Source organism: Oryza sativa, chromosome 4, assembly GCF_034140825.1.
Source record: "Oryza sativa Japonica Group chromosome 4, ASM3414082v1".
NCBI lineage: Eukaryota > Viridiplantae > Streptophyta > Magnoliopsida > Poales > Poaceae > Oryza > Oryza sativa.
The window spans coordinates 6,728,682-6,800,770 of record NC_089038.1 but is presented as its reverse complement, the minus strand read 5'-3'; the positions used below and the strand labels follow the sequence as shown (position 1 = coordinate 6,800,770).

Sequence of the window (72,089 nt, the reverse complement as noted above, 5' to 3'; positions counted from 1 at the left end):
CATACACGAAGCCGGTGGCTGAAGAAATCACGAAAGATGGTATACATGGGTCATCGGAGGTGGCTCCGCTACGTTACGCATTTAGAAGAAAGAAGAAAATTTTTAACGGTAAGAAAGAACTTCAGCCTGCTCCCAAAGATTTGTCCGGAGATGAGGTCCACAATATGGTCAAGGACATAAGCAATGAGTTTGGGAAGAAAAGAAAACGTAGCAAGACAAAGGAGAAGGGTATGTGGAAGAAAAAATCCATATTTTGGCAGCTACCTTACTGGAAAGATCTTGATGTCCGTCATTGCATTGACCTCATGCATGTAGAAAAGAATGTGTGTGAGAGTTTGGTTGCCTGATGTTGAATATTCCCAGGAAGACAAAGGACGGGTTAAACGCGCGCCTTGATCTACAGGACATGAATATTCGCAGTGAACTCCAGCCCATACGAGATGCAGAGACAGGTAGAGTGTACCTCCCTCCAGCCTGCCACACATTGTCGAAGGATGAGAAAATCGCAATATTATCATGCTTGAAGGATATTAAAGTTCTATCGGGCTATTCAGCGAGGATAAGTAAGTATGTTAAATTGGACGATCTAAAACTTGTTGGAATGAAGTCTCACGATTGCCACGTGCTAATCACACAAATCTTGCCAGTTGCTATCAGAGGCATTCTACCACCGAAAGTGCGTCACACGATCCAACATCTGTGCGCCTTCTTCAAAGCAATTGGACAGAAGGTTATAGATCCAGAAGATCTAGATGGGTTGCAGACCGATACTGTGAATACCCTCTGTCACCTGGAGATGTTTTTCCCACTTTCTTTTTTTGATATAATGGTTCATCTCCCTGTTCATCTGGTGAAGCAAACAAAACTATGTGGCCCGGCTTTTCAAAGGGAAATGTGGCCGTTTGAAAGGTACATGGGAGTTCTGAAGTCGTACGTTTGTAACAGAGCTAAACCCGAGGGGAGCATCATTGAAGGTTACACGACCGAGGAGGCTATTGAGTTCTGTGTCAATAACATGTCCGATGCTGATCCTATCGGAGTTCCTGCGTCTCGTCACGAGGGAAGGTTGTCAGGTGTTGGCACAATTGGAAGAAAAAGAATTATGCCCGATCAAGCATCCTACGCGCAGGCTCATTACGCTGTGCTCCAACATATGGCAGAAGTTGGCCCATACTTTGAGGAGCACTTAGCGAAAATCTGAGATGAGAACTTGGGGCGATATGATGCATGGATTAACAGAGAACATAATTCTCGGTTCAACGAATGGTTCAAGAATCGTGTGACAATGTCCACGGATGTCCCAAATGAGACTGTACAGTTGTTGGGGATTGGACCGTAGACACATGGCAAGGATACGATATAAATGGATACACATTCTACACGATCAAACAAGATGACAAAAGCACAGTGCAAAACAACGGCGTCCGTATAGATGCATTCCAGGATCAAGTTGGGTCAACCACATACTACGGCCGCATTGAGAAGATCTGGGAGCTAAACTACGTCAATTTCAAGGTTCATTTGTTCCACTGTCGTTGCGTGAATCTACGCACTAGTGTCAAAGCCGACAAGGAAGGTTTCACTTTAGTAGATCCATTAAAGGTGGGATACGCTGATGAACCATTTGTACTTGCGAAACAGGTCGAGCAGATATTCTACATAAAAGACCCTTCAAACAAAAAGATGCACATCGTGAGGGATGGAAAGCGCTGAATTGTAGGAGTTGACAACGTCGTCGATGAAGAAGAATACAAACATAATCTTCATGTAAGACCTCACATTGACCTTGACAATGATCCCCAAGAGCCTGTGGCATATGCTCGTTCAGATCATACGGAAGGCAGAACCTTGTGACCGATGCATTTATACTTATCTATTGTAATAAATGAAGTATTTTGTTTTATTACAAAAACTTGATATGTGTAGTCATTTATATGGCTAATTTTGTTTTATTATAAATGACCAAAATAAAAGTTGTAGATCTTGATGAGAGGATCAACTTTGTTGTTGACCATATTTCCATTTGAAATCATTTAGAATTTACAAATACTGTTTAGATTTGTCATATATTCAAATTCAATTTCAAACTGTTGGGAAAAAAGTTATATAGAAAAATAACCAAAATAAAACTTGTAGATCTTGAAAGGCTCTACAACTTTGTTGTTGACCATATTTCCATTTGAAATCATTTACTATCCGAAAATGTATTATGACTAATAAAATGAATTATTACACAGCAGCTATATATTTTGCACTCACAAATACAAATACTTCAAATGTAAAGATGAAAAATGAGTCATCGGTGACGGGCCTTAGTTTAAGGCCGATAGAGATTAATCTATCTCAATCGAGTATTGCCGTAGGGCCCATCACAGATGACTCATCGGTGACGGGCTCCACACTAATGCCCGATTGAGATGACATTCAGGCCCGTCACGGATGACTCATCTGTGATGGGCCCTAAGATAATGCCCGATAGAGATAGATTAATCTCTATCTATCGTCCGGCGGCCTGCGCGGCAGCGGCAGTGGCAACGGGCTTTTTTTTTCTTCTTTTAAGAATTTGTGATTCGGATCTGTGTATTTGATTTGTGTGTGATGTGAATGTGATATATCTGTGATGAATTTTGTAAAATTTGTGATGTATCTATGATGTATCGATTTAGGGAGTTGAGGATTTGAGGATTTGGGGATAATTTATTTGGGATTATGGGATGGGATGGGGTGAAATCAATCTATTAAAAACAATAAAGAAAAGAAAATAATAATGGAGCAACTGGATCTAGCTAGCCCAGCTCTATCTTTAGCCTAACTCCATCTTTAGTCCAGGACTAAAGAGGCTCTATCACACCAACCGGGACTAAAAATGGATTTTTGCTCTCGGTTTTTTCACGCGGGACTAAAGATCACTATTTTTAGTTCCGGATTGGTAGTACTATAGGGGTAACCGGGAGTAAAGCTCCTTTCTCCACCAGTGAGGAACAAGTGCCCGTACGGGTTGGCTTGGCAGAGCGCGTCGGTGCACGGCACGGGCTTGGCGCTGCGCGACGCGGAGTAGTTGTAGAGAGGAAGGTGCTGCTTGAAACAGCGGTCGGCGACGGCGAGGCAGTCGGTGCACTGCGTCCAGACAAGGTTGCTGCCGGTGTCGACGATGGCCTCCGCGTGCTGCGGCGGGTCGCCGATGAGGTACTCCGTGAAGTACTCGCCCTGCGCTCGCTGCACAGGCGCGCGCACGTCGCTGTGCCCGGCGGACGACATGGATGCCGCCAGCCGCCGCCGGCTGCGATCGACGGCGCGACGTGCGCGTTCCGTCGTGGTGTAGCGGCCTCCCTTGGCGTCGACATGGGTGAGCTCGAAGTGGAGCCCCACGCCACTAGTTAAGGCAAGGACACTTGAGCAGATCAAGAGCACGAGAAGCAGCACAACGCAACCTCGCTCCATTGTAATTTCGTAGTGTTACTTAGGTTCGTAGTTCGTTAATCGGCGTACAGCTAGAGGTTGGAGATTATATATGTAGCATAGAGGTAGGAGATTATATATGTAGCATACAGATAACGTGGACTTAGTAGATAATGTACATTAGTCGATCATATAATCAAAATTTCGGACTGAAATATCAGGTATTTCGGATGCCCAGATATGATATCATTTCGACCGAAATTTTTAATTTTCTAAAATTTTTTGTGAATTTTGGCAATATTTGTTCAATTATTGTTCAAATTTGACTAAATTTTATTCAGAATTTGAGAAATTTCGGACCGAAATTTCGCCATATCGGCACCCTCTGATACAAATACCGAAAACAAAAGAACCCTGCATCTAGAAAAGATAACGTAGGCTGGAAGTAATATAGAGCACTCAACATTGGGAACTGACAGAAAATCCCACCTCCCATCTCTCAAATTTTGGACCATCGGATATGTTTTAAGATTCATGCAGAGACATTAACCCTACCTCTCCTCCTTCCGTTCCCTTCGCATCGCTTGTTCCGCCGCGGCATTGTGTTTTCGTCCGCTCCGCCCGATCCCCCGCCGCTACCGCCCCACCGTGCCACCGCTCGCCTCGCCGACTTGCTGGAGGGAATCAACGATGCTGGCGAGACCGCCCCTTCCCCCCCCCCCCCCCGCCAGCCTCCTCCCCCTCCTTCCTCCCCGAGCGTCAGCGACGAGATGCCCCCACCACCAACGCTGGCTCACCGCCCTCCTCCAGCCCCGCGGCTCCGGCGCCGCCGCCGCCGCCTCGCCGCCCGCCCGATCCGCCACCCACCGCCGATCCGCCGCCTACCCTGACCATCCCTCTAGAGCCGGCGAACTGCTCCCCTTCCCCCTCCCCTCTCACCCCGGGACCCTAACCCGTAGGGTCCTCTGCCGGAGTCTAGGGTGTCACCGGCGCCGGAGAAGAAGAGGAGGTCGCTGGAGTTGGAGGAGAAGGCCTACAGCACGAATCTCAAAGCTCATCCGGTGTCCCAAAATCTGTAACATTTAGGGATGCAATTTCTATAGAAAGAAGGTCAGCAATTCAGTTAATTAAATGTTTACCCGGACACCAGGTGTCTGGCTGCCTGAATTGTTTTTATTATCACTCTAAAGTCTTAAGCGTCTGCTGGGACTCAAATCTTTATTCAGTAGTCAACAGGCAGGTCTACTGTCAGTTCGTCACTGCAACCTAGTATTTTTTTTCCCGAGATCTATCTATCTATCTATCTATCTTCTATCTATCTTCTATCGATCTATCTATTATATACTAAAAGTCCATTAACCTTTCTAAAATCGCTCTCAAGCTGATATGTGGCATCCTAAAAGCGCTCTCAAGCTGCCACGTGGTGCGAGGAGAGGAGATGAGGACCCAAAAAAAAAAAACGAAATCCTCTCCCACAACGTCCACATGTACGCATGCATGTGGATGCTTTCCTTCCATGCTTAGGGGCAGGATTACCAAGTAATCAGGGTTTTACATTAATGAGGTTTTTTTTTTGTTATTTGGATCGGTATGTAGGAGTCCATGTTGGGCTTTAGTCCGTTCAGCTGGCTAGGCCTTTGTGCCACTGGAGATTAGGGTGTGTGTGTGTCTATATATATATATAGACACACACATACAAAAGTGCCCGTGCGTTGCAACGGAAAGTGTACAGAACAAAAAAATTGAGAAAAATTTAAGAAAAATTTACATTATGTAATTAATTAAAATATTTGGAATTTTTAAGTAGGTAGGTGTATAATTAAATCAATTTACAAGTAAAGCAAGTGTGAAAAATAAAATGACATGGTTAAATTTAATTTTATTAAATTCTCCGTGATTAGTTACGCTCTTTGGAATTTTATTGGAATTATCAGAGCTTAATTGATAATTTTTAACAATACAAAAATCATTTAACAATTATTTAATTGGAAAAAAAATCAAAATCCTCCTTTCTATGTTTGGGCCAAATATAGCAAAGTTTATATTCCCTCCCTTTTGTCGATTCTATGTCAGGCCTGTTTCCTGTCTCTATTGAAGTCTATTTTGCATCCCCCATTCGGTGGTCCAATAGGCCGGCGGCCCGACGTGGGAGCAGCTGGAGCCGTCCGATCGAATGGACGGTCCAGATTAATCCTAACCTAAATAAATGTACCCTAACCCTAGGATTCATTTCCCCCCTCCCTCCCCACCTCACAGAGCGACGACGGCGGCGCCCCCCCCCTTCTTCCCCCGAGCGGCTGCGGCGGTGCGGAGCAGCGACCGGCGAGCGGCGCTCCCGATCCCCTCTCTCAAAGCGATGGCCGCGACGCCCCCCCCCCCCTCCTCCTCTCCCTCTCGGGTCAACGGCCGCGGGTTTGTGGCGGCCGCGGCAGATCCGAGGGTGGGGGCGGCGTTGGCGGCGGCTCCCTCCACCCCCCCTATCCTCCCTTCCACGGCAGATCGGCCGGTAGCGGCGGCGGTGGCGGTAGCCGCGGGTGGATCCGGCGGTGGTAGCGGCAGCTACGGGCGGATACGGCGGCGGCGGTGGCTCCCTTCTCCCCTCTCGCCTCCCTCCTGCCCCAGATCCGGCGGTGATGGCGGTGTCGGCGGCGTCGGCGGGTGGATCCGTCGGCGGTGGCGGTGGCCGCGGGCCGGCGGTGGCTCCCTCCTCCCCTCTCGCCTCCCTCCCGCCCTAGATCCGGCGGCGATGGATCCGCCGGCGGTGGCGGCCGCGGATGGATCACCCGGCGGCGGCGACTGCTGAGGGTGGATCCGGTGGGAGGGAGTGTAGTTTTGTGATGTATGTATGTGGGATGATTTTTTGGGGACAAAGATTGGTTGAATTTTTCTTGCGGTGTGTTCATCCAATTTGGTTGTGCCGATTTTGGGACGTGTTTCCCTTATCCGATTCTTAGTGCAATTGGGATTCGGGGGGTTTCGTTGAATTCCCATTGTGAAGATTGATTGAATTTCGATTGAGAATTTTCTCTGGTGGGGGTGATGGAATTCGGACTGGGATTCGGGGGGAGGCGAGGGGGACGAAAAAAACACCGCACCTATGAGGTGACAACCGGAAAAATACGAATATTTATATTAGTTATAGATATATTCTCGCTACATTAGAAAGGACACATTTATCCCATACCAAGTTGTACACTCAACATAGTTATGTTTACATCCCAAGATCAAAAGCATTTCAAGAACAATTGATAGAACATAGACCTCCAATATTCCCAAAGAAACATAAAGGATGACTGGAATTCAGACAAAATTTGGGCTAAATTTAAATAAGTTTTGTTGAATCCAAAGCCCAATATAAATTGAAGAAATCATTTCAATTTTTTTTGCTTAAAGTTCAATAACTATTCTTAAGAACAAGAATTTCTTAAAGTTTAGAACTCCAAAACGAAGATTTGATATGTATTAAAAATAACATATAGTTTAGATGACAGTTCATAGGAACCAACTTCATTTTTGCCACATAATACTTTCCTATAATTAAAGATTTCATGTTTGTAAGTAATTTTAGTTTAGAATTTATGTGTTGCAAGGATAATTAGCATTCAAAATATTCACAAACAAAATATTGAAAAAAAACAGGTTGACAATAGAATCAGGAACAATCACGCATATACAAACATTATATTCACATGTGTAGAGTAATATTTCAAGCAAATTAAATTAGATGCCCGCGCATATCGCATATGCGCGGGCTTCCTTTGTAGTTATTATATACTAAAAGTCCATTAACATTTCTAAAATCGCTCTCAAGCTGACATGTGGCATCCTAAAAGCGCTCTCAAGCAGCCACGTGGTGCGAGGAGAGGAGATGAGGACCCACAAAAAAAAACGAAATCCTCTCCCACAACGTCCGCATGTACGCATGCATGTGGATGCTTTCCTTCCATACTTAGCGGCAGGATTACCAAGTAATCAGAGTTTTACTTTCACGAGGTTTTTTTTTCTGTTATTTGGATCGGTATGTAGGAGTCCATGTTGGGCTTTAGTCCGTTCAGCTAGCTAGGCCTTTGTGCCATTGGAGATTAGGGTGTGCGTGTGTGTGTGTCTATATATATATATATATATAGACACACACTAAAGGTGCCCGTGCGTTGCAACGGGAAGTGTACAGAACAAAAAAATTGAGAAAAATTTAAGAAAAATTTACATTATGTAATTAATTAAAATATTTGGTATTTTTAAGTAGGTAGGTGTATAATTAAATCAATTTACAAGTAAAGCAAGTGTGAAAAATAAAATGACATGGTTAAATTTAATTTTATTAAATTCTCCATGATTAGTTACGCTCTTTGGAATTTTATTGGAATTATCAGAGCTTAATTGCTAATTTTTAATAATACAAAAATCATTTAACAATTATTTAATTGGAAAAAAATCAAAATCCTCCTTTCTATGTTTGGGCCAAATATAGCAAAGTTTATATTCCCTCCCTTTTGTCGATTCTATGTCTGGCCCAATTCCTTTCTCTATTGAAGTCTATTTTGCATCCTCCATTCGGTGGCCCAATAGGCCGGCGGCCTGACATGGGAGCAGCTGGAGCCGTTCGATCGAATGGACGGTCCAGATTAATCCTAACCTAAATAAATATACCCTAACCCTAGGATTCATTCCCCCCTCCCTCCCCCCCCCCCTCGCTGAGCGACGACGGCGGCGCCGTCCCCCCTTCTTCCCCCGAGCGGCTGCAGCGGTGCGGAGCAGCGAGCGGCGAGCGGCGCTCCCGATCCCCTCTCTCAAAGCGACGGCCGCGGCGCCCCCCCTCCTCCTCTCCCTCTCGGGTCGGTGGCGACGGGTTGGTGGCGGCCACGGCAGATCCGAGGGTGGGGGCGGCGTCGGCGGCGGCTCCCTCCACCCCCTCTATCCTCCCTTCTATGGCAGATCCGCCGGTGGCGGTGGCGGCGGCGGTAGCCGCGGCTGGATCCGGCGGTGGTAGCGGCGGCTACGGGCGGATACGGCGGCGGCGGCGGCTCCCTTCTCCCCTCTCGCCTCCCTCCTGCCCCAGATCCGGCGGTGATGGCGGTGTCGGCATCGTCGGCGGGTGGGTCCGTCGGCGGTGGTGGCGACCGCGGGCCGGCGGCGGCTCCCTCCTCCCCTCTCGCCTCCCTCCCGCCCTAGATCCGGCGGCGATGGATCCGCCGGCGGTGGCGGCCACGGATGGATCACCCGGCGGCGGCGACTGCTGAGGGTGGATCCGGTGGGAGGGAGTGTAGTTTTGTGATGTATGTATGTGGGATGATTTTTTGGGGACAAATATTGGTTGAATTTTTCTTGCGGTGTGTTCATCCGATTTGGTTGTGCCGATTTTGGGACGTGTTTGCCTTATCCGATTCTTAGTGAAATTGGGATTCGGGGGGTTTCGTTGAATTCCCATTGTGAAGATTGATTGAATTTCGATTGAGAATTTTTTCTGGTGGGGGCGATGGAATTCGGACTGGGATTCGGGGGGAGGCGAGGGGGACGAAAAAAACACCGCACCTATGAGGTGACGACCGGAAAAATACGAATATTTATGTTAGTTATAGATATATTCTCGCTGCATTAGAAAGGACACATTTATCCCATACCAAGTTGTATGCTCAACATAGTTATGTTTACATCCCAAGATCAAAAGCATTTTAAGAACAATTGATAGAACATAGACCTCCAATATTCCCAAAGAAACAGAAAGGATGACTGGAATTAAGACAAAATTTGGGCTAAATTTAAATAAATTTTGTTGAATCCAAAGCCCAATATAAATTGAAGAAATCATTTCAATTTTTTTTGCTTAAAGTTCAATAACTATTCTTAAGAACAAGAATTTCTTAAAGTTTAGAACTCCAAAACGAAGATTTGATATGTATTAAAAATAATATATAGTTTAGATGACAGTTCATAGGAACCAACTTCATTTTTGCCACATAATACTTTCCTATAATTAAAGATTTCATGTTTGTAAGTAATTTTAGTTTAGAATTTATGTGTTGCAAGGATAATTAGCATTCAAAATATTCACAAACAAAATATTGACAAAAAAACAGGTTGACAATAGAATCTGGAACAGTCACGTATATACAAACATTATATTCACTTGTGTAGAGTAATATTTCAAGCACATTAAATTAGATGCCCGCGCATATGCGTGGTATTCCTTTCTAGTTATTATAAATTTGGACAGATGTTACGTGGTTCAAAAAATTTGTCTGATTGGCAGACATAAGATTTGCCACGTCCGAATTAATTGGATACCTTTGAAAATTATATAGGCCCTACTATCGAGTGAAGCAACTAGAAGAACTATAAAAAATAGCCTCTTTGATTGTTATCAACGCATTCTTTATTTGTGGCGACATTAATTAGGCGGTAATTTTTTTTCGGAATTTCTAAATGTCATTTGACACAACACCCGCATACAAATCTTGCAAAGTTTGGGTTGTCAAATGTGCTTCACGATTCATGCTTATGCTTCTGTCCTTTTCTTTTAGCTTCGGCGACCTCTTTTTATCTCTGGTGTGGTGGGCCTCAAACTTGATAGGAACCTATGGATTAGGATCCTATGTTATGGTTAGTGTAGGGAGAGGGAGAAGAAAGGGGAGCTCACCGCCTTTAGAGGGATGGCCGTGCAAGGCGGCAGTCAATGCTGGGTAGCGGATCGGTCGGGCGGTGAGGCGAGTAGTGGGCCGGTATTGGCTGTGGGGCAGAGCAAACGGACTGGTTAGGAGGCAGCGGATGGATGTAGGCGAACAATGGCAGCTCGCCAACGTTGGCTTGAGGAAAAGGATTGAAACAACAACCAATTAATGGTCAAAATTAATTTATTACCCAAACGGCCAAACCCTCTATATTCTACATCTCCCTCCTTCTTGGTACCTATCCTAATTTCTATTATCCTCAAATTCCCAATTGCCCGTCGTCTCTCGTCTCTACAACATTAGAGGATGTCCTAACTAGCCTGCTAAGCCTAGGACAAACCAACATGTGTTCACCCTGATGGCGTCCCTCCCAGGTGTTCATTCCGAGACATCTACCTCCACTGCGGTGGCTTGTCTCCGGATACCAGTGCGAGTTGCACATAACATACTCATGATTTGGCGGCGCGCCTAAACGTTAACTGTGTCAATGATAAAACTCCATCCTTTTCCCTGTATTGGAGTTTTTACATTATGCTGCCAGTTTCAGAAAGGTTATCCAGATATCACACTCATTCCTCTAATAGTGATAAAAACCACGTGGGCCCCACATGTCATTCTCACCCCCACCTCTTCTTTCTCCCCTCTCCCCATCTTCCCATCTCCCCTCTCTGGCCACGGTGACGGCGGTCGGTGGCGCCGAGGACGACGACCTCAAGAAGACTCCGCCCGCGCGTCCGCCCACCGCAGCCCCACTTCGTCCTGTCGGCTTCTCGCCGCTGTCCGCCCGCCCGCCCCCCGCTCCGCCCCGCCCCGCCGGCTTCGTGCTGCTGTGCGCCGGAAGACGACGACGACGAGGCTGGCGTCCTCCGCTTGGCTCCGCTGCCCGCCGAGTCGCAGCCGCACGTGGACGGGAGCTCGACACCGCACGCCGCCGCCGCCCCGCGGAGGAGGAGGAGGCCACGGTGGCCGGCTGTGCCGGCGGGAGAGGGGGAAGAGGAGGCCGGCGAGCCGGTTGCCGCCGAGTCGCAGCTGCCCCACCACCCTTCCCCGCTCAAGCTCGTCGGAACCGTCGCCGTGTGCCCGTTTGCCCAGTGCCCTGTCCCTCTTGTTGAGGTGGCGAGGTAGTGTGTGTAGGCGTCGGCGATGACGAGCACGTGGATCAGCTGGTGGCTTTGGCCGGCGAGGTCGAACTTGCTCTGCATCCACCGCTCCGGGCAACGAGCGACCTGGTGGCCCCCCGACCCCGCGAGCTCCGATTCGACGGACACGTTGCGCAGAGACTGCACCGCCGCGGCCGCCCCGTTGCTGCCATAGCTCATCATCATCATCAAATACCATTGGCCGGGTTGCTGGCCGGTGTTGTTGGCCATCTTCTTGGATGTCGCCAAGCTAGCAGACACGGAGGATTCCATGGGAATCATCGTGGAACATGCCGATCAAAGGCCTGCCAAGATACAACAAAAAGAAAAACGTACTTGCGATCGCAGCGCCACCCTCGCCGCACTTCCTTCCCTCAGGAGAGAAGATTTTCACGTCGTTGCTCTGTCCATGGCCGCATCGATGCCAGCGGCGACAACGTCGTCGCTACGGATTGTGGTCGTCTTCTCCAATGTCACCGTGGACGAAACCATCTTGGGCGCTGAAAGGAGAGGGAACCCCGCCGCTGCCGCGGAGGAGGAGGATTAGACCACGGTGACCGCTGGAAGAAGAGGCCGGCGAGCTAGTTGCCGCCGAGTCACAGCCAGCTTATTTCACTCTGTTCTGAGCTTAACTATTAAGTTGACCTTATTTTTTCGGTTTGTTTATTTGACCCTATTTTTTTAAAATCAAAGTTGCCGTCTGAACCTGTTTTTACTCCACCATTAGAACTTCATTTAAAAAAAAATTACAACACCATAGTGACCAAAATACCCCCAACACTAAACACCGCTATGCCGACCCCCTCGGAAAAAAATTCTATGCGGCAGGGCCACATCCCTCGTCTCTTGAGGCCCTGCCTCAGATTCGCGCCACGTCAAATAGAACGGATCTTAAAGCAGCTTTCCCCATTCCCATCCCCTTCCTCAGCGGAAGGCCATCGCCACCCAAATCCATGGCTGCGATCCCACGTATCTCACTTGGAGGCCTGGATTCCGACGGGTTCTTTCACATAACAAGGACTTCTTTCCTTCTCCATGCCCGTCTGAGCTCGTCTTCCAATTTCTTATAATCCTTATTATCAGAAATCGCATTGGGTAGTACAAGTCACGATTAATTCTACCCTAGCACCTTCTGCTGCACACATCTGCTTGTCGGAGATGAAATTGGAGGCTTTGTGCCTCAATCGAACAAGTATATTACCAAGAAAGTTCTAAATTTTAACCATTAAATCATCCTTGCTATTTCCAGTTCACCGCTGGATGCTATCATGCTAACGAGATAAAAAAAAAATGGAGTTCAGTTCAACTAGCAAATTAGTCTTCGTTTTAAGCCACTGAATCCACGACTATGCCCGAGTTCCTTGTTGTGACCACAGATCAGCAGCCATGTATTCCGACGGAGTACGGACAACAAAGGGGGAGAGAGGATAAAAGACGACGATCGAGAGCATCAGAACTGCGTGGGGAAGAAGCTGCATTAAGATCCGTTCTTTTTGACGTGGCGCAAATCTGAGGTAGGGCCTCAAGAGGTGCGGGATGCGGCCCTGCCGCACAGAATTTTTTTCCGGTGGGGGTGGCCGCACGTAGAGAGGAAAGGACCAGCGGCGGTAGCGGAAGAAGCGGCGGTGGGAGCTGTGACCGCTCGGCTGGGGTGGAGGGAGCGGCTAGGGTGGAGGGTGCGGTGGCAGCAGAGACGACCGGCTGGCTGGGGTAAGGGGAGCAGTGGCGGGAGCGGCTGTGCGCGGAGGGAGCGGCAGCTGCGGCCGTGCGTGGAGGAGGGAGTGGCGGCGGCCGTGCGCCGAGGGAACGAGTGGCGGCTGGCCGGGGTGGAGGGAGCAGTAGCGGCAGCGGCTGTGCGTGAAGGGAGCGGCGGCTGCGGCCGTGCGTGGCGGTGGGAGTGGCGGTGGCCGTGCGCCGAGGGAACGAGTGGCGGCTGGCCGGGGTGGAGGGAGCAGTAGCGGCAGCGGCTGTGCGTGAAGGGAGCGGCGGCTGCGGCCGTGCGTGGCGGTGGGAGTGGCGGTGGCCGTGCGCCGAGGGAGGGAGCGGCCACGGCGGCTGCTGCACTCGGTGAGGAGGAAGGAGTGCCGTCGGTTGCTGCCATGCTTGGAGCAGAGGGAGGGAGGGAGTGGCGGCCGCTGCTGCGCTCGGAGTAGAGGAAGGGAGTGGCGGCCGACTGCATCACGGCTGAGTTGGACTGCATCCTGACCCCAGCATCTCACCTATCTCTGACTACTGCTGTGCTCTTACTTTAATTTGGGATGGACAAAATAGGAGAAACGATGTTAAAATTTTGTATATGAGTTATAGTTGCGTCAATTTTTTTTAAAATTAAATTCAAATTTATCATACTGAACCTAAATTTATTAAATTGAAATCAGATCTGTCAAAATTATCTCAAATCTAGCAAGGCTGTCAAATTCTTTACAAATATGTTAGGAAGGTCCAAACAAAAAATGCTTCATATAATAGGGTCAAATGAGTTAACACTGTTATCTTGCTGACACATAATAGGGTCAGCATTCATCTTCAATTTTGAAAATTGAGGTCAAATAAGCAAACCTAAAAAAGTATGCCCCTTAATACAAACTCAATCCAATTGTTTGAACAATGCCTGCAGGTACTACTATATAAACGGCAGGAAACAGAAGAAACAAAGGGAGAAGTTGATCAGTAAAAAGTGGCCAGTAATATATGATAATACATTGTAGCTGAGAAACTATATCAAAATGTTTATAGTATATCTACTAGTGTGCTCTAGCATATCATGTTACATAGTCGACAATTAGGAAACTCGCATTGAACCAGTCAAAATTGCAAATACGTCATTGATGACTTGCTCTCCAGTATATACAACGTACATAGAGAGAAAAAAAGAATCATTTTCAGGCAGCTGTCCTTGCTACACCGCCTGTAGAAAACATTTTCATATGTGTCTGCGATTAGGATGTCCGTCCATGAAAAACTTCTCGTCAAACGTCAGGTGGCTGGTCACCCGCTTGTGGAAATGGTTCATTTCCGTAGGTCTTTAGTTACAGGCAGCATGACCAACCACATGTAAAATCCATTACTAGTCACCTCCAGACATTAGTAGTGATCAACATCTGCTAATGTGGCGGTTGCTCACAAGACCCTTGAAATGATAGCCAGGAAAGCATGTATGATAGCTTGTTAGATACAAGTTTTTTGTAGTAATCAGGGTAATCAGTATCTGTTGTCGCCTTGTATACCAGACTATCTTCCATATCCTCCATCTCCCTCGACAGGCGAGCCTCACCAGCAACTTGTGCATATTTGGAAACTTCGAGGAACATTTCCCTCACGAGAAGTACCACCATTTTTTCATTGTAATTACTAACAATTTTATCCATACGCTCTGGATTGGCCTCCACCTTGTCCATCTCCATCACGAGAGTGATCTCCATTTTCTCAATCGTCAATGCGTAGAGAGCATTGCCATTTGCTCTTTGGCTTTCAGAATCAGTGAGGCACGTCAGCATAGCACTGCGTGCCATAAGGTTTTTATAGTACACGGGAACAATGATCTGCCTACATATCATCGTCACCATTTCCTTCCCGAGGCGAATGTTCATCTTCTCCATCTCCATTGCCAAACGGACCTGGCCGTGAGCTCGAGCATGGTTGGAACAACTCTTGCACATGTTACTTACATGTTGTTCCACCAGTTGTTTATTGTTAGTGGAACCGTTTATCAGCCCAGAAAGGTTGGCCTCCATGTTCTCTATCACCAATGTGAGCTTGTGCCTCATGCCGGCATATCGAGTACTGCCACCGGAACCTTCAGGAGATAATACCCTCACAAGACGATCCACCAGCTTTATATAGTAATTGGGATCAAATATCTCCCTCAGCAGATTGGCTTCCATCTCCTCCAACTCTTTGGTGAGGCTCTCCTCCATCAAAGTGCAAAGTGGTGTATCCAGGATGTTCAAGGTGGACATTTGAGATCTATGTACACAACAAAGTTTTTTTTTTAAAAAAAATATTAGTTTTGTTGATTTAAAATATGCAAACCATTTATTAAAACAATATGAGTAAAATGTTTGTTTTACATAATGTAATACAATTAATATCAGACCTTTGCAACACGAGATATCATAGCCATCTGTGGTTAAAGCGTGTGGAAAAAAATAATAATGAACTTTTCCATGTTGACATAAGATATATTGGATGCATCTTTTTAGGGAATACTATATGTTAGAAAACCATAATAAGATAAAAATGGAAAAGAGGAGGACAACAGCATGAAGAGAAGTGGTACGATTGGAACCCATGAACTACTGCATATTAGATTCACCAAGTAATCAACAAGACAATTAAGCTAACTACATTTTCGAGTACCTTTGAATGTTGAAAGACCCGCCTCTGCGCCGTCTTCGCTAACTCCTTCCTTTCTCTAAGAACCTTCTCGGCTGCTTGTTTGTACTCATAAACTTTCAGGAGCATCTCCCATGGGAGGCGTTATTCCAGTTTTTCGTTGTAACTGGGATCAGCCCTCTCCACATACTGCAGGTTGCCATTTATCTTCTCCATCACTCTCAAACTGATGTCCTGCATCGTCTCCATCTCCCTGGAGAGGCGTCCCACAAGTTTCTGATCATAGTTGGGGTCAGTGATTCTAGTGATGATTTCGACGGCAGCGACACGGGCAATGCTAGCCACTACATCGTCATTATTTTCTCCATCAATTCCATTCCAGATAACCTCTACTTGATTGTTGAGTTTCTCATCCACCGTGTTTGGTGTTGGAAGACACCTGACATGAACTGTGAACAACTTGAAGATATTGTCATGGTCGTCCTCACGGACATTATCCATGTAGAACAGGAAGTTCTTCACTGAAGTGGCATGAAGGGCACCGACCATGATGGTAGACTTCCTGGCATTGTCGATCATAAATGACTCAAATTGGCCACACTCAATGGTAGACAATGCTACACCAGGAGATCTTGAGCTGCTGCATATCATGTCTACCTCTGTACCCAGGACAATGATGGAGGTAATTTTGTTCATGCAGGATATGAAGGCCTCTGTGATCAAGTTGCGGTCATCGTTAAGCAAGTCATACATGCCATTGGATCTGCTTGCTATGTTGTACATGGCCCTGACATTGTGCATTCCATTGAAGCCGAAGGTGTGGATATTGTAGTTGGTACTTAGTGCTTCCATGCAGATGGAATTGTCATGGTTGTCAGAAATGACAATGATGGCTCCCATACGATCCTTCTCTTCTTGTGGCCGATTATCTAGCATCTACACCCACGCGTCATTGCATATACAAACTAATTGTTTTTTTTCATATTGACAGAAAAAAAGGTTAATGATTTTTTAAATGATAATATGTATCTGCATACTAGCACCACATGGTATTGTCATAATATGTTGATTGTCATAAACTTAAGCACAGAGTTGTTAAGGTGTTTTCGATTTCTATACTAACTAGTATGATAGGCCTGTTCTTTATACGGCACGATCTACTTCAATGTGTAAAGAATCAGGATATTATTTTGGCCCATATCATCCTAACCTCTTTTCGGTTTCATCTTTGATTGAGTACTGTTGTTCCTTATATAGACCTACTAAATGCTACGTTTCATTACCTATGATTGTTATATGATACTATTGCAACATATTTCACCTTTTTTTACCTTGTCGAATAAGATGGTGTCATGTATGTTCTTCAAAGCAACTGGCAATTGAACTAAGACATTGGTTGTGTAAAGCAAATAAAAATGATCTCTAGCTACCAGATTGGTTGTGTAAAGCAAATTATGGTGCACAGTGATGTTTAAATCTCTCTCTCCGGTAGTTAATACATGTATGGCATAATTGTTGAAAGCAAAAAATGATACAAAATACCCCAGCCTTCCTTAGAAAGATTGCATGCTGAAGATTTTCGTGATTGCTGCATGTTAAGTAGTCACTTATAGATTTTTGAACGGGCTGCAATCAGGTGAAGGTGAAGTTTACAATTCAATTCTAGCTCTCAAGCTATTGCTTGTGGTGTTAGCTAGGAGCTAGCTGCTGCCGCTACTTGTGTGATATTGGTTGCATCTTCTTGTAAAAATATAAATGATGCATCTTTGTAACTACGTGTACCAATACCCATACATAAGGACCTAACATGGACCTTCTCCAGTCCCCTTTCACGGAAGCTGGTTGGGCCTAACCCATTACGAAGCAACTGCTACAAGAATGCTCAAGTTGGACACAAATAACTTATAGTTTTGTTGGATTTATACATGATAGTCCCATAAGCAAACATACCACTATTCATGCGATACCACATATACACACATCAATGCACCACCTAATGCACCCTCAAAGAGACATAGACCAACAACCCGTTCTTTCTTAGTAAAAATTTATTTAAAGCCCACTTGCGTCAAAATGCATTTCTCTCTCTTTTTGTCATGAACAATTGAAGCTGTAGCAATTTTTTAGTTGTTAGATTAATGTACTACTTGCTAGAGTTTTTATTGATGATTTACATAGTGGTTCATTAGAGATTTTAGATTAGTAAAGATAATAATATTTAATTAGAAGGGCCAGACAGATTTTGGCTAATTTTTCTGGTAGCTAGTAAAATGTATTTATTTTGAAGAAATTAAGTCAAAGAAACATTGTATCTTTAAGGTTACAGCACATAGAGCTAGCATACCTGAATGGCATTAGTCAACAATACTTTCGACAGCTTGCAGCTGATGCCATCTGCAGCAGCTGGCGCTGATCGTGCAGTTGTGGAGTTTGCGTGTTGGCTTGCAGGGAATGTCGGAGTGGGAAGGGACGAGTTGACGGAGCTGATATGGATGCAATTCCTTGCGAACTTCACGGTGTTCTTGAGCTTCTCCCTCCAGGTCTGCAGGACACAAGGGGAATGTTACACACGCATATAGATACATAGAATCATATTTATAACTTGCAGTACGTAACTCACATGCATGTCTATTCATTTCATCGGGGGGTGAAACAAAATCAATGTTTCTAGCTTTACAATTTTAAAATATGTATTCTGATTTGTATATACTATCAGAATGGAAATTGTACTAAAGATATATAGTACGCATTGAAGTTCAACGAAGAAAAAAAATGGCAAACATGGACTATGTACTAGAGTTGCAATTTTTTAATATTATGTTGTGCTTGTTTAGGTGGCTGGAAAAAAAAGAAATGAAGTCATATAACGATAAATAGTGATGGCTGTTGTAGCTCACGTGACATTTGTATTGATCTCAAAGTGCGGATATATACTGTGGCAGAGCCGCAATGTGTCCACTCAACCGAGTTATACAATTAAGGTTGAGAGAGGAGTGCTATTTTTCTCATCTACCTCTAAAATAGTTAAATTTTGTTAGAATTAAATGGGCTAGGCCAATTTAATCTTAGTAAATTTTATGGGTCCACAATTAATGTTAAAAAATTAATATCACATTGGAAATCAACGAGAAGAAACCTCATCTGAAATATATAGGCTACTATTGGAGAGCACTTGTTGAGTAGTTGAGATGGTGTGAGATTGCCACACGCGCACGCACCGAGCCGAGCTAGCAGGGCCGAGGCATGGCGTGGCATGCAGGGACAGGGTTGCCTGCCTCCCTAAAGTTACGTTTTATTTTGATGAACAAAGAAGTAGCCAATAGGATGAACAAAGGTGTAATCGACGGGCGACGTTACTTTAGTAACAGGCGGAGCGGTCAATTGGGATTAATCTATCCCGAAACTTATCTCTCTCTCGCGTGCGTGTTATCTTCCACCTCCAGGTTAGATAGAGAATACAATTCATTATCTTTCTCCATCGTTTCTCTAGAGACACTCTCTGCTTCTCTGTTCCTGTGCTTCCTCTACATTATTTGGTTTCACTACTGGAGAAGTGATCTTCGCCAGGTCGGCCGATTTCCACAATAGTCCCGATTATTTTTAGTCCCGGTTAAAATTTTTAGATACCAACCAGGACTAAAAATCATTTTTAGTCCCGGCTCAACAAGTTGTCGGGTCAAGGGCAGACCCCAATTATTTTTAGTCCCGGTTGGTATAAACAACCCGGACTAAAAATAGATCTTTAGTCCCGGTTGTTTATACAAACCGGGACTAGATACCGAAGCCGCGCGCACATGCCTTGATCAGATCACTCGTCCTTATCTATTATCGCGCCTCGTTCTCTCTCACACCTCTAAGTCTCTAACTCCTCCACTCCTCCTCTAGCTAACTCCTCCGATCCACTCCCCTCTCGATCCCTCCTCCTCCCTTCCCATCTCTCCTCCCTCGATCTGCTCCCTCCAACCTCTCGATCTGACGGCGGCGGTGGCGGGCTATGGTGGCGGTGGCGGGCAGGAGGCGGCGGCAGCGGGCAGCGAGCGGCGGCAGCGCGCGAAGGGGGAAGCGGCGTGCGGCAGCGGGCGGTGGTGGCCGAAGGGGGTTGCGGCGCCGGGCGGCAGGCGGTGGGCGGCGGGAGGCGGGTGGGAGGCGGGGGGCGGCAGCAGTGCCCTCCCCTTAGCCGGATCCGGTGGGAGGGGCGACTACAGGCGTCGGTGGGCTTGTGATGTATGTGTGGATTTTGTGGTGGATGTGTGGATTTGTGGTGGATTTGTGATGTATGTGTGAATTTGTGGTGGATTTCTGATGTATGTGTGAATTTGTGATGTCAATGTTCGATTTTGTGATGTTGATCCATGTGATTTTGGTGTGAAATCAATATGCAAAGAACAATGAAAAAGAAAAAGAGAAGAATAGGGATTAGAGAGCCTGGCGCTACCTCTTTTGTTCCGGTTGGTAACTCTAATCGGGAATAAAGATTTCCATCATTATTTCTGGTTGGTAACACCAACCGGGAATAAAGATCAATCTTTACTCCCGATTATTTTAACCGGGACTAAAGATGGGCATCTTTAGTCCCGGATTCATGGTCACGGTTGCAAAACCGGGATTATAGAGGGGATTACCAACCGGGAGTGATGCCCCTTTCTCCAACAGTGTTTTGAGCACTTGCACAGATGAGTGTTCGGAACGAGTAGGCCTCCGGAACACCGTTCGGTTGAGTCCCTGCATGCATGGGTACAGGCAGACGATTTGGGGAGCGCATTCTCGCGCGATTGCTCTCCGCACTGCATCGGCTTTTTCCTCTACATCAATATGTCGACCAGTACCTGGAAAGGTGACAACGACAATGACAACGGAGGCAACTACACTAACACTGCCTCACCCAGTACTAGAGTGTTCATCGGGTATGTCACTTTTATTACTTTAGTGTTAAACATGGTTTTCTTGTTATTAACATGTTCAAGTTTAGCATCACTGGATCATCCGTTTGTTCACATGTCATGTTTAGCATCCTATTTTTCTGGATTAAAATATGCCGAATCATTACTATATTTCCAACAGATTTGATAGTAAACACATTATGTACTGTAAAATATAAGAACTCTTTATTTTAGAAAATAAAATCATATATCGGTGGTGAAAATGGAAAAACATCATACTCATATATAGATATATATGAACACCATCATGGTGATATCTATTACTGTATTACCAGTATTATCACTACACGTGATGATATGAACAGTTGATTTATAACTAAGTATAAAAAAATATTCTAGTATCAGCAGTTGAGGTGATAATACAAACAGATATGATTCATTCGATTAGAAAAGATGAAATGTCAAGGTTAAATTCTACTACCAGAGCCCTATTATATATTTATAATAGGTCATATGTTATATATATATATATATATATATATATATATATATATATATATATATATATATATATATATATATATATATATATATAAAATAATTCCATACCTGCGTGGCATGTTTAGTCGATTTCCTGGCCACAAGGTTTATGAAGGACTGTATCTTGGTAAAGGTTTGTTCCCTCCCTTGATCCGACATTTCCAAGAGGGATGCTCCATGCTTGGTTAGAGAGGATTGGACGGGTATGATTGCAAGACGGTCCTTGTGTTTGAGCTTATCCAAGATGACACCCGTGGCCTCGCTAAGAATCTGCAGCCTTTCCCGAGCTTTCCCCTCCATCTCTATGGCTTGACAGCCTACGTCGAGTATGACAACCAAGTCGACAAATGGGGTCTTCTGCTTGGCCAACCCGGTTTCTGGCACCTTGACACATGCCAGCACCGCGACACCATGTTTTTGCCTGTTCTGATCTGCCAAATTTGTGCCACCCAGCCGCTTTGCATTTATTTCCAGCTGCACTGGAACATCATCGGTTGCTTGCCTGTCAATGAATAGCGGCGGCAGAGGCAACTGCCACCGTTGGTGTGACAACCACGACAGCATGTACTCCTTCCACAAGTAGTCGTTGTACAATCGTATCTCCATCTCTTGCATCTCCGCAGCAAGCCTGGAGATGGCAATGGCCTTCCAGTCCACTTTGGCATACAACTTGTTGCTCCTGGTCATCGTCCACCATCCACGCAGCTCGTCTGCGGCCGCATGGCGCTGCTCCCAATCCTGATTATCATTTGCAGAGATACGATCCACAACTTTGATAGCCTCGAGCCGCACCATCTCTGCCATCGTATCCTCGTGGATGGCCACAACAACGTTTTCAGCCAATGATGATTGCAGCTGGTTGTTGTTCTGGACATTTTCAACTTTCAACAGATTGGGCACCTGATCAAGAAAGAGTGTGGCTTGGCCCTTATTGCGAATGTTGACGATGTAGTTGGTGGTTGCCACACTATTAGCAGCTGGGTTTGGGTGAGCATTGGCCCAAATGGTGATGGCCTTCTTGTCAGAGGAGATGAAGTAGCTAACCAGAGGGGCTTGAATGGAGGACAGAACCACATTTTTCTCCTCGCAAATGAGCTTCACCTCTATCGGCATAGAGGAGGTGATCCTCCTGATGGTGGTGCGGAAGGCATCAGTTGTGTTGCCATGCTCGTCATCCAAGATGGCATAGGTGCAGTCGCAGCTACTGGCAACGATGCTGTGCATGGTCCTCGTGTTGCGAGAGTTATGAAAGCTGAAGGCGTGGACCGAGGGAAATCTCCAGGGTTGGAGAAGGGATTCGACGGGGGCCACGCCATCATCGCTTGTGTTGGAGATGACAATGATGTGTCCAGCACGATTCTCCTTATCATCTTGCCCACGGCCAAACAAGATCTACCTCCACGTACATAGAAACACAATAATTATGAGCAATTTTATGGTCCTTGAGAAGGTACCAAAATATTAGTATAAAATTTGATATCTCATGGTACCTAGGTAGCAAGAGGTATCAAATTTATAGTAGAAAAAGTGATACCTCATGGTATCTTCTCGAGGACTGTAATAATGCTCCAATAATTATACAAGATATGAGTCCAAGAAATTAGATTCCACTCGAGAGTCAAGAGCTAAAGAGGTAACTAATACATGGCATACGAATTGGGGGTTCACGGTGCACAGGCACCAGGATTTGAAACACCCAAATTCTGCTCGAATTTGAACATATATTTTGGATTTTCATCCTCTTGGTATATATAGCTAAGTATTATTAATTTTTTAACAAGAAAACAAGTTTCACTAGCTCTTCTCTTATAGTTTTGCTAATTACTCTATGTCCCAATATAGGAGTAGTTGTCATTGTATATTGTTTAGTTTAGATTAATACTTAACATGAAGAAACTATAGTACCGCTTATTGACTGGTGTGTACTGTTGGGACTTGAGAGTGGGTTGCTGTTGGTGGTAGAATGTGGAAAATTTTGAATGGGTGGTGATTGATTGATGACTCTAAAGAGATAACTATTTTGAGATAAATTTTGAATTCTAACGAGATAACTATTTCGTGGCGGAGGTAGTATATATTTACATAAATATGGCACCTAGGTTATACGTTTCAATTTAGTTCCAACTTCATTTGTACTAGTTAGTAAAAGAATTAAGTACAAACTAGTACTCGATTTAAATCATGGTGCTTGGGCACCAAGTCACCCTAAGTAATTTGTGTGCATATACGTATGTATATATGTATGAATTTGGACTTAATTTAAGGTGCCCCAGCACCAGGACTGTAAATACCCCAATTCAGCTCCAATTTGTTGCGGCACGTACCTAGCATCAAATATTAATCCAAAAAGGCATATAATGGTTCAAATTCAGTTAAAACTTGTTGTGAACAAAGAATCTTATTTCATAATCTGAATGAAGTATGGTAAGTATATGTACCGATTCAGCCGATAGCAGTGATGCCGCCAACGTGTTTACTCCATCTCTTTTTTCTTCAAAGGTGACACTTTTGATCACCATCGTAGAAACAGCGGAGGCCGCTTCCCTGCTCTCGGCGGCAGACACCAGCGCTAACGACGGTTGAACGGGGAGAATCGCTAGGCGGTCATCGTCCCCAAGCGTCTCGGCGACAATGCTCACAGCCTCTACGAGCAGCTTCATGCAGTTCTTGGGTACCTTCCAGTCACTGCGCACATGGAGGACGACGACGAGATCCACGGGCTTGCGTTGCACTGAAGATATTCCGGATGGCACCGTGATGCTCACCATAACGGGGATGTCGTCGTCGACCTTCGCGTAGGCTCTCGCCGGTGGTAGCTTGCATTTCGAGAGGAAGAAATGAATTGACTGAGCTGCTTCATGTTCAGTACAACTTGTATGCTACAGTATTGATGTACAACAGTAAGTTAAAATAATTAATTACCTGATTCATTTCGATCTTGCTGTCCGATGAGCATCCAATTCAAGCTGTAGGCCGGCTACCTAATAATTAATTAAGACGACATAATAAGCATCTGAATACGCCCTTGATTTGTGCTGGGGATACATGATTGATGGGTGTGTTAGAGACTATATATGTATACAGAAAGCACACGGCTTCTCTACTTTCCCTTTCCGCTTTTTCTTTGGAGCATATGCTTATCCTGTTTGTTGCATTACTTTTATAGATTGCTTTAGAGGCTTTGCATCTTTTGCTATTCTCAACGTTTACACTTTATATTTATAAAATCAAAAAGATAGGGAGGGGGCAACATACTCCTGCATTATTTTAGATATTTAAATGTGACGGATGGAGTAGTATTTGATTCCGATTCAAGCCTGCGTAACTTTTTTTTATTGTGAGGAAAAACAAAGCTGTGGCTTTTCTTAAAGTTAAAATACAGCAGCTATTAACTAAAAAACAGCATAGAGATTAAAGTTTTGCATTTGCCTAATTCCTTGTGGGCTGTTGAACTTTGCCTAATTCTTCTCATAGTATCTTACTATACCCATTAACTTCTAAAACTTGATATGCAAGTGTGCAATATCATCACCCACTACTAATTATTATATAGAGTAAATCACATGCAAATATGCCACATCATCACCCACTAGCAACTATTATCTAGAGTATTTTAAACATCATACACACATGACATATCATTTACAATTTTCGTTGTATTTTTTAACTCAATATGCAAGCAATATCAAATCTTTAACTCCATATCATTTTCACATTATCTAAACATATATATCCACCATTTCTAAAATGTATAACACGTATTCATCCATATATCCTGCAGCAAAACGTAGAGTATCAACTATTACTCGCAATATTATGAGTGAAGTCCATATTAGCCTTCTTAACTATCATGTTTATCTGAAAAAGCGCCCCATAACTTTAAAACCGAATAAAAAATACGCCAATGAAATCCTAATACCATTTACTTTAGCCTCACTAAAAATCAGCATGGTGTTGGCCATTTGACATTGAGTTAGCAGTCTAATCAGTAAAAAAAAAACCTAGGAGTATATAAAAATGGCAGAAGCATGTAGGAGTAGTGTTAAATATGTGATCCGAATTTTGGGCCCACAATATATTTGGATTAGTTTCCTAGTAGGAGTTTCTATTAGGTGTCTTTCTATTTTCCCCTATATATACTCTTGTAAGCCGTATGGGAAGGGGTGACGTTCCCATTGTGATTCCCCTACGTTTGTAATCAACTCCTCTATAGTGATCATTGCCGGTCGGCGCCCGTGGTTTTTTCCCGCAAGGGTTTTCCACGTAAAAAATTTATTTCTCTGTTGTTCATCTATTTTCATAACAAGTGGTATCAGAGCATTGGAGATCGATCTACTGCAGTCCCGGCCACCGGCGATTTTTCCCGATAGAAGAAATCGATCTAATCGGCAACACGCGTCGTCGTGTTCGTCGTTCTGTCGAAATTCTGTTTGGCGAAATCCAATCCAAAGCGGAGTCGCCGTCAACTCCGAGTAGACGTCGTCCTTCCTGCCGTGCAAGAATCAGAGCAGCAGCAGCGCACGCGTCAGGAGAGGAAAAGCAAGCAGAGAGAAAACCCTTCCATCTGCAGTGCACATTCACCGAGGAAAAGTAGGGCAGAAGCCAGAAGCCATCGAGGATTAATTCCCATGGCGAGTTTGAAGTATGATCTACCGCTCCTAGACCGAGACACAAGATTCTCACTTTGGCAAGTGAAGATGCGAGCCGTTCTTGCACAACAAGACCTCGATGATGCGCTTTCTGGATTTGACAAGAGGACACAGGATTGGTCCAAAGATGAGAAGAAAAGGGATTGTAAGGCTATGTCATATATTCATGTTCATCTATCTAACAATATTTTGCAGGAGGTGCTTAAGGAGGAGACAGCCGCAGGGCTGTGGTTGAAGCTGGAACAGATATGCATGACTAAGGATCTGACCAGTAAGATGCACCTGAAGCAAAAGTTATTTTTGCATAAGTTGCAAGATGATGGGTCTGTAATGGACCATCTCTTCGCTTTCAAGGAAATTGTTGCTGACCTTGAGTCTATGGAGGTAAAGTATGATGAAGAGAATTTAGGCCTTATTCTATTGTGTTCATTGCCTAGCTCATATGCAAACTTCAGGGATACTATTCTTTATAGCCGTGATACTCTAACTTTGAAAGAAGTTTATGATGCTTCACATGCCAAAGAAAAGATGAAGAAGATGGTACCCTCTGAAGGTTCAAATTCACAAGCAGAAGGCTTGGTTGTTCGGGGCAGGCAACAGGAGAAGAACACAAAGAACCAATCAAGAGATAAAAGCTTAAGTAGCTACCATGGGAGATCAAAGTCCAGATGCAGGTATAAGTCATGCAAATACTGCAAGAGAGATGGACATGATATCTCTGAATGTTGGAAGCTACAGGACAAAAACAAGAGAACCGGAAAGTATATACCAAAAGGTAAGAAAGAAGCTGCATGCACCTATCACATGTGCCCGAATAGGGATTGATTTGCCACCTATGAAGCTGTTCAAGGTGGTACTGTTTTGATGGGTGATGATACACCGTGCGAGGTTGCAGGTATTGGAACAGTTCAGATCAAGATGTTTGATGGCTGTATCAGAACATTGTCAGATGTGCGGCATATTCCAAATTTGAAGAGAAGTCTCATCTCTTTATGTACTCTTGATTGCAAAGGGTACAGATATTCCTGTGGAGACGGAATTTTGAAGGTAACTAAAGGCTTTCTTGTTGTGATGAAAGCTGATATTAAATCTGCCAACCTGTAGCATCTGCGAGGTACAAATATATTAGGTAATGTTGCAGCAGTTTCTGATTTATTATCTAATTCCGATGCTACTAATCTTTGGCATATGCGTCTTGGGCATATGAGTGAAATTGGTTTGGCAGAATTGAGTAAGCGAGGATTGTTAGATGGACAAAGCATCGGGAAGCTCAAATTTTGTGAGCATTGCATCTTTGGCAAGCATAAGAGGGTGAAGTTCAACACATCTACACATACTACTGAAGGTATTCTTGATTATGTGCATTCTGATTTATGGGGGCCTGCTCGTAAGACATCTTTTGAAGGTGCTCGTTACATGATGACTATCGTTGATGATTATTCGCGAAAAGTTTGGCCTTATTTCTTGAAGCACAAATATCAAGCTTTTGATGTGTTTAAATAGTGGAAAACTATGGTCGAAAAACAAACTGAAAGGAAGGTGAAAATCCTTCGTACTGACAATGGGATGGAGTTCTGTTCTAAGATATTTAAATCATATTGCAAGTCTGAAGGCATTGTGCGTCACTACACCGTTCCTCACACACCTCAACAAAACGGCGAAGCAGAGCGTATGAACAGGACAATTATATCAAAGGCCCGTTGTATGTTGTCTAATGCAGGTTTGCCTAAACAGTTTTGGGTGGAAACCGTATCCACTGCTTGTTATCTTATCAATCGATCACCCAGTTATGCCATTGATAAGAAGACTCCAATTGAGGTATGGTCTGATTCCCCAGTAAATTATTCAGACTTAAGAGTATTTGGTTGTACTGCTTATGCTCATGTTGATAATGGTAAATTGGAGCCTAGAGCTATTAAGTGCATTTTTCTTGGTTATCCGTCTGGTATGAAAGGCTATAAGTTATGGTGTCCTAAAACCAAAAAGGTTGTGATTAGTAGAAATGTTGTCTTCCATGAATCAGTTATGTTACATGACAAACCTTCTACTAATGTTCCTGTTGAGAGTCAGGAGAAAGCAAGTGTGCAAGTGGAGCACTTGATCAGTTCAGGGCATGCACCAGAAAAAGAAAATGTTGCTATTAACCAAGATGTACCTGTTATTGAAGATTCAGATTCTTCTACTGTTCAGCAGTCTCCAAAACGTTTTATTGCAAAAGATAAGCCCAAAAGAAATACTAAACCTCCTCAAAGATATATTGAAGAAGCGAACATAGTTGCTTATGCTTTGAGTGTGGCAGAAGACATTGAAGGTAATGCAGAACCTTCTACATATTCTGAGGCTATTGTTTCTGATGATTGCAATAGATGGATAACTGCTATGCATGATGAGATGGAGTCACTTGAAAAGAATCATACTTGGGAATTGGTGAAGTTGCCAAAGGAGAAGAAACCTATCCGTTGCAAATGGATCTTCAAAAGAAAGAAAGGTATATCTCCAAGTGATGAGGCAATGTACAAAGCAAGGTTAGTTGCTAAAGGTTATAGCCAGATTCCAGGTATTGATTTTAATGATGTCTTTTCCCCGGTTGTGAAGCATAGTTCAATTCGCACTTTACTCAGTATTGTTGCAATGCATGATTATGAACTAGAGCAAATGGATGTTAAGACTGCATTTTTACATGGGGAGTTAGAAGAGGACATTTATATGGAGCAATCTGAAGGTTTTGTTGTTCCTGGAAAGGAGAACCTAGTCTGTAGGTTGAAGAAATCTCTTTATGGGTTGAAGCAGTCATCTAGACAGTGGTATAAAAGATTTGACTCTTTCATGCTTTCTCAGAAGTTTAGAAGATCTAATTATGATAGCTATGTTTATCTCAAAGTTGTTGATGGTTCAGCTATATATTTGCTTCTTTATGTTGATGATATGTTGATTGCTGCAAAAGACAAATCAGAGATAGCAAAGTTGAAGGCACAATTGAGTAGTGAATTTGAGATGAAGGATTTGGGTGCAATGAAGAAAATTCTCGGTATGGAAATTACTAGAGAAAGACATTCTGGCAAGTTATATCTCAGTCAGAAAGGTTATATTGAAAAAGTTCTTCGTCGTTTCAATATACATGATGCAAAACCAGTGAGTACTCCTTTAGCTGCACATTTTAGATTATCTTCAGATTTATGTCCACAGTCAAATTATGATATTGAGTACATGTCTAGAGTTCCTTATTCAAGTGCAGTTGGTTCACTTATGTATGCCATGGTATGTTCCCGTCCTGACTTATCACATGCATTAAGTGTTGTCAGTAGATACATGGCTAATCCTGGCAAAGAGCATTGGAAAGCTGTTCAATGGATTTTTAGATACCTACGTGGTACATCTAGTGCTTGTTTGTAGTTTGGGAGATCTAGAGATGGACTTGTTGGTTATGTGGATTCAGATTTTGCTGGAGATTTGGATAGGAAAAGATCACTCACATGTTATGTTTTCACTATTGGAGGATGTGCTGTTAGTTGAAAGGCAAGATTGCAAGCAACTGTTGCCTTATCTAATATGGCTATTTCTGAAGCTTGTAAAGAAGCTATTTGGCTTAGAGGTTTGTACACTGAGCTTTGTGGAGTTATGTCTTGCATTAATATATTTTGTGATAGTCAAAATGCAATATGCTTTACAAAGGATCAGATGTTCCATGAGAGAATAAAGCACATTGATGTAAGATATCACTTTATTCGAGGTGTGATTGCTGAAGGTGATGTTAAGGTATGCAAGATAAGTACTCATGATAACCCAGCTGATATGATGACAAAGCCAGTTCCTGCTACTAAGTTTGAGCTTTGCTCAAGCTTGGTGGGTGTTATAGTATAGTCCTAGAGACTATTTGGCGCGCGGTGATTTTACCTACATGAGGTATTTTTGGTGATTGATGCTTTTCATGCTACAAGAGGAAATTCGTCTCAAGGTGGAGATTGTTAAATATGTGATCCAAATTTTGGGCCCACAATATATTCGGATTAGTTTCCTAGTAGGAGTTTCTATTAGGTGTCTTTCTATCTTTCCCTATATATACTCTTATAAACCGTACGGGAAGGGGTGACATTCCCATTGTGATTCCCCCACGTTTGTAATCAACTCCTTTATAGTGATCATTGCCGGTCGACGCCCGTGGTTTTTTCCCGCAAGGGTTTTCCACGTAAAAAATTTATTTCTCCGTTGTGCATCTATTTTCATAACAAGTAGGACTACATTTTGGACCCATATTTTAGACCCACTAGAAGAATAAATAAAAATAAAAGGTCGTCTTCTTCCTCCGGTGGAGCTCATTGCTTCTCTCCACTTACTGCTACAGGGATACAAGCAATTAACCACCATCAAAGTCCACTATAGGGAACGGAGAATATTGGTGAATTAATCTCACGTACCGCTGATCACAAATAGAACCTGCATGCCACACTGCATCCATGGGGTGGATTTGAAGCTGCAACTAATCACGTACAGCAACTACTTCCTACCTCCTCGATCTAGCAAAGCAAAGCAGGAGCTACTGTCGCACTCTATCTCCTCCGACATAGATTTGTCCTGTATGTGTGTAAGAGAGGTGCGCATATATAAGTAAAAGAGGCGTAGCTATAGAAATACAATTTTAGTAGCTAGTGTGCAAGTATACCGGAGCTCCCAATAGATAACGCAGAGACTTGGTGTCACGCCCCGAACTAGTCCCGACCGGAACTAGCCCGTGACGCTCCAAATTAACCTGTTAATCGATACCAGTCCCAGGAAACAGTGCTGGTATCACAGGGAGACAGAGTATCACAGCAACAGAGGTCTCTTTATTATAGAGTAGAAGTACAGTCATGTTGGGCTGCGGACAGATCCCGAGCTCACAACTGCATTACAAAAGGAAAGCGGAAGCCAGGACTTGGACCAATCATCACAGGCACGACTTGGGAACTAGGCCGAAACCCTAAAATTCATCGTAGCCGACTTGCTCCTGGAAGAACTCCTCGTCAGCAGGATCCACTTCATCTTCTTCAGCAACTGGGGGGGGAATTATTTATATAGAGCAAGGGTGAGTACGGGAGTACTCAGCAAGCCAGGGGAAATAAGTGTTTAATGCAGGCTTCAAGGAAAGGCTGTTGTTTTCGTAATTGATTTTGTTTGAACTCTTTTCTAAAAAGTCTAAGTGAGTGCTTCTCAAACGACACGGATGAGACAGTGCGTCTCGTCCGGTCGGAGTATGTGCAATGTATCAGTCTTTAGGACTGCAACAAGGTTGGCACCCGGCCAACAGCTTTTCAAACGGCCACCCGGGCCAACAACTTTTCAAACGGCCACCCGGGCCAACAACCTTTCAAACGGCCACCCGGGCCTAGCTGATCCCATCAGCTACAGATTTTTCAAGCATCGAACCCAGTTTCACAACAGCAATTTCACAAGCAGTAGTCAAACAAAACTACGCTAGGAATCACCTCACATTCGCCCATGACCGTGGGCACGGTTGTTCGAACAATTTGTTAACCTCTGCAGAGGGGGTACACTTTACCCACACGACATTACTAACCCGGATCACCCAGCCCGTGGGGATCAGCCACGTCGGGAGACCTCCAAGCTTTCATGACAAGGCATTTCGAAAGCCGATACAGGTTTACCATATGCCGACGAGAGGGGTCCCAGACCAACAACAGGTTAGGTCCCAGACCATACTGTGCCAGGAAGCCCAGGGGTCCTCCCCGACACCACCCCGGCGAATCCACATGTCTCTCGGCATCAAGGCTCCCCTGATAAGCTAGTTACTCAGCCAGGGGTGTCCCATTCCACCCATGTGGTCGTACTTGTCTTATGTTTGGATGAAATTCCAAGGAAATCGGTCCTTAAGTGCGAGAGCGGGAAACCGTACACCCGGTACGTTCCCCGGTCCGCGGTTTTGGAAATTCATTTAGTTCGCAAGCACCGACCCAGGTGTCGGGTTTTCCAAGTCTTTTGTAAAACTCCAGTTTTACCCAAGTTGTTACTCAGATTTTAAGTTTGAAGGCGACCGTCGATACTCGCACAGAGTGCACGAATATCGAGGCGCAACTGGGTGGTTACAAGGGGACATGGTATAGCAATTAACAAAGGAAGGATCAAATGCGACAAATTAGGTAGGTCCGCCAATCTGCCTTGCAGACGGGACAAACAGATTAAGTGCGATCCTATCAATGCATAATATTTTGCAAGCAACATAATTAAATTTCAAATATAGGCTCAAGATGTTCAAAGGGGGCTTGCCTTGCTCGCGATCTGGAGCTTGATCCTCGAAATCCTCGCACTGCGGGTCTTCGGGCTCTGAAACTACACGCGAAACGGGACAACTCAACAAATGGCAAAAATAAAGCCCTATTAACGACCTCTAAGCGTGCCATAAGATAGATCTCGAGATTTGGGGAATTTTGGGAGTTGAACGGAGTCAATCGGATTTACGGTTGGGAAGATATTGAATTTCTAAGATTATTGGATTTTTGGTCTAAAGGAAAAGGATTTAATTAAATCCTTTTTGGAAAAGAAAAAGAAAAGAAGGGAGGGAGGGAATATAGACTTTTCTCGGACAGCTAGGGCGCGGCCCAAGAGAAATGGAGCGGTCCGGCCGAGCTAAACGGACCGGCCGGCCCAAGACGGCCCAAGCGCGCGCGCGGGAGGGAGGAGAGAGAGGGAGCCGGTGGACCGGGCTCACCACGCGTGGTCCCGGGTGGGACCCGCTTGTCAGCGGCTCGGCTCACCGTGCGGAGGGAGTATGCGGCGTACGCGCGCAGGCGGGGCTGGGACGCGGTGCACGCGCGCGGTTCGCGGAGGAACGGATGCGGCGGGCCCACGCGCAGCCTCACGGCTCACCGCGGACCACACGCACGGGGAGAAACGGAGGGAGCGGCTGGCCGGGTCGGCTTATCCGGTCGCGGCCGAGGTGGCGCCGACGTGGCGCCTACGTGGCAGCCACGCGGGCCGGCGGGAGGTAGACGACGACCCGGCCGCGAATGGACGGCGGGCGACAGCGGCGAGCGGCGGAGCGAGCCACGGCGATACCGGCGAAAGCGCGCACACCGGGTGGCTGCACAGGACGAGGGGAGACGAGCCAACGGCTCGAATTCGCCGGAGGTTGCTCGACGGCGGCGGATTGTGGCGGCGGCAACCGGCGGCGAGGGAAGAGGGAAACGGCGACGAGGCCACGAGGGGCCGATTCCCGGCGGTGAGAGCATCTACGCGGCTTCGGGAACTCGACGCTAGCGTCGGATTGGGCGGAACTACGCCGAGCGAGGCCGGCGACGAGCGGGTGCTACGGAGCTCGGGCGGCGACGGCGGCGAGCACACGGCGAGCGACGGCAACGGTCGGGGCGGCGCCGGCTAACTACGGGGAGTCTACTCAAGCTACTACCGAAAGCTAGGGGGAGGAGATGGAGCGAGGAGGAAGAACGGAGAGAGACACTACCGTGCGGGACGGGGCGCAGTGACGAGATGTAGACCCCCGATTTTGGCAATCGGAAATCTTCTGTGTTTATCCGTACCAATCCCTGGATCAGTAGTTGGTACACACATACATAGTTGGATCACAACATATCACGAATGAATTTAGGCTAAAGAAGTTAAATACTTACATTAGGGCCAGGTAGGCCAACAACTATCAGAGAACAACAGCGGAAGACAAAATAACATAAGGGCCCGGTTAACATGCCACAGGCAGTCGACTGGAGAACGAGACCTAGAACAAGACCGTACTCCGATCATCTTGTGGGATACGCAAGCGTACCGACAAGGGCTTCTCTTCAACACTCTCCTAAAAGATATATAAATAGCAAGGGTGAGTACCAACCGTACTCAGCAAGCCACCACAATAAAAATGCATATGATAGAGGGTATTTCAAGGAATGGCTTCAGGTCCTTTTGCATAAAGCTAATTTTACAATTCTTTTCACAAGCCTAAAACCTAGCATAGACTGATCAAATTTTAGTACCAGTGTTCACTTTAAACAACGACGGTTCTGTCCACCATCCATTGTGATCCCAAGGATAGCTTCCCGCCATTGAATCGTCATGGTTTTCTGAGGATGTCCACCTTCCCTCCTCTCGGGATGTGGCTCCATCAGCATAAAATTCATCATGCAATATCCCATTCCCCACAAGTTAAGAATTTAGAGTCTAGCCAAGTGTAATACATGTCCCGGTGCTCAATAACCGCGAGCGCGGCTATTCGAATAGATTTGGTTTACTCACACTGCAGTGGATGTACACTTTACCCGCACTCCGCGACTGCCCAACACATGAGCCTCGTCCCAACACATGAGACGCGTCACGGCAAAGCTTTTCGATAACCTCGCATTGGCAGTACCCGCTCCATGAACTTAAATCCTCATGCACTCTAGGCGTCCATGTTTCTAGCAGTGAGAGGAGTTCTGGCGCTCCCGGGAAAGAGAAGTCTCACACGGATATTAAATTATGGTTCAAGTTAAGTTCTCTCTCTCACACACTCATGGCAGTCCTACCAATGGCGAAACCGATGTAGGGCACGCCTCTCGGCCCTACCTCAACGGCTGTCCCATTGTAGCGCACCTGCCTCACTCAGGGGTGAACCATCTATGCAGGGATACTGCCTCCGCTCGGCTATCTAATCCGCTAGGTCTATACCCATTCGAGAAGTACGTTTGTACGGGGGTCGTTTCATGCTTAACTTCATGGCTCGGTCCTTAATTGACCGGGGACGGTACTAGCCTTTTCCAGATACCACCCAAATCCTCCGTCCGCCCCAGTCGAAAACAGTTGTTTAATTTTATTTCTCCTTTCACAAATCATGTCATCAACATCATGGCAATGTGGCGCTCATGTCTCCACATGCCGCATCTCAATTACCTTCCCAAAGGTAATTGCCCAAGCATATAGCATTTGATAAATATGAGTATGCATGATTCTAGAATAGCATTTCTAAGCAATTGTCATAATTGACTAGGGACTCATACGTAATCATGGGTACAAGGATTTTAAGGGTAAACAATAATCAAGGCATGGCATAATCACAAGTAGGATGTTCAACATTGCATGCAATTTTATTTGTAAACAAAACAATTTCGCAATTAGGATCAACATGTTCAAGGAATAGTGATGACTTGCCTTGCTCAGGATAATCCTTATTATTGATATAATCTTGATCAACCTTCACCTCCTGGAAGTTGCAGACATTGCCTCACGACTAACCGATACACAAGGTCTATAATACGCGAGAAAAACCAATATTCAAACAACAATCAAATATGCGCAACAAAATGTACTATTCGTGTTTGCTAATGGATCCCAACCACGCTAGGGGCTAAGGTTTCTTAATATTTCTATTGTCAACGTGGCCTATTTAGGAGTTAACCATCATAGCATTTATGGGATACATATATATTTGGCTAATCGGTGGTTTAGTCTATCAAATGGCTTATGGAAGGATTATGGCTAAGCATGCATCCATCTAAATAGGACAGTCATATACTAGAGGTTATGTTGTTAGATGGATTTAGGATCAATCAAATAATTACAGTGAATCATTTGTATTATTTATTTTATTGATGGAAGCTTTACTTTGATTATGAACATATTTTACTTGTCACAATAAATTATAAAAGGTTAATAATTATCCATGCTCTATATGTTAAATTCGGGAAGTTTATAATATTATAGATACATATTATCTCTTAATGAACAATCCGGAGTTACAATTGAACTATGAACATATGAGGTCAAGATTTATAATTAGTACTTATCTACTATTCATGTTTGTTATATACTCCCCAGTTTAATATATGAAAAAGATAAATTAATTGTGTAACTATAATGGGATGTACAATATATGTGTGCAACAACGTATAAGGTTTTGGTCGCCTACTGTACATGAGCTTATTTAGAAAGTGTACTACCCAATGCTCCAAGTGATTCCTGAATATATTGTAGTTTAATTATACATTAGCTAGTTTCTATGAGTGATATTGTATATGTGATGCGACAAGTTTAAGCACTGGTTCTATTGGGTTACTAATAAGTGGTAATCAATTTAGGCATATATAAGCTATTCTATATGGTATTGCGTCGATTAATTTACTTAGTGATTCCTCCACATCTAGCTCTATTATTATTCTCCTAAACAGGTTAAAGATTCATCTATGTGTGTTTATATTTTAGTTGCATAATCATAAGGCTACACTTGATTTAAATAACCTATAAGCCATGGCCATCGAATATTAAATAAGTACTAGTATTTTCCTATACATCCATTCATTTGAGACATCACATAAAATTAGTTTGTGTGGTTGTTACAGTGGCAAGACATGTTAGAGACAAATATTATTACATCCACTCTACTGTACAATACTAATTTTATTTATTAGCATATTTTTAAGTTGACTATTATGCATCATCTTGATATTAATTATTTAATATTTATAAATATATTTTATCAAATAGTGAATTATATATCATTGGAAAGCTTATGAATTTAGATGAATTTAGGTTCAAGTTTCACTCAAATTGGAGCTAAATATCGAACGAAATCCTAGAAATATTATATGATTTAATTTAGTCTATGACTAAATGATTAAATATAATACACGGCTAAAATCCCTAGTAACTAAATCCGAATTTCTACCGTGAATCGATTACTTATAGGGATTACCCAAAAATAATCTATAATAATCTATAAGAATTCATCTATTTGTCTAGTTATTAATCACATCTAAATTACTACCGCGAATTGATTTCTCATAGAAATTACCAAGAATAATCCATAATTTATATTAAATTTTGCAATTCTACGACTATAATTAATCTATAATTAAATTCTGATTATTTTAAATTTTCTAAACTTCCCCAAACTCCCTCTAATTTCCTATTTATTTCCTTTTCCTTTTTCTCCCTTTCCTTTTTCTTTTCTTTTCTCTTTTTCCCTTTTCTTTTTCTCTTTTTCTCTCTTTTCCTTTTCTTTTCTTTCTCTTTCCCCTTTTCTTTTTCTCTTTTTCTCTCTTTTCCTTTTCTTTTCTTTCTCTCCTCTCTTTCTTTTTCCCTTTCTTCTCTCTTTTCCTTTTCTTTTCTTTCTCTCCTCTCTTTCCCTCTCTTTCTTTTTCCTTCTCTCTCTCCCTCCCGGTTTCTCTCCTCCTTCCTTCTTCTTTCTCTCCCTCGGCTTCTCCCTTCCTCCCCCTCTCTCGGCTCTCTCTCTACCCGGCGGCATGGCGACAAACAGGGGGGAAAGGCAGTGGCTCACCGATGGCGGCGGCGGCGACGACGGCGCACGGCGCGGCACAGCGCGGCGGCTTCGTGGCGGCGGCGCGGCGGCTCGAAGGCGGCGGCGCGGCGGCACGACGACGGCGACGCGTGGAGAAGGGGAGGGAAAAGGGAGAGGAGGAGGGGATGGAGTGGGGAGAGGGGAGGATGGTGGGCTTTTATAGGGGAAAGAGAGGATAAGGGGGAGAGGGAAGAGAAGGGAAGGGCGGTGGAGGGGGGGTGAGGCGACGGCGGCGATGTGACGGCGCGCGGCGCGCGGGTGGAGATGACGACGGCGCGGCGCGGCTCGGGGCGCAAGGCGGCGCGGCACGTGGCAGCGGCGCGGGGCGAGAGGCAGCGGGCGCGCGGCGCGAGGCGACGGGACGGCGCGCGGCGCGGCAGCGGCACGGCTCGAGGCGGCGATGGAACGCGCACGCGGCAGCAGGTGGTGACAGCGGCGACGCGACGGCGCGGCGCGGAGCTCGGCGCGGCATGGCACGGGGCTCGGCGCGACGGCGACGGCGAGGCGATGACGACGCGGTGCGGGGCACGAGGCGGCGGAGCGACGGACGAGCGGCGCGTGGGCGCGGGGCGCGAGGCGACGATGAGACGGACGAGCGGCGACGGGACGGCCGACGGCGACGGCGCGGCAGCGGCGACGCGACGCGAGCGGCGTGGCGCGGGGCGCAAGGCAGCCAGGCGCGCGCGGCTGAGGAGGCTGAGGAGGGGGAAATAGAGCCAGGGACCACGTCGAGCACCTAGAGTGCAATGAACAGTGCTATTTTCTATTTAACCCGATTTTAGTTTATCCCTTGTATAAATTTCATTCTATAAATCCTAATTTTTACATAAATAAGGTTTGCCCAATATATGTTTTAATTTAGATGAAAGTTTACCAAATTTTAATATTACCCATATTTTATTCTTATATATATATTTCTATTGTATTATTTAAATGAGGTCTAATTCTAAAATTAGCCTAGATAATTTTGGAGGCTTTGAGGGTTCTAAAATATCCTAGTGTGGCCCTTATTATTACAATAGCACATTGAATGAACTTATATCAATATATTTTACACGGATAGGTTGAATCTATTTATTCTATAAATAGTATATTAAGACTCGGTACAACATTAATCTAATTTTAAACACTCACATATTCTTGTTTATATATAAGGATTAATTTATTTATATGACCATTATTTTATATGAGTGATTTTCATGTCATGAGTAACTCGGCGACATGTTGCAAGTATCAATCTATATATTCCGGTGAATTACTTATTTATAAACACGATCACTATAGTGGTGATCATCATTTCATGTGTTCTTATATTTCATGGGAGATTCGATTCAAATGAATTAGATTTAATCTTACTATTTCTTTAGCTAATTGTGACATCAAGCTATCAATCATGGTTCGAATATTTAATACCTAATTTGTAATTTGTAATAGAAATTAATATTTGACTTAACTATCTTGTGCATAATTATTTGTAGGATTAAATATATTCTCGTAAATCATATCTATTGCTTAAATGTAGTTCTTTTCTTTACCTTCTTGGTGATCATTTATGGTTTGGCAAGCAATAGGAATCATAACAACCAGCATGATGCAAAAGTTTTAAAAAGTTCGAAATTTTAGTGATTTTTATTGTTGGGAATTTTTAGGATGTTACACGAGAGGCCGACGGCGCGGGAGTGATCTCTCCGGCCTCGGGCTGAGGAAGAGGAAGAAGAGGGCGCGCCCGGAGTCCCCTTCCGCGTCCATGAACGCACCGGCTCTCCCGGCGCTTGGCGATGGACGGCGGAGGCGAGGCAGAGCACGGGAGCAGCGGCAACGGTGAGGAGGCGAATGGGAGAGGAAAGGAAGGGAGGGGGAAGACGGGTTTAAATGGGCGGCAATGTCGGTTTGAGAGAGGGGAACCGACATGGGCGGTCAAGCCGGCGAGCTGGCGCTCCGGCTAGCGTCCAAAGCGGCGACAGGAGGTGACGCCGGCGAGAGGGGAAAAAGGGGAGGAAAAGAGGAAAAGGAGGGAGAGAAAGGGGGCTTGCCCCTTTGCCGATTCGGGAAAAAGGGGGAGGGGAGCGGGGGCGACGCGGCAGAGAGAGGAGGGGCGTGGCCTCCTTTCCTTGGCGGCTTGCGCGCGGAGTGGCGGGGGCCGGGCGGTGACGACGGCGATGACGGTGGGATGGTTTGGAGCGGCGCGACGACACGGGCGACAGGCGCGGGCTGGCGCGGCAGAGGGTGACGGCGGCGGCGACCAGGCGGTCGGCCACTCGGCACGCGCGCGCGGGAAACAACGGGCGGCGCGGCTGGGCAGCGGGACCGGGCGACGCGGACGGCGCAAACGACGCGGCTCGGGCGGGAAACCACGCGGCGCGCGCGCGAGCAACGGCGCGCGGGGCCGGCTTTGCGAGCGGGGAGCTCGCGCGAGAGGAGGGGGCGCTCGGCGCGGGCGACTCCCGCGCACGCGCGCGCGGCGCGCGGGCGGAGCGGAGGGGAGCAGAGAGAGAGGCGCTCGGCGCGGCTCTCGCACGCGCGAGCAGCGAGGGGGGGAAAACGCGCCGGGGGGGAGAGAGAGAGAGAGAGAGGGGGGAAGAGATGGGCCGAGCGGAATTCGGCCCATCGAACCCGGGGGAGGCAAACTAGACTTTTGCGGAGGGATTCGATTTGGAAGGAATTGGATTCGGAATTGATCTCGACGATCGATCGCGGATTGAGATCTTGAGATGGCACGGACACTAGACAACAAGCAAAGAAACAAATTTCGCAATTAGGGTTTTTAAGAGATAATTTTCCCGCTAGGCGCCACGACGGAACGGGCGCTACACTTGGGCTATGCTCGGCGCCCAAGTTTTCTAACGTTCACTCTCTCTTTTTCATGCATACGTTTTCTAAACTGTTGAACGGTGCGACTTTTTTTAAAAAAGAAAAATATAGGAAAGTTGTTTTAAAAATAATATTAATTTATTTTTCAAATTTATTTAAGCTAATACTCAATTAAAAATGCGCTAATGGATCGACCCGTTTTGCTTGCTGGGGAGTGGAGCTCTGAAAAACTAAAGATATAAGGCAGTCAAGCGGCAGGGGGGAAAGAACTTACGCCACCCTGCCCTACCAGCAGAGCAAGGGCTCTTCTCCCTGTCTGCAAGCTTCACCCTTAGACTCCAGAATCAACACTCCAACAGCATACAAAAGCGACAAGATTATGTAGTGCACCACTATCTAGCAAGGTACCGGAGATCGAGGGGATGACTGGAGTTCGTATTGAAGAAGCCTTGATGCAGGAGAAGACAATCCATGCAACAATCGCAAGGAAACTTGGAGTAAACCTTCATCTGTCAAGAAGGTGATTCTCACATAAACCGTTATAGCACTTAGAAGAAATTATTTCCATTTGGTTAGGTCTATCTCACTAATGAAAGAAATGTAGCCAAAGTGCCAAACCATCCACTTTGCAGGACTCCGATCCGAGAAAATAATAACACTAGATTGAAGCACAGGTTTTGGGTTAAATCTAACAACCCAATACTTGAGAGTATCACTAGGGAGTAGGAGCACCTACAACACCATAACAAGCTCGTCACCGAGCATCATGTCCGGCCATGGCCTATGTCACCGTGATTACCTTCTCCATCCAACCAGCCATAGGACCACCAGTCCACCACCCGGCCGGCAGCTAGCTTGAAGTTGGGGCTGCACAGGGAGTAGTACGAGAGCAGCTGGCGTCGGCATCCGTGGTCGCCGGCGGCAGCCGTGCTGCAGAGTAGAGTTTGGAGTAGCCATTAGCAGAGATAGGCGAGGCCCCGTTTGGTAGGAAACCAAACTCCAATTTCTAGCTCTAAACTCCACTCTAATGGGAGCCGGCTTGAGTGGAAGTTGGGGACTAGCTGAAGAGAGAAGAGTTAAGGAGAGAGAAGAGTACCGTAGTTTTGGTTCACATTAGTGTCTGCACAGCTGAGAATAAAGTCTAGCTTAAATCAAGCTCTTAAATAATCTGGTAGTACAGCTTTCCCAGGTTAATAAAATTTCTCAGTATTATCAAAGCATGTACAATATATATCAAATCGTTGTTTAGATAAACTTTCCTAACATTTTGTAATTTCAGAACATAATATAGCGTATGGAATATGCTACACGGATGATTGATTGATTGCAGCCGAATTTAATTTAATTGGGCATTGATCAGCTCAGGCAAGTCTCTCTCAATCCCCTGTTGATAGTTTATGGTAATTTTATCTATGCTAAAAGTATATTTTAAAAACTATAATTCAAATGTAGTGTTAAGGCCAAAATAATTCAAAGTAACTGTGGGTGAAGTGGTATGAGCAGCCTAGTGCTAAAATAAACCTTCGTCATTTATGCTTGTGTCCAAAGTGAAGACTATGGAGAACTAATAATTATTAAATCTATTCAATGTTATGAGTATAGTTTAGTTTTATAAATTCCTTTCCGTTTGACAAAATATACATACAATTGGTAACAGTGTAGGATATAAGTGTAGTATATAGGTTATCATATTATTAATCACTCGATCCATATATATTTTAAACATACTATTTATTATTGAATTGCTGAATACGAAAGTTGTCACCCTTACTGTGTAACCCTATATAGGTTTCATGCGTTACAAGTATAAGACATTGAAAATATGGCTATAACACTTGATGTCAAAGTTATATTAAAGGTAGTTTTTAGCTATTTGTATAATCGTTCTCTGATGTGGCAAAACAATAATTTGTTTAATATTAATTCATAATCTGAAACATTGATCTTTTGGGTTAAAATTGTGGAGTGTGATACTCGCCCATCTCCAATGCTTTGTTTTTCACAACTACATGTCCAGATAGCTATATAGCAAATGCAATATATAGTACCTTTCTATAGACACCGAAAAATTGTGACCTTTGCTGTGAGACACCTGAAGATCGTGTATTTGCTCGTGGACACTGTAAAAAAGTGGTAATTAGCTGCTGGACACTCCTCCCATTATTTTATTATTTCCGATCAAAAAGGAGAGAGAAACTTTGGTTAAAGACAAGTTTGCCCATGGGTCTACTTGTCAATCTCTCTTTCTCTGTTCATCTTCTTCCTCTCTTTCTCTGTTCATGTCTTCCTCTCGCTGTCACGGCACACCTCGCCGTCCGGCCTCATCCGCCGGGGAGACGACTTCTTCTCCCTCCGCGACGAGTTCGTCCGCTCCGCCCACGCCGCGCTCGCCGACGCGTTCCTGCCCTGCGACCCGCAGGACTGGGAGAGGAAGCACGATGTGGTCGCCGGCGTCGTCTCCCACCCGGTGGCGCGCCGTGTTGAGGAGCTCCGCGTCGCCGCCATCAAGTCCGCCGACGGGCCGTCGTCCGACAAGGAGGTCTCGGAGATGGAAGGGGAGTTCCACCTCTCCCTCAGTGGCAGCACCCAGCCGTCGGAGACGCTCCGCGTGCTCGACCTCACCGGGTGCGGCAGTTTCTCCCTCTCCGCTGGCATGGTGTTCCCGCGGCTGACGACGCTGCGGCTGCGGCTGCGGCTGTGCGTCGTGCAGGTCAAGGACCTGCAGGGCGTCGTCGACTCCGCGCCAGCGCTCACCACCGTGCACCTCGAGTCCGTCTTCCTCGCCGGGCCGAAAGAAGATGGCTGCGCCAGCGCCCGCCCGGGCAGTGCACCACGTCGGCGTGCGTCGAGAGAGAGAGGAAAAGAAAAGAAGAGAGAGAGAGAGAGAGGAAGGCGTGTGCTGGGATGCCGCCGTGCGCTGTCGCCGTCAGAGTGAAACCCGGCGATGCGCCGCCGCTGCCGTCGCCCCGTCGTGGCCGAGCTGGCTGCCGTCGCGCCTCTGCTCCGCTGCGAGGAAGAAGGGGAAAAGAAAAGAAAAAAGAGAGGAAGAACAATATCCAGGGGTATTTTGGTACTTACACAACTCTTTCTCTCTCCTTTTTTACTAGAAATAATAAAATAATGGGAGGAGTGTCCAGCAGCTAATTATCACTTTTTTACGGTGTCCACGAGCAAATGCACGATCTTCGGGTGTCTCACAGCAAAGGCCACAATCTTTCGGTGTCCTGTAGCAAATTTTGCCGTGTAAGTAATACTATGTACATTGAACAAGGTAGGTTATCAAAAGTAGCGAATACGAATAACAAGGTGGTTATCAAAAGTAGCGATTTCTAATAACGAGGTAGGTTATATATCAAAAGTAGGTAATATAGCAGTTAATTAAGATAGAACTATGAACTCACACAAAAAAAGTAGCTAAGTTCAACTGTCCTTTGCCTCACGTGCTCTAAGAGCAGGTACAATAGCAGACTATTAGTCGGCTATAAATATATTTTAATGAGATAAAAGATGAGAGAGCTGCAGCACGGACTCCAAGACACAGTGTGTGTATGACAAGTGGGACCATATATTAATAGTATAGTAAACAACTATTGTATAAATTAGCTATTAGATTGAATATAGGTGAATTGGAGCTAGTAGTGGGCTATACTATTGAACTTGCTCAACTGTGTTGGCTCATCAGACAAAACATGTCGAACTTGCATGTACTACCGCGCCTGGAAGGCTGCGTTCGAGACTGCCGTATGACTCAAAGTGGCTGATTAGTCATTAGCGGTATGATTAATTAAGGATTAACAAACACACAGCTCTAATAGATTGATGTTATGTGTACGTGGTGTGCATATGATCGATGCGCACTAGATACTCACTCTAGATTTATCAACAACACAAACCATAATAGTTTTGTGTCACAAAAAAAATAACGGAATTGCTATATGTGTCGCCACAATTTTGTTCATTTTATAGGAAGGTAGCCTGCGCATTTGCGCGCGCAGGCAAGCATGTTAGACTGTGTTTGAGAAACTTATAAAGGTATAATATTAACCGAAACTTATAATAGATAATTTGGCTTGTTAAGATTATTCGAACATATTTAGAAAAAAATCATAAAGTAATCATAATATTTTCTCTAATTAAAGGCACTCAATTTTTTATGCAGTGGCTCAGATTATTCTTATTTCAGTTAGTTAATATTGCTTATGTAGTGTGCGTTTAATTTAACAATACATGTTTCAAAACATGTCATGTTGTTGAATTATTTATTTTTATTTTGGTAATTTGAATATGTAATTTTTATTTTGATTCTATTGATTTAATTTAGCTATGCATGTTTGTAGAATGATTCATTATGACATAATATTTATTGTCAATTCTTTAAGATATTTAGATGGTGTGCAAAATGCACGGGTGGACTGGCATATGTATAATGTATCTTATACATTGTTAGTTTAATTGAAAGAGAGAAGAGTTAGATATAAATCGGACATGTAGCTTTTAAAAAATTATAGCTGTTTCAACATTTTAGCAGCTAAAAAGTAAGGAATGGGAAGGCAGTGATATATCTGCATGTGAGAGGGAGGAGGAGGTGGAGGGAGTTTATTATTCTAAATAATTTAAAACATATTATAAGTTGGTCCATTTCTCTCCAAATTTCTTTTGTTGATTCTAGAGTTTTTAAGGCATAACATGTGTCGACTTAAGACTTTTTTTAAAAAATAGATCTAATGAAAATAATGAATCCATCGAGTTAAGTTGAATTATTTTTGTAATTTTTAAGATGTGATGCTTGGTTAAGAATCATCGGTTATATGAATAAAAATGCTAAAGGTATGCTTATAATTACAATATTTTATTTTTTTATCGGTTATAGTTGTTTAGCTGCTATTACTTTATTAATAACTAAAAATAAAATAAAAGCTTTAATGATTGATTAAAATCTATTTTTTACTCGTATGTACCTACAGTATAAACATAGTTGATATTAAACATGTGAACACTACAAATATATTTTTTAAAAGGAGCATACTACAAATCTAATAATCTAATAATGTTTTTTTTTACTTTTTATTATGATAGAATGGGGGGCTAATTATTTTTTAATATTATTCAAAGTTATGTTCATTTTAATCTAATTTATTTTTTAGCAAGTTATATACGATGATAAAACATAAATTATATTTTTTATAATTCTATAATCCTTAAATGGCACGCAAAAGTCAGAAAACTTAGCCCTAACTAATGTTTCTGCTCTAAGTTGAATTAAAGTGGATATGGGTTTTATGATTTAGATATTATATTTTCTTAATTGTTTAACATAAAATTTTTGCTTTTCTAAAAACGTGAAAATAGGAGAATAAGTAGGTGAAAAAGAGGGGAAAAAATTCAGAAGGGAGGAACAGCGTACGTACGTACGTACGAACGTATATGCCATCAGGCCTAGGTGGGCCCGGATATGAGGAGATGATTCTTTTTGTAAATCTAATGGTTGTAAATAATGGGTCCACCAAATTTAATGAAAACCAACAGCTAGATGTTTTGGTTTTTTTAAGAATTTCTTTAATTTATCAGAGTGCCACATGACGACTAAGGAGTGTTTATAGGATGCCACATGTCAGCTTACGAGCGTTTGTAGAAAGTTTAATGGATTTTAAGTATATAATATAAATAAATAATAGATAGATAGATCTCAGATCATCCAATGCTGCATTGAGATTTGCATGTTGCAGTCGATTATCTTTAAAATTCGTGCTAGTATTCTCTTTTAACTTCGAGATTAAACTGTATCACTTATGGATAAATTGCTCATACTAATTACATCGTACTTATAGTATAATTACATACACACATATGTAATTTTGGGATTTAGAATTACATTTAAATATACTAAAATTACATATGTAATTTAGTAAAGCCGACTATTTTTGATGAAAAATATGACGCTATCGATATAGCTACACCCTTACCGTATGCACACTTGTACATTTTCAGCGGGAGAAACGAAATGGGAATTGTTAGTGTGTTGATGGGCCTTGGGAATGAATGGGCGGTGCAAGCTCTGGTCCTTTTCAGCTTCACGCTGCAAGTCACCCTCCTCTCGCTTGCTTGGATCCGTCGGCACAGCATCGCCACCATGCCAAAGCTGGTCCTATGGGTGGCGTACCAGCTAGCCGACTCCACCGCGCTCTTCACCCTAGGCCACATGGCCATCAGCAGCAGGTCGAGGGAGGAGCAGCCGCTCATGGCGTTCTGGGCACCGTTCCTCATCCTACATCTCGGCGGTCAGGACAACATCACCGCCTACTCCTTCGAGGACAACCGGCTGTGGCTGCGCCACCTGCAGACCCTCGTCGTGCAGGTGATGGGTGCTTCGTATGTTCTCTACAAGTACATGCCCGGCAAGGAGACCCTGGTCATGGCGGCCGCCGTGCTCATCTTCGTGGTGGGCATTCTGAAGTATGGCGAGAGGATATGGGCCCTCCGGGAAGCCACCTTCGACAATATAGCCAGGTGTTTGGACCAGCAGGAGGATTATGCCAGCGCTCGCGAACGCGAAGGCGACGATCTTCTCCAGCATGTTCTACAAGGAAGGAGCTCTATGGACGAGGAGAACGTTCTGATTGGAGCACATGGCCTGCTCGACATTTGCCGAGGGCTGTTCATCGGGTCACGCGGTGGGAGGCGCGGCTACCTCAGGCATGTCCTGCTGTCCTTCCAAATGTATGGCCGTCTTGATAAGCTGATGGAGTTGGAGCTGTCCCTCATGTATGACATCCTCTACACCAAGGCCACCGTGATCCACACATGGATCGGGTGCTGCATCCGTGTCATCGCGCTTGCCGCCACGGTGACCGCCACGTTCCTCTTCCTGCTCAGCAGCAAACACGGGCACAGCAGGAAAGATCTCGCCGTGACATACGTCTTGTTGGCCGGGGCCTTGCTCCTGGAAATGATATCCATGGTGAGGGCAGTCTTTTCCACCTGGACGGTCGTCTTCTTGTACAAGCTGAAATGGTATTGGCTCTATGGCGAGGTTCTCTCCATCCGCCGTGTTTTCAGGGTGGCTACGCACAGGAGGTGGTCCGGCACAGTTGGCCAGCACAACTTCCTCTGGGCCAGCGCCAATGCCGTCGACGCCAGCGCCGCCGCGGAAGCGAAAGAGGAACCGCCGGCCAGCGAACCCACGGGTTACTACTGCTTGGACACAATGGACCGTTGCTGCTGTCACCGCACCAAGCTATCAGACTCTACCAAGGAGCAGATAATGAGGAAGATACTAGAGATGCACGAGAACAGACAGGAAATCGGGTCTCAACCTGGCGTGCGCGCGTTCAAAGCTCTCGGCCTGGACGGCAGCCTCGGCTGGAGGACCATCCAAGACATCGGCTTCGAGGATAGTATCATGGCGTGGCATCTCGCCAGTGACATCTGCCTCTTCAGTGACCGCAGCAACAAGCTGGATTTGCACGAGGGGGTGGCGGTTCTGTCCAACTACATGATGTTCCTCCTCGTGCACCGCCGGTACATGCTGCCAGGCCCCGTGCGTCGCACGCGGTACGAGCAGGTGCGCGACGATCTCAACAAGTTTATGCATCGAAAGGGCCGCGCTCGCTCGCCGCAGGACTTGTTCGTGTGGGCTCTTCGCAGGGGCCTCCATGATCATCTCAACTCCGACGATCCTCCGGCGCAGTACGACACCGGAGTAAGACTTGCCGCCGTGCTCTACCACCGGTTGGACAGGCTTGATATCATCTTTGGGGTGTGGGTGGAGATGCTGTCTTACGTTGCTTGCAACTGCAGCAGAGAGTCTCATGCCAGGCAGCTTAGCAGCGGTGGTGAACTCGTCACCATCGTCTGGCTTATGGCGAGGCTCGTCGACATGTCTTGAAACTTTTCATCCTCATAGGCTCAGACTATATTCATCGTACATAGAGATAATTATGAATCCTTCTGTTTCTAGCACCAGCAGCTTCATCTCTCCTGTGTTTAAGTATACGGTAGTTGAGATGTATTAGGATAGGATTTATTTAGATCGTAGCTTTCCTTATCTATGATCTTTAATTATCTCTACTCATGTAATTTCTATAACATACTAGCTCTATGTGACTATAAAATTGTGTATGTTGCGCTCTCTTCAACTTACACTATTCAGCATGATATTACAGCGGGCGACCTAGGGCCACCGCTCACGCTTCCACCACCGTTGCCCCCGGGAGGGTTCTAATCTCCAAGGGGCGGCCACTCATTTATTTTTTTTCTTTGTCAATGTCTTCGTGTTTTCTTCGTCATCTTAGCATCGTCATATAGCAGCAGGAGCACTTACCTCTGGTTGTCACCACGGGACTCATTCCGTCATTCTATCCAATTTCCTCACCGATAAAGAAGCTGTCCTTAAAATAAATAACGGTAATCGAATAAATGCCAAAACATGTAAAAAAATGAAAATGCTCTAAAATGCTTTACCCTGAGATGAGGATTTCCAGCTACTTTTCCCTCCCTTTCCACTACCATAGAGGGTGCCATACGAGTGTTAGACTTGATGATATAAGATAGCGCTATGGAGCTTTGTTTCAGGAGCTCTGCCTCTTCCTCACTGCACCGCGCACAGTTCATTGCATGCAAGGTGTTTGTTAGAGCCTGTTTTATTTCCGTTTTTTGTGGCTTGGTTGTTACAGAATGAGTCGTGTCTTGTAAAGCTGGATTCGTGCAAGTTCACGACGAGGCGTAGTGTAGCGAGTCGTACGCTCACGTTCTCCGCCATGTGGGATGGCACATGCACAACTGGAGGAAGTGGGAGTGCAAAGAGTTGGAGACACGATCGCATGATCTCGTTTTCGCTTTCCATAAAAAGAGATGAAATATACAGAAAAGCTGCGCAAGTTTGGTGGCACAAAAACTTCTCTCGTGTGTTCTTCTCTTCCACCATTCATCATCAAGTATTGTTGATTTCTAGGGATTAGCGAATAGGTTGATTCTGAGTTTTTGCCAACATCTGGTATCAGAGCCATGTCGCCTCCGACGCCACACGTCTCGCATTCGCCGCATCGTCAATCCCGCTCGCCTCCTCCGCGCCGTGGTCGCTGTTGGCCTGGCGCCGCTTGGGACTTGGGTCCGGACAGGCGCGTTGTCAAGGAGGTGGGGGGTGATGCTGCAGGCGCGCGGCCTCTAGGAAGCTATCGACACGGGTGACGTCGACTTCCAGGAGGACAGGATGGTGTTGGAGGCCGTCCTCAAGGCGGTCCCCGCTGATCTGCTGCCGGTGCTCGCTGTCAAGGAGATGACGAAAGACGCCTGGGATGCCATCAAGACGATGCGCGTCGGCGTCAACCGTGTCCGCAAGTCAAAAGCGCAGGAGCTGCGCAAGCAGTTCGATGCGATCGAGTTCAAGGAAGGGGAGTCCGTGGAGGAATTCTCCATCCGGCTGAGCTGGCTCGTCAACAACCTTGCCGTACTCGGGATCCAGCTTGAGGAATCAAAGGTCTGTGAAAATTTTCATCTTGTTGTTCCTGAACATCTTGAGCAGATTGCCTTGTCCATTGAGACTCTGCTCGATCTCGATACCCTGTCGCTTGAGCAGCTGACGGGGTGTCTGAGGAATGCCAAGGAGCGCCGTCCCAAGAAGAAGTCCGGCGATGAGAGCGACAAACTGTATCTCACGGAAGAACAGTGGGCCACTCGTGCCGAGGAACGGCAGTCCGGCGAGGGATCGTCGGGCAAGAAGGCGGGCAACAACCGCCGCCGCCGCGGTGGGCAGAAAAAAACCGAGGGCGCTGCCAATGGCGAGCGGGGCGCGCGCGATCAAGGGCGCGACAAGTGCAAAAACTGTGGTCGTCTCGGTCATTGGGAGAAAGACTGTCGCCAGCCCAAGAAACAAGCCGAGGCACACGCCGTCCAGGGTGAGGAGGAAGATGACGAGCCGGTTTTGCTAATGGCTCACGCTGTTGAGCTGGCGCAACCTCCACCATCGCCACCACCAACTGAACCGTTCGACCTCGTTGAGCCCAAGGTGTTCACACTGTTATGAAAATAGATGCACAACGGAGACACGAATTTTACGTGGAAAACCCTTGCGGGAAAAAACCACGGGCGCCGACCGGCAATGATCACTATAGAGGAGTTGATTACAAACGTAGCGGAATCACAATGGGAACGTCACCCCTTCCCATACAGCTTACAAGAGTATATATAGGGGATAAAAGAAAGACACCTAATAGGAACTCCTACTAGGAAACTAAACCGAATATATTGTGGGCCCAAAATTCGGATCACATATTTAACAATCTCCACCTTGAGACGAATTTCCTCTTGTAGCATGAAAAACATCAAACACCAAAAATACCTCATGTAGGTAAAATCACCGTGCGCCAAATAGTCTCTAGGACTATACTGTAACACCAACCAAGCTTGAGCAAATCTCAAACTTAGTAGCAGGATTCATATCAGCTGGGTTATCATGAGTACTTATCTTGCATACCTTAACATCACCTTCAGCAATCACACCTCGAATAAAGTGATATCTCATATCAATGTGCTTTGTTCTCTCATGGAACATCTGATTCTTTGTAAGGCATATTGCACTTTGACTATCACAAAATATATTTATGCAAGACGTAACTCCACAAAGTTCAGTGTACAAACCTTTAAGCCAAATAGATTCTTTACAAACTTTAGAAATAGCCATATAGTCTGCTTCAGTGGTAGATAAGGCAACAGTTGCTTGCAGACTTGCCTTCCAACTAACAGCACATCCTCCAATAGTGAAAACATAACTTGTGAGCGATCTTCTCCTATCCAAGTCTCCAGCAAAATCTGAATCCACATAACCAATGAGTCCATTTCTAGATCTCCCAAACTGCAAACAAGCACTAGATGTACCACGTTGGTATCTGAAAATCAATTGAACAGCTTTCCAATGCTCTTTGCCAGGATTAGCCATGTATCTACTGACAACACTTAATGCATGTGATAAGTCAGGACGAGAACATACCATGGCATACATAATTGAACCAACTGCACTTGAATAATGAACTCTAGACATGTACTCAATATCACAATCTGACTGTGGACATAAATCTGAAGATAATCTGAAATGTGCAGCTAAAGGAGTACTCACTGGTTTTGCATCATGCATATTGAAACGACAAAGAACTTTTTCAATATAACTTTTCTGACTAGGATATAACTTGCGTCAGAATGTCTTTCTCTAGTAATTTCCATACCGAGAATTTTCTTCACTGCACCCAAATCCTTCATCTCAAATTCACTACTCAATTGTGCCTTCAACTTTGCTATCTCTGATTTGTCTTTTGCAGCAATCAACATATCATCGACATAAAGAAGCAAATATATAGCTGAACCATCAGCAACTTTGACATAAACACAGCTATCATAATTGGATCTTCTAAACTTTTGAGAAAGCATAAAAGAGTCAAATCTCTTATACCACTGTCTAGGTGACTGCTTCAACCCATAAAGAGATTTCTTCAACCTGCATACTAGGTTCTCTTTTCCAGGAACAACAAAACCTTCAGGTTGCTCCATATAAATGTCCTCTTCTAACTCCCCATGTAAAAATGCAGTCTTAACATCCATTTGCTCTAGTTCATAATCATGCATTGCAACAATACTGAGTAAAGTGCGAATTGAACTATGCTTCACAACCGGGGAAAAGACATCATTGAAATCAATACCTGGAATCTGGCTATAACCTTTAGCAACTAACCTTGCTTTGTACATTGCCTCATCACTTGGAGATATACATTCCTTTCTTTTGAAGATCCATTTGCAACGGATAGGTTTCTTCTCCTTTGGCAACTTCACCAATTCCCAAGTATGATTCTTTTCAAGTGACTCCATCTCATCATGCATAGCAGTTATCCATCTATTGCAATCATCAGAAACAATAGCCTCAGAATATGTAGAAGGTTCTGCATTACCTTCAATTTCTTCTGCCACACTCAAAGCATAAGCAACTATGTTCGCTTCTTCAATATATCTTTGAGGAGGTTTAGTACTTCTTTTGGGCTTTTCTTTTGCAATAGAACGTTTTGGAGACTGCTGAACAGTAGAAGAATTTGTATCTTCAATAACAGGTGCATCTTGGTGAACAGTAGTGAACCCTTTTCCATAGACTTTGGAGGCGAATCCTCGTCAAAGCTGCACCTTGTGATCTTCCCATGGCTCGCGTTCGGCCACGTGCTCCCTTACCTAGAGCTCGCAGAGCGCGTGGCATCGCGTGGCCACCGCGTGTCCTTCGTCTCTACACCACGCAACATCGCGCGCCTCCTGCCGGTGAGCCCCGCCGTGGCACCGCGTGTCGACCTCGTGGTGCTGCCGCTCCCGCACGTCGATGGTCTCTCGGTTGGTGCCGAGTGCACCAACGACGTTCCCTCCGACAAGTTCGAGCTTCTCTGGAAGGCCTTCGACGCCCTGGCGCCGCCGTTCGCCGAGTTCTTGGGCGCCGCATGTGTGGGAACCCGAGCCCTTCCGGCAGGTGGTGACGTTCATGAAAAAGCCGCTTGTCCCCCTCGGCCTTCTGCTGCCGTCGCCCGACGGAGGACGCCGCCGCACCGCCGAGATGGTCGACGACGCCACCATGCAGTGGCTGGACGCGCAGCCGCCAGATTCAGTGGTGTACGTCGCGCTGGGGAGCGAGGTGCCGCTGCGCGTGGAGCTGGTGCACGAGCTGGCTCTCAGGCTAGAGCTCGCCGGGACACGTTTTCTCTTGGCGCTGAGAAAGCCCTGTGGCGTTGATGACTCGGATGTGCTTCCTCTCGGCTTTCTAGAGCAGACGCATGGCCATGGACATGTCGCCATGGGGTGGGTTCCTCAGACCACCATACTGGCACATGCCGCGGTGGGTGCATTCTTGACGCACTGTGGACGCAACTCGCTTGTCGAGGGGCTCCTGTTTGGGAAACCTCTCATCATGTTGCCCATCGTTGGGGACCAAGGGCCGAATGCATGGTCAATGGAGGGTAATATGGTAGGATTGCAGGTGAGACGAGATGAGAATGACGGGTCATTCGATCGCCATGGTGTCACTGCTGCAGTCCGAGCCGTCATGGTTGAGGAAGAAACCAGGAGTGTGTTTGTTACAAATGCCCTCAAGATGCAAGAGATTGTAGCTGACAGGGAACTCCATGAGAGGTACATTGACGGGTTTATACAGCAGCTTATTTTCCACGTCGCTGATGGCAACTCTGATACTGCTGCCCCAGATCCTTCCAGCTGAGACTTAGTTTGCTGGTTGTATTATATGTCTCAGTTACTGTAATTCATGTGGTAATAGCAACGGCTGCATCACTTGTTTATGTAAAGAATGGGGGTTTATACTTCCTTTGTCCAATCACGTTGTTCTATCTTCCTTATCCCCACGCATTGTTTATACTTTATTAGAGTATCACGGGGATAAATGGCTAAAATTTAGCTCCAACATACACTGGTGGAGAAACCATCTTTGCCCGGTCAACCAAAAACCACAATAGTCCCGGTTGCAATAAAAACCGGGACTAATAATGGTTTTTAGTCCCGGTTTATAAGCAGAATGGGACTACATGATCTTTAGTCTCAGTTGGTAACACCAACCGGGACTAAAGATCTAAAGATCATCTTTAGTCCCGGTTCACATGCTGTCAGGGGTTGTCAGGGCCCTCCTTGATCTTTAGTCCCGGTTGGTAACTCCAACCGGGACTAAAGATCAGATCTTTAGTCCCGGTTGGTGTTACTAACCGGGACTAAAGATCAAAACGCACTATATAATCCCTATTACTTATCCTCTTTTCCCGTCCACACAAACTCCTCTATCCCTTCATCTCTAATCCTTATCTCTTCCTTCCTCCTTATTTCTTCTCTTCTCTTTCCGTCCCGAAGGGCTGAACTGCGCAGCAGTTCCTCCTTATCTCTTCTCTTCTCTTTCAGTTATGCACGCTGAGATTAACTGCATCACCATGCAGTTGCGCCTAAGGATAGGGAGAAAAATCTGCATGCGAGTAGATCACGACAACAACTGCAAGCGGGATGGGTGTGGGTTTATGCAGCCAGAGGAGGGCGGGCCGAACGCCGGAGGGCGCCGCGGCGGCGCGGAGGGCCGCGCGGTGGCGTGGCGAAGCGGCAGCCAGGGAGGAGGGGAGGCGGCAGCGGCTGAGCCAGCCGGCGGCTTTGCTTTGTTTCTTTTTTTTTTAAGAATTTGTGATCCATGTATAGATTGAGATGAAGAATTTGTGATGTATATGATTTGTGTATTTGGGATGTTTCTTTGATTTGGGATGTATAATCTGTGGTGTATATGATTGATTTGTGTATTTGGGATGTTACGTTGATTTGAGGATATGCATCCCACCTAATTTGGGAGAAAATAAATTAGAGATTTTGATTTGAGGATATGCATCCCACCTAATTTGGGAGAAAATAAATTAGAGATTAAGCGGTGAGTAGCAATAAATGAAAAAAAAAACTAACCGGTACTGCCGCTGAATCTTTAGTCCCGAAATAAGGATCTTTAATCCCGGTTTAAAATCCGGGACAATAGGGGGGTTACAAACCGGGACTAAAAACGATCTCTCCACCAGTGATATTCTCTTGTCAGTTGCTAAAAATTTGGAGTTCCTTTCTCTAGGTATTTCGCTCTCCATTTGTAGCGGCGCGCAAGCCCGTGTTAGTGATATGCCCTAGAGGCAATCATAGAGATGATTGTATCACACACTATGTTTACATATTTATCCGACTTTGTTCCTTGAAAGAGATAAACTCATTATTGGTTAATGAATATGTGATTCTTTCATGAGACTCTTTATGTTATGTGTTGCTATTTCTAAAGGATCCCTGATCAAATATCATATGTAGAACAAATATGTTTAGATGATCAGCACATATATTAATTGATGATCATGTCTTATGGATCATGGTATAGAGATACCAAATTACTAATGTGGACACATGTTGGTGAATATGTTGTTGGATAGACCCAACATGAGACACTGCAAGAGCCATATGTGTTGTGTCATCAGTGATCCCATTTAGTGTTGGTGTTGAATCCTTAGACCTGAGATTATCATGGTTCCCAACATGTGTAATAGCTTACTTAGGGACTGCTAAACGCTACTTCGTAATTGGGTTGTTATAAAAGTAGTTTTCGGGTATGCTATGAAACATGTAGTGGGATATGAATAATCAAGATGGGATTTGCCCCTCCTATGGAGAGATATCTCTGGGCCCCTCGATGTTGTAGATTATGGAAGTGCATGACAATGCCAAAGGTGATTGAGAAGTCAATCACAAGTTATATAATCTATGAACACGTTCGAGTGAATGATTGAGCTATTAGAGGATGGCGCATATCTAGCCTTGAGCTTAATAGATATCGTGAGGCAAAGGGGTTCATACAAGTATACACTAGAGGTTCAGCCGATATGATCTTTATGTATGCCTGGTGGGTCAATACGTTCTGCTAGGGGCCGCTGTTGACGCGTGGACCGAAAAGGAGTTTTCGGGTTATAGCCGAGTATATATGAACCTACAGGGCCGCACGCTTAATGGGCCGGAATAAGGGGATTGGATGAAGATCCAATATGAGCTTAATTCGGATAGGGATCCAAATAGGAGTCCTATGGGCCTTGGAGGCCCGAGTGATGGATCCTATATATTCGTGAGGGGTGTGACCGGTGGAGGCATTCCATCACGTGAGAAACCCTAGCCGTCACTTCCCTCCCCGAGCAAAACCCTAGCCGCGCGCGGGTGCTAGCACATCTGCGCGTGGCGTTCCGTCCCTGTACGTGTGGATACCGGTAGAGTCGCCGCTGGTTTGCGATGCTGATCGGCGTGGGAGTACGGCGAGGAGAACTCACGAGGAGGAGAAGGTCGAGCCGGTGCGATCGACTACTTCCTCTACATCGACGCGCGCTACTTCGCGAGAGTTCCTTCGACTTCTTAGCGTTTTCTTCCGCTGCGCAGCACGTCGAGTGGTAACGATCTATGATCTAATACTTGCATGGTTCCTGGTTTACGCGATAGAAAATTTTGATTTTTGCTATCGTAGCCTATGCGTATCCCAACAGCCCGAACACAATCCCTCACAATCTTCAGCTTTCCACTGCTTCGACTCACTCATTCCCGCGGCGGTGCCACAAATGCTCCCGCCAGGCAAGTCGTCGTGTACAAATTATTCGCCACCGCCTCGACCTGCTCCTCTGCTGGTGGCATCTTCCCCAAATCCAGCCAGAAATCATCCGCTTCTCCCCAAGCACCTCCGCCGGCCTGACGAGGCCCCCACCGCCGCCTATACATAGCCGCCGTTGTCCAGGGACACACGGGCGACATTGCAGCGAGGTGACCACCCAACAACCATCTTGGACGACCATATAGAGTGTCACAACTCATGATGACCATGACTCGGCCGGAGCTGATCTGTCGGCAGATTTGTCGGTTGTGCTGTACTGAACCAGATCTCTGTATGTAATAAACCATTTAGAAACTTCTTTTGCTCCCTGTGGTAGTGAAGGAACTGTTGGAAACTTTCATGTTTTGAACAAGTCAGGACCCCTATCGCTCAGATGACAAGTTTTAGAGCACCAAGTTAGCTTCTGGTGATTGCTGCTGCTGCTGATTTTTGCTGCCGTTGCTGCTGCTAGAGAAGTTTTATTGTTGCTGGTGGAGTTTGCTCCTGATTGCTGCTGTTGCTGCTGCTAGAGATTTTTTGCTGCGGCTAGAGTTTGCTGCTGTTGCTGCCGCTAAAGATTTTCTGCTGCTGCTAGAGTTTGTTAATTACTGGTTTCTGCTGGAATTGCTGCTGCTGCTGCCGTGAACTGGTATCAATCGTGATACAAGGGCGCGCGACGTACAGCGACGAGCCACTCAGGACTCAGGAAGAGTAATAAAATAATCTCTGTTAATTTCTGTTGGTAGTTTTGTATATAGTCCACTTTTTTCGTTTCAGGGAGTTGATTTTACCCAATCAAATTCCCCCAAAGTTTCAGGATCTGACACTACTAGAGTAGCGGTGAGGAGCAAAGGCCGGTGGTGGCAGGGTTCAACCTTTCAGTTTACTGACTTGTATCGGCTGTCACCGAAATTCCGAAATTTTAGAAATTTTGAAAATATTGTGAAAATTTCAGACGAAATTTTTTGAAAAAATTTGAATTCAAATTTAGAAATTACGGACGATGGCTCCGGAAAATGAAAAAAAAACAGATAGCAACAAAAGCTCTGTTCGGCAGGCATACAAGCTGCAGCTGCTGCATCACAAATTCACAAAATACATCCAAACAAACCCACTGACACTGACAGTGACAGATGATAAAATGTAGGTTCAAAGTCTGAACAGCAGCACATCAACACATCAGCCAAACGCACCCGCTGACTAGCAGCACAGCAGATAGTGAAAACAAACAAATGTGAAGAAGAGGATAATAACGAACCCCGGAAAGCCACCGTCACCCGGAGTGTGGCAGTTTGGCTGGCACACCGCCACCCGCGCGCAGTGGCGCAGCTTATTTTCCACGTCGCTGATGGCAACTCCCATACTGCTGCCCCATATCCTTCCAGCTGAGACTTAGTTTGCGGGTTATATTATATGTCTCAGTTACTATAATTCATGTCATAATAGCAACGCCTGCATCATCTGTTTATGTAAAGAATGGGGGTTTTATGCTTCCTTTGTCCAATCACGTTGTTCTATCTTCCTTGTCCTCGCACATTGTTTATACTCCATTAACTGGTCAACTTCCATTGGGTGGCCTCTTTCCTTTTTCTAGAGAATAGATTTTCATTAATCCATAAAGAATATATACAACCAAAAAGATATAAGAGCACTTAGGCTCTGTTCATTTGCCTGGGTTGGGAACCCATCCCTCCAGCACGGAAAACGGAGCAGTCCATTAGCACGTGATTAATTAATTAATTATTTTTTTTTCAAAAATGGATAATATGAATTTTTTAAGCAACTTTCATATATAAACTTTTTGCAAAAAATGTACCGTTTAACAGTTTGAAAAGCGTACGCGCGAAAAACTAGAAGGGGGAGTTGGGAAAAGGGGAAACGAACTTAGCCTTATACACACATCTCAACAAGAAGGAGAACATGCAACCATAAAAAACAAAAAACTACAACCCCGGGGCCTGCTTCCCAACATCATCTCCTGAAATGGCCAGATACGACGAGTTTAAGTCACCTAGTCACCACCGCCCCTACTGCGCAGTTGCTGCGAAACTCTGCTGGTGCCATCTTCATCCGCTTCAGGTGACCTGACGCCACACGCCGCCGGTTAGCACACCTTCATCCGCCGTCCATCGTCGTTCAGTCATAACTAACTGACCAAACACGAGCCGATGGGATCCACTTCCACTTCGCCGGATTCCTTCACCACCCATAGGGCTGTGGGGACACCCAATTTAGGCTTGGTGCCCCGAAAATCCACTCGTGATCGTCCAGGATTTCGATGACGCACAGATTGATATACAGAACAGCTTTCAATTATTTACACAAATTTGTTTATACAGGCTAATTATACAATTGTTAAAGGGTGAAAAGATCCAAACTAATACATCATTATTTGAAATACAAGAAAATTCAAAGTGCTAAACTACTAAACTCCTAAGCTCTTTAACTACTAAAACTACAACTAATAAACTCCAAAGAACTTCAAAGAACTCCACAGGCAAAAGCTCGAGTGTAGACTAGCCTAGAAGAAAAACTTGTCGTTGCCGTAGATCTCGCTTCCTTCCAGACTTCTTGTTAGTTTAACTATATATCAAATTATGCAAGGGCGAGTACTTATGTACTCAGTAAGACATATTATAAATAATTAAGGTGAAGAGATATGAATACATAAATCAATAAGAAAGTAAATGAGTAATAAAATCATATATCAATCTTATCCTCAAAACTTAAATTTTAAAACTACTTATACTTCAGGAGTAGGAATCACCCTGATGACACAACTCCAGAACCGGGAGTACGGCACATTCGAATGATTTAATTTACCTCTGCAGAGACTGTCCAGCTTTACCCACACGATGCCCACAGCTAGCTAGGCTGAGAACAACAGAGCCGTTCGAAGGTCCCACTTACTACTAGTTACTGCACGAGTGGGATATTGATCAGTCCTAGCAGTCGGGCACTTGCTGGGCCTAAGCAAGGCTACTTGGTCGCTGCTTTCATGGGTTCCACCGTTGTGAACCATGCCCCCAACCTCCTTACGCATGCGTTCACCCCAATCCTGTTCCTAGTGAGCCAACCAACAGTCTTTCATATAGTGGGACAATGTACTAGGCTAAGTCCAATTACTTGATCGTGTGGATGGACGCAATTATGTCATTTCCATGGTATAAGGGGGTAATTATAATCCGGTTAAACCACCCAAAACATTCCAACCTCCCCACACCAATAAACTTCATCATATATCAACATTCATAATCACAACATTCACAATCTCAATTCATAAATGCAGGGGCGAAGCTATAGCAAGTTACTGGGGTCAGTAGACCCCGATGATTTCTTCTGAGTCCCTTATACTCCTTTTTATTTTACAGCTATGACCCCGGTCAAAGAAAACACTAGACCCCGGTGATTGTTTCGTTAAAGCTCAACTGGTGGCAAGGAACGATACCATTATCAGCTAGCAAATAGAAAATTAGTTAGCAATTGTGATTATATATCAGTCTACATAGATATACATATACGTTTTAGACTGGCGCTCATAAAGTGGCCCTTATTTAGGATTAATTGCTCCAGTAGCCAACTAATCCTATTATTATTTCTTGATTATCATCACAATTTGGTTGAACCTAGTCTCTCAAGTCTGAATTTGAGGAAATTAGAGTTTTGCAATATAAACGTCTGATTTTTCAAGTTCAGTTACATGATCATGAGGCATGAGCCTGGGGGAATTGTTGACGAAAAAATCGAACACACCGGCCTGGGAGATCTGCTTAGCTCTTGTGCAGGTCCAAAAATTAATGAGGTGCGGGCGTGCCAGTCAGTTTGATCCTGCAACTGACAAGATATGTAAATGGTAGATCAAAACAGCCGATCGGCTGACAAGCCGATGGAATAGTTCCAGCCGATAGCCGATAATAGCCGATGCCGATACCAGCCGATAGCGATAGAGTTTAAGCAATCGGCTATATGTCCAATGTAGATAATGATATAAAGGCAAACGGCTGATGATGATGTAATAAAATAACAATACAATCCAATATAAACCAATCGGCTATCAATGATATGATAAATAAGCATCGATCCGAAAGTTAAAGCATACATCGGCTGGAGGTCCGATGTCATAAAATCCACAAGATTATATTAAACAATTAAATCTTATTGCGATCGGCTAAATCCAATATGTATGCAGTCCTTGTAAGCCGATGCAACGTCCAGATAACTCATCGGCTGAAACCCCGATGAAACCCTTATTGGCAATCAAGAAGCAGGCTAGAGATTATGGTTCTAAGCACGACTTAGTAGATCAAACTTAACTGATGCAGCACTAAGTATGAAAAGAAACACAATATCTAGACAATTAAGCCGTTGACTGATTTTCAGGGTGGTAGATGCCTAGGCTAATCTAATCTAGCAAGGCGATTTAACCGATACCGGCAGAAACCCTAAAGCGAGAGACAGCCGATAGAGCTAAATTGAGATGCTAGGACTGGATTAACATAGACATATGATAAATATCCAAGCAAATATATTATCCAAACCAGAGTAATCCAAGAGGTCGAATGTCCTGATGCAGCCTTGAACGACGCCGACGTAGATGAGAATTGCCTGGGCCGACGAAACATTGGACTTACCCCTTCGCCGGAGATCGAACACCGATGCAGCCCCGCGTCAGGTGCCAAGTCCCGCCGGACGATAAAATAAAGTAGAAAAGGTAAAATGTGGCGATGCGCCGAATTGTATTGATCGTGAGGATATATTACATAGACCCCGGGTGTACATATTTATACCCATGGGTTGATACAGGTCCTTGTCGGACAAGAAAGAAACTAACCTAAAGATAAAATGAAAATATAAAGTCCTTATCGGACACTAAACATACTTTCCTAAAGATAAAAGGAAACTAACAAACTGTTCCTAATTAATAGATAAACTGCCATGCCGCACCCTCTTTAAACTCGGTCACTTAGGAATAAGCTTCCTTTAGTAGATTGATTTCCTTAACCAAATATAGCAGGAATCCGACTATTGGCGACTTGATAACTCCCATCGGCTGATTCCGAGATGCTACAGCCGATAATGATTCTAAGCCGATGACGTCTTTGCCGATTACCAAATTTCACTATTAACAGGAATATAACAAAGGTGATTTTCACCATATAAGAGGTTGTTATATTCTTTTCCCAAATAGTGTAACCTAGTACAATAATGATGTGGTTGTAATTGAAGCCCTGTTTAGTTCCCACACAAAAAATTTACGCCATATCACATCGAACGTTTAACACCTGCATGAAGTATTAAATATAGGCTAAAAAATTAGCTAATTGCATAGATTGCGACTAATTTGTAAGACGAATCTTTTAAGCCTAATTGCTCCATGATTTAATAATGTTGTGCTACGGTAGACACTTTCTAATGACAGATTAATTAGGCTTAATAAATTCGTCTCGTTGTTTACTGACGGATTATATAATTAGTTTTTTTTATTAGTGCCCGATCACCCCATGTGATACCCTATATAATATACGATGTGACACGCTAAAACTTTACACCCCTAGATCTAAACACCCCCTGATATGTAAAAGGTAACTACTACTACAACAATAGACTTAAAATTATTAGAAGCTATAGCCAATTGTTAGGATCGTTAATTAATAGTGACCCCGGTGACCATCTATCCTGGCTTCGCCCCTACATAAATGCCCATTTTAACCAGATTCCTAAGTTTGAAAAGTTGTTTGAATAATAAACCACATAAAATGATCTTAAATGCACCTTTTCAATAACCTCATGTAATAATGCTAGAAAGCATTAATAATTATCACAATGTTATTCTGAAGTATAACATCTACCTATGAGATGTTAAAAGAGTAAAAACCATGCATCAAATTTAAATATGAAGATTATATCAAGGTTTCTATATGATCAAAATTTTAGTTATGTCTTGCCTTGCGCCTTAAGATTTCCCGCGGCTTCAGCGTAGCCATCTGGGTCCACGTCAGTTCCTAGGATGCCGATAGAACTTGCTGTACGGTCTAACGTACGAATACGAAAAAGATAGCAAATAAAGCCTATAAGTAAATTGCTACAAAGAAACGATAAAAACTAAGGAATAAATAAAATTGGAGCGAGGCGAGAGGAAAAAGGAATGGGTTCAAAATAAGTTTTAATTTGAAAATAAAAGAGAGGTGATGGTTTCTATAGGTTGGAAATTGAATAAAAACGAAGAAAGGATAATTTTGGATAGGTGGGGTTTATTTGGTGGATTTGGTTTTCTAGCCGGTGCTAGAATGGAGTAGCACGACGGTTAGATATTTGAAGTGGTTAACCGATGCTAAGGTTGGTAGCATAACTGCTAAAAGATGGTATATGGATAGTTTAAAAATAAATTAAAGGAATTTGAATTCAAAAATAGATTAAAATTTAAAATGGTATTTTAAAATAAAGAAAAGGGCATTTAAAGAAATTAAAGGATAATTTAAAGTTTTTAAATAAAACAAGAAATTTAAAATTAAAGGGATGTAAAGGTATTTGAATAAAATAATTTTTAAAGGTTAATCAAAATAGTTCAAAATTAGAAATTAAATAAATAAATAAGAAAAGGTATTTAAATAAACAAATTTAAATAAAATTTTAAAAATAGAAAATTTGGTATCAAAAGAGAGGGTTTGAAATTAGATGAATTTAGGTCACAGAATTTTTTTTTTGGAATTGGATCAATGGTTGAAGAGATATGGGCTCCTAAAGATTAAAAATCAAATAAAAGAAAAAGAAAGTTACTGTGCAGTGGGCCCCGCTGTCAGTGTCTTCTCCTTTCTCGTTTTCTTCTTCCTTTCTTCCGGCTTCCTTCTCTCTTTCTGTTTCTTCTTCCCGAGCAACAACAGAGAGAGAGGGAGACAGGGCGTCGGTGCTCCGGTGGTTGAACGGCCTCGACGGCGCTGTCCAAGCGTGTTCCCGAGTATCGCGCACCTAGGAGGGGTAGTGGCTGGTAGAGAGGAAGGGTAAGATGGCCGGAACGGCGAAGATATTGCGTGATCCGGTCAGGAGAAAGAGAGCTTCGGTGTGGCTGGATTCAAGAGGAAAAGGAAGGGGAAAACGGGTAAAATGGATTCGCCGGAGTGAGGGGAAGCTAGTGGTGCAAGGGAATTGGAAGATAGGCTACGGGGGAGGAGATCGGCCAGTGACTTGGTGGTGACCGTTCATGGTGGAGAGAGAGAGAGAGAGAGAGGGAGCTCGAAGCTCGGATAGGGCAAAAACAGAAGGGATGGCCTCGCCTTTTATAGGCCGGAGAGGCGGTGGAGGAAGGATGGCCGGCGACGGCGCGGCTCGTCGTCGAGAAAAAGGCGGCGACGCGTGTCGGCGTTTAATTTGCTGTAATGGCGGCTCGGTGGTCGGCAACGGCTCGCGGCGGCTCGTGGCGGCAGCGGATTGGTGCAGCAAGGTGGCGGCGGCGGATTGGCTTTGCGGCGGAGGAGGAAAGGCACGGCACGGCGTCGACGGCGGCGCATCGGGAAGGGGCGAGCGGTGGCGGCGCCCATCGAGAGAGAGAGGAAGGAGGCGGCACGGCTGTGAGCCGGCTCGGCGGGCTTCGGCTCAGTTGGGCCGGCAGCCCAAGAAGGAGGGAGGAGAAGAAAAGGGGAATGGGCCAAAAGAAAGGGAAATTGGCCCAAAATAAAAAGGAAGTTTTGATAATTTTGTATAGAGGATTTGGAATGGAATTTAAAGGAGATGAAAACTAAAGGATAGATGGATGTGGACTTTTTGAATCTTGGTCAAGGAATTTGAATAGGATTCAAAGGAATTGAAAACTAGGGAAATTTTGAATGGAAGGCTTTAAATAGGTTTTAAAGGAGATAAAATTTAAAAGAGGGATGTTTGAGGGTCTTTTGAACTTTTATAAAAGGAATTTGAATATAAGGTTTTTGAAGCAAAAGGGGGTTTGAAATATTTTTAAAATAAAATCAAAGATATTTATTTTGAGATATAAAATTTGATAAGGGGTAAAAATAAAGATGCTCCAATTTTATAAAATTCAATAAGAACCAAATATAAAACTTGTCACAAAAATAATCAAATGGGAAGGAAAGGCAATAATTTAATTTCTAACTTTGGATGAATTTGGGATGGTGGCAAAAATAGATGGAGGTAAATAACTAGGATTTTAGCCTCCAAAATATGTGGTATGGATTCTCAGTGAATTATTTGTGGCTAAAGGAAATTTATATTGTCTGAATGAAAAGGATTGGAAATAGGTTTCTTAGCACAAGAGCAATCACTCTAAATATTGTGATAATATTATTCTTGTGCCGAGGAGGAAATCAAGCCATAAGAATTAAATGGGTGGCTTGATTAAAATAGGAGAGTTTGGGAATATTAAAGGGGTTTATGAAAGGTATTGTATAAAGAAGAAAAATGGGGATTTCAAAGGGGAAATATTTGTGGGAGTGTAGAACTGGATTCAGAAGTATATGTGGATGGGAATTTCTACAAGAACGAAATTTGTGGTAGATTGATATACTTCTAAAGGATAGGTATATTGACTCAGGGAGATTGAAAAGGATATTTTATGGACTATGGGAATATTTAGGTGGAGATCCAAAAGAAAAGTATTGATTCTGGGAAAAAAAATAAAAATTGGTATTTCATGTGTTTGGTTAGAGATCAAAAGGAGGGTATTTGGTGAGAGATAAAACTAGATTTGATGGTGGTGTGGCAAGCTCTAAATGAAAAGGTATTAACACTAAAGAGATTGATATTTCATGTGCTCTAGAGATGGTTGAGCGGAAATTAAATGGGTATTTGTGGATGTTGGAGATGTTCGGAAAAGGAGTCAAAGGAAATATAATCTAGAGCCAAAGTTAGAGATTAAATAAAATAAATGCAAAGGTTTTGTAAAATTAACAAGGGATTTTAAATAAAGCTTTTAACTTAGCAAATAAAGTTTAGACTCAAGTCAAAGAAAAGATCAAAAGTGAAATTACTCAAAGGAAGAATCGAGAAGAGCATGACTTAAAATATTTCGCAAAAAATTTTCCCTAAAAATTTTAGTCCGTTACAAGGGCTGCCGCTATTGACAGGATCATCTTCCACCTCCCGGACTACCAGACTGTTAACGACCAAATTTGGTAATACCATGGATTGGATTCGAAATTGGGAACAAAGCCGATTTGGAAAAAGTACGTTCGAGAAAGCAGAGTACACATCGGTTACAAACAGCATCAGCTGCCACGCGAATCGGCTACAATGGTATCGACTGCGACATATCGGCTAAGCACCGGATCCGATGAAGCCAAACCGATGCAACCAGTATCGGGAAAGTTGGCCCTATGACCGTCGTCGGGTTAGTTGAAGCCATTCATAGCTATTGCCACACAAGGATAGGCGTCCTAAAAGAGGCAATTGTATCTATTAATAGGACATTTTCTAGTTTCCTTAGAGATATTTTGGTAAGGGTCCACCTGAAGGACTCATTCGCATTTTAATTTGCGTTAGAGATAAGAGTCATGTCTAGCAAGGACCTATCATGTACTCCGGGTATAAATATGACCCATCCCCATGTAATCAAGGGACGACAGTTTAATACACTTCGGCGCATCACCACCATTTTTTCTACTTTCATTGTTTCGACGAGTTTTTGCTTTCGAGTTGGGCTGCATCAAGTTCGATCTCCGACGAAGAGGTAAATCTTGTCATGACGGCTTACGTTCTCGGGATTAGTGCTTACATCTTCGTGACACTCTAATCTTGTCCACGCAAACCGCCGAGTTATCATATATATCACGTAATCTAGATTGATCTCGTTATCTAAGCTTCATTAGCTAGCCTCCATCATCGGAGAAGGCCGATAGGCTTAGGCTTTGATATTAGGATAGATTACACGGTATATCCACCATCTTGAATGAGTTTTCATTGATTTAATTAGGTCTTATGTTTCTCCCCACGCTTAATGCTGCATCGGTTAGGTTCGATCTGTTAAGTACTGTTTTGAAACATTTTATCTAGTTATTTCTTTGACTACTAATAGAGATAGTATCAGAGTTTCAGCCGATCTTACTTGATTTAGTCATTTTACTTCCATATTTGGTCATGGATCGTCTAAATCTGCCCCTCATACCAAGATCCCATCCTTTTAAAGTATGTTAAGCTTCCTATCGATCTGCTAGTTCATTGTGCTTGCTAGATTGGTTTCAGTTTTATATATTTTATCTGTGCTGGTATCTTAGCATGAGGTAGTATCGGAGTATTAGCTGATGCAGGTTTGGTTTGCTCCATCATCTACGCTGTCAGCATGCGTAATCCCTGCTTCAGGGCGCATTTAGATATAGAGTGATTTATACTGTCTCGGTGCAGCCACTGATCTATCCCAATCCCTCGATCTAAGCGTGTCCCATTGGATGAATTACGCATCCATGTTAATTCGTGTTAATTCTCCAGGTCTAGTACAACTACATTATTCATTACTGATATACGTGTAAGAAATGTTAATTCTCCTGTTATTTATTATGATATTTGGTGGTCAAAATTGGTACTTCACGACTATCAACAACAAGCAAGAGTGGACAACAACTGGACCTGTAGTATAATTCAACCCTATCATAGACATCTAGGCAAGGATGGGCGTGATTGAGTTGGGTTGGCCTTGGTTTAAGGGCGGCATACGGGGGTTGCCCACCCTGGTTTAGGGGTGTAGGTGAAACATCGGCGTGGTGTGGATGGTTAGCGGAGGGTTATGCAAAGGGTTTTGTCAGAATCACTTGCATCATGACGTGTCCAACCAGACATGGTAACATTGTTGACAGTCCTTTCGTACAACATTCAATTCATGCATAAAAGCAAATGAAATAATACATAATGGAATACCAAACTTAGAGGTAGTGGTTATTAATTACGATTTTTCACAAATCTTGGTGAATATTTGTATGCAAGTGAATTATGGGCAAAAACCACCCACCATGCGACAAAATAAACCTTCGGCTAATCGGACACAAATACACGTATTGGAGGGCTCACATATACAATTGATCCAATCCATGGTACAATATGTAGAGGACCTACCAGGCAACCTCCCAACCGAAGGAGTGGCCGGGAGGTGGGACCAAGGGGTCGGCCCAACCGACCTTGTCCCCTCTCATCCTGGCCTTTCACATGCGCACTCTCCCACTAGATACCAACTGACGGTTGTGGAGGTTACCGACCTATCCAACCATTATTACACAAAAGGAGGAGCTTATCACACTCAAATTGCACAACAAAGTGGAGTACAACTGACTTTCATACTTAGGCTACACTTAAGTAGTATTTAGAATATATAGGAAGAGAGTAAAAGGTGTGCCCCAAATGGTGAAGTTCTCTTCGGAGGAGTGCCGAAGATGTCGACACTCTCTCTGATCTCATACCTCGACGGATGCTTCTTTCATATAAGTAAGTATTCATGATCTCCTTTTGTATTTACTTTTGTTATTTAAGTACGATTAATTCTCAATATTGCAGGTTCATCGCTCTGCTTAAGTAGAGTATCTTAATCTTTTATTAGCGTGGTTTCGATATTAGGGTAGTAATTAGTAGCATAGAAATGTTGTCTATTCTCGAGGTTACCTGTGCTTGTTGTGTGCTCCACAGGTTGTAGAGGTAGGTGTCAGGTGGTGATAGTCATGTCCATCCTTTGTAATCCTCCATGTCCGGTTACATCAAATAGCTGTAGGCCACAGTCTCCTTGGCAGACCAAGGGTAAGACAGTGCCCGAAGCAATCGATAGAGTTTTGCCTCACTTGAATTAAGATAATTAACCCATAGTAATCCTATTTATCCCAAGCCTATCATTTACTTATTGTCCTTGGAAGAATCCTATCCATAGATTGTACACACACGTTCCCTGTGGATACGATACCATGGAATACTCTTGGGTGAAAGCTACAATAGTATATGTGTGCTTGAAGATATGGTCGTAATAAATACCAACAAACATGACGGTGGATTGTGTCTTCTGAGTACAATTGTACACCTCTGGCTAGAGCAAAACTATTCAAATAGTTGTGCACACGGTTATGAGCGATCGACCAACTTCACTATGGTTAGTCTCATTGTATTAATTAATTTGACTTAGTGAACTGGTGTAGTTCAGGTGGTTTGGTTGGAATGTTCAACGTGGTGTAGCATTGTTTAGTGAAGATTAATCTTGCCTTAAATAATCAACTATTTTACTATTTTAAACTAAAAGATGTTCACAACGGCCTTTACGCAAATAGTGATAACCAACCTTTGCCTTCCCTTGCATGTATGCATCATTAGTGTTGCTTGATAAGTATGATGGTTGTAATCAATCTTACTATTAATTCTTATTTCAGAAGACTTGTGCTTCTAAGCTATAGAAGGATTTAGAGGACCAATGTTTATACCCTATTTGAGTTTTTTTTTTTTAATGTAGAGTAGAGCTGAAGCCCGCTTAAATCGTCCCTTTTGTACTGTTGTTTTCTTTTGGATGAGGACTAAATGTTTCTTTTGTAAAGTATTTATGTTTTATTTATGTTTAAATCTATATATTAATTTATCATTTTGTTTATCTTAATTTGATTCCTGAATAGAGACATACACAAGACAGTCTAAAAATTGGCTTAATTTATGGACATGACATCTATGTCCCGTACGAGGAGATTTGCGACTCAGATCATTTGAAGGATTTCAGTAGTTCCAATATCAAAATGTGCGATCTAATCGATATCATTATAGCTTTTCCATTAGTTTCATACCGGGAATGCATTCTTAGAGAGATTTGGAGAGGCTTTAGTGTAATAATTTATACGCTGAACACTAACTTATCTGTTGGACATTATTGCCATATTACCACCGATATTCGGGGGACATCAAGTGTCCTGAATACTGACAATTGATGCAGACGCATTTGTTCTTCTACCTCGGTTGAAGCTCTGAAATCGTGACCTCATTCTCTGAAACGGGGTTACTGGACATCTTGTTACTGCTGATGGCCGCAACTTCTGAACCCCGGCCACCGAAAAATGCATGTCCACCAGCAGCATCCAAGCTTGCGATGCTGCCAGAGCCGAAGAAGAACGCCGGCTTAGAAGGAGTCTGCAGCGACGTGGAATTGCTGCTCAACATTAGCACCACAGCTGAAATGTCCGGCCTGTCGGCTGGATTCTCTTGGACACACAGTAGCCCAATCTGCACGCAGCTGAAGACCTCGTTTTCAGGGTATCGGCCACCCAACGACGCGTCCACTGCGTCAGCTAGGGATCGTGTCCTCCATTTCTCCCATACCTGCACAATGATGGAGCTCGTTGTTCATGAACTGGAAGCTAGAGCATGTACGTACGTTTTTCTCTAAACATAGTTAGAAACTAAAGCTATTAGTCCTCAATATGTACTCACGTAGCTCAGTAGAGACGTGGAGTCGGCAGATTCATAAGTATCTGACTTGGTGGAAGCATACATCCCGTTGCTCCTTCTACCGGTCACCATCTCAAGAACAATGACCCCAAAACTGAACATATCTGACTTAGTGGAGACATGCCCGCAGTAGGCATACTCCGGCGACATATACCCACTGCACGAAATAGTAATGCCAACAGGAAAAATAAGTAAGCAGTCTTTTGACTCTTTTCATCAAAGAGTTGAGCAAAGATAGATGGCAAGTGCCTGCTCGATTTGAACGTGTCTCATACGGACAATGTTCAAATCATTCAATTGTCACAGTGCATCCGAAGAGGTAGAGTTTAGTACAGGATCTTATAATACACTTACAGGGTTCCAACAGGGCGTCTTGTAACATCCTTCGATTGCTCTCCACCAAAAGCCCTGGCAAGGCCAAAATCTGAGATCTTGGGGATCATATCCTCATCTAATAGGACATTGCTTGGCTTCAGATCCCTATCTATGATCTTCTGGCTAGACTCTTCATGCAGATATAGAAGGCCTCGAGCAATTCCACAAATGATCATAAACCTTTTTCTCCAATCCAGTTGTTGTCGTTTCTCAGGCTCTGCAAATTAAATACATGGACAGTCTAATCAAGATATGGATGAAGACATCTTATGTCACTAAGTTCCATGGATATGCATACTTCCCTTTGGTGAGCCCAAAAGTGAGCAACATGCACGAGACTTAGCGGCATAAAATGGATCTAAACTCTTGATATACGAATTTTAGTATTTCATTTTTTCAATATCAGAGCATGATGGACAAACATAGTTGGAGGAATTACCAAAAAGGATGGTATCTAGGCTTCTATTAGGCATGTATTCATACACAAGTAGTTTTTCTTCCTGCAAGCAAACACCTAGTAACCGCACCAAATTTTTGTGCTTGAGCTTGGCAGCTAGCACGAGTTCATTTTTCAATTCATGGAACCCCTGTGAGGAGGTCTTCGAAAGCCTTTTCACTGCTATTTCTTCCCCGTCTTCTAGTATACCCTGGAAAAATGAATTACTTTGTGCTTAGATGTAGGGATGGAAATGCATGGGCCCAATACTCCCATCCCTAGCTGTAAAAAGAAATTATTTTTCCCATGACATTGTTAGACCATTCCAACTGTGAGTTGTCATAAGTTACATTTTTAAGGACAACCCACAGTTATAACTTATGGCAACTTAGTACTAGTACTAGTAACCAAAGATGTCCTAAGGTTATACTTTATATTTACAAGCTATAAATGCACTCTTTTGAAGAAAAACAAATCAAATGCTTGAATTTCACTTTCATTACTGCAAGTACTTTTAGTGATATAAACCGATTTTTTATTGCTGATTAATTCTATAACACTGACTGATTCCTTTCTCTACTTCCTCTTGTATCTCTAAGACATCTGAGACATGCTTCCTAGTTTTGAGCAGGTTAGAGTGTTTTGTTCCCATTATGTATGGGTGTCGAAATGTAAACTTTGCTTTATATACAGTTGAAAATGTACCTTAAAAACTTCTCCGAAACCTCCTTCTCCCAGCTTATTTTCTGCCGAGAAGTTCCTTGTTGCAGCTCTCAACACTGTTAAGTTAAGGGTCGGTGGGTCAACATAGTCATTGTCCTCCTCATTGCCGGTGTTGTCTGACAAAAAAAAAATGTAGACGCATGAGTGCGAGGGGACGTAGCTAGCTGAGGCCAAAGACTGATATTTATTGCACTTCCACAATCTAATTGATTTGAAATTTCTAGGGAGATGCAAAAAGTTTTATTTCAATTGAGAGTTTCAGAGCATTTTTTTTTAAAAAAAATTGAAATCGAAAGGCTTTTCATAGAAAGTTTCATTTTATTAGTTGAAAGTTTCATCTTCTGTGTTAAAAGTTTATCTCGGTGTCTTAGCTATTTCAATCATTTGGGTTACGAAACGAAGAAAGGGAATTGGGGGCACGCAAGATTACATTGTGAATCATTTGCAATCACATATTTTGTCGCATCAGAACTTAATATTGAGCCTCCGATGTATTACTTTATATGAGTTGTCTTGGCAATAAATCGTACATTGCACCGTGCTATCTGGACACTTTCGTATACTGAAATTCAGAAGTTACATGCACGCTGTGTAATGGGTATATTTTTATTCCTCTGGAAGGATTTCATTTTATAAATCCACTCTTACAATAAAGTTGTAGCACACTAATTTCTAAAACTTAACATGTAAAGATGCCACATCATCATCCACTAACAATTATTACATTTAAGTATCATGCAAGCATGCTATATTATCTCTAATTTAATAATTTTATTAAACTTTAGAGATTTAAAAGTAAGTATGTTATATCGTCCGACATAATTCACATAATATTTCAATATATCGCCCCATCATTTTTTTTATAATATTCTATACACCTATATAGTTCATCATCACTTAGTTCATGTTATTTTTCTTTTCTGCCATTAAATCATATCACATCAATTGTATTTAGTTCTTAGATGATTATTCTATGGCTCAAATTATCTCTTTTTTTTCTTCTCTCATTAAGCCATATCATTTTAATTTTTTTAGCCCGTAGATGTATGATCTAAATTATCTTCCTTCTTTTATTCTCTCATAAACCACATCATATTACTTTTACATTTGAATCATCATTCTACATACTATTTAAATTTAAATAACGTCAGCTTATGTAAACTTATGTTATGTTTATGTAAGCTTATGTAAATTCTTTCGAGCGGATCTAATGCGAATTATATATGAGTTTGAGTACGAGATAATTATTTTGACAGATTCTAGATTTAGACTTATCTTATGGTAATATCGGTATACTAGTAATCTGGC

The 72,089-nt window shown here is 44.0% G+C and overlaps 5 protein-coding genes and 1 pseudogene across 5 annotated transcripts in view; 3 read left to right on the top strand and 3 right to left on the bottom strand.

Annotated features, from left to right (window-relative positions):
* LOC107280596 (cysteine-rich receptor-like protein kinase 6) overlaps window positions 1-1,713 on the top strand; it is an 8,241-nt gene extending 6,528 nt beyond the window's left edge. The window contains exon 5 of the mRNA XM_066309723.1: window positions 1,642-1,713. Coding sequence (XP_066165820.1) covers window positions 1,642-1,713 — 72 coding nt within the window. The remainder of the gene's footprint in view (window positions 1-1,641) is intronic.
* A 1,176-nt stretch (window positions 1,714-2,889) lies between these two features.
* On the bottom strand, window positions 2,890-3,441 carry LOC112938680 (aspartic proteinase nepenthesin-1-like). Its single transcript, XM_026024756.1, has one exon. It carries the CDS (start codon window positions 3,439-3,441, stop codon window positions 2,890-2,892), a length of 552 nt encoding a protein of 183 aa, XP_025880541.1.
* Window positions 3,442-13,869: 10,428 nt separating this feature from the next.
* On the bottom strand, window positions 13,870-24,028 carry LOC9271292 (uncharacterized). The gene is made up of 6 exons (XM_015781733.2): window positions 23,884-24,028; window positions 23,400-23,777; window positions 21,031-22,353; window positions 17,886-18,083; window positions 15,566-16,477; window positions 13,870-15,172 (listed from the first exon to the last, which is right to left on the bottom strand). The coding sequence occupies exons 1-5, from the start codon at window positions 23,890-23,892 to the stop codon at window positions 15,686-15,688; spliced, it is 2,700 nt and encodes an 899-aa protein (XP_015637219.1). The 5' UTR covers window positions 23,893-24,028; the 3' UTR covers window positions 13,870-15,172; window positions 15,566-15,685.
* Window positions 24,029-45,694: 21,666 nt separating this feature from the next.
* Window positions 45,695-47,578, top strand: LOC107275605 (uncharacterized). Its single transcript, XM_066309722.1, has one exon. It carries the CDS (start codon window positions 45,695-45,697, stop codon window positions 47,576-47,578), a length of 1,884 nt encoding a protein of 627 aa, XP_066165819.1.
* A 3,797-nt stretch (window positions 47,579-51,375) lies between these two features.
* Window positions 51,376-53,038, top strand: LOC9269797 (UDP-glycosyltransferase 91D2-like; annotated as a pseudogene).
* Window positions 53,039-68,510: 15,472 nt separating this feature from the next.
* LOC4335140 (cysteine-rich receptor-like protein kinase 10) overlaps window positions 68,511-72,089 on the bottom strand; it is an 8,961-nt gene continuing 5,382 nt past the window's right edge. Inside the window, exons 3-7 of the mRNA XM_015778762.3 lie at window positions 70,764-70,897; window positions 70,062-70,269; window positions 69,602-69,839; window positions 69,230-69,404; window positions 68,511-69,118 (exon numbers count right to left, since the gene is read on the bottom strand). Of these exons, the coding sequence (XP_015634248.1) occupies window positions 68,750-69,118; window positions 69,230-69,404; window positions 69,602-69,839; window positions 70,062-70,269; window positions 70,764-70,897 (1,124 nt within the window). The 3' untranslated portion in view covers window positions 68,511-68,749. The remainder of the gene's footprint in view (window positions 69,119-69,229; window positions 69,405-69,601; window positions 69,840-70,061; window positions 70,270-70,763; window positions 70,898-72,089) is intronic.

What these genes read in the sequence shown, in the direction of transcription:
- LOC107275605 (XM_066309722.1), top strand. Translation starts at nt 45,695, where the DNA reads ATGGGAATTGTTAGTGTGTTGATGGGCCTTGGGAATGAATGGGCGGTG.
- LOC112938680 (XM_026024756.1), bottom strand. Translation starts at nt 3,441, where the DNA reads ATGGAGCGAGGTTGCGTTGTGCTGCTTCTCGTGCTCTTGATCTGCTCA.
- LOC9271292 (XM_015781733.2), bottom strand. An exon ending in CGACTAAACATGCCACGCAG is followed by an intron (nt 18,084 to 21,030) that starts GTATGGAATTAT and finishes TGTGTCCTGCAG; the next exon opens with ACCTGGAGGGAGAAGCTCAA. An exon ending in TGTTGACTAATGCCATTCAG is followed by an intron (nt 16,478 to 17,885) that starts GTATGCTAGCTC and finishes GCGTGGGTGTAG; the next exon opens with ATGCTAGATAATCGGCCACA.